The sequence below is a fragment of the Schistocerca americana genome, chromosome 5 (assembly GCF_021461395.2).
Source record: "Schistocerca americana isolate TAMUIC-IGC-003095 chromosome 5, iqSchAmer2.1, whole genome shotgun sequence".
NCBI classification, from domain to species: domain Eukaryota; kingdom Metazoa; phylum Arthropoda; class Insecta; order Orthoptera; family Acrididae; genus Schistocerca; species Schistocerca americana.
The window spans coordinates 104546965-104619053 of record NC_060123.1 but is presented as its reverse complement, the minus strand read 5'-3'; positions in this window follow the sequence as shown (position 1 = coordinate 104619053).

Below are 72089 nucleotides of genomic sequence, written 5' to 3'. Positions count from 1 at the left end.
CTAGCTGAACCCATGGACAGGTAGCAGGTGACGCCTGTGGTTGTCTGATTGCATCAGTCGGAAAGCTAGAACCCAGGCGATGAGATTCATGGTTGTTGGACTGCGACAAGCATCGCGAATGAATCGGGTTGTCACTCTTGCAGCCATCAGGTGCTCACTGTGGGCAAGGTTTTACTGATAGTTTTGCAATGGGATCATAAACGCCTTTGAACATAGTAGTAGTTCGTTATTAATACAAAATGCAAGGTTTTCAGTACAGTTCATAGATCATATGACAAATACATAAATAATTATTAAATACATTATTATTATTATTATTATATTTATTATTGTGGGGATAGCTTCTTACATTAATTTTCTTAACAGTTATTTGTTTTAGATTGTAGCGAAATTTACTAGTCCTTTGTTTACTATGCAAAAGTGTGAGAGTTGAGTCTACCTCACAGTTCACAAAAGCTCGTTACAGGCATGGTAAGAGACTTCATTAGACCTGTTTCCTTGTTTATTCTGATCGTGTGACTTGAATGCTGTTTAGGGGCGCCGCGTGTGCGACACACAGTGCCGACAATCAAGTTCGTGTTACATCATTAGTAACGGCGTCGGATACATGTGCGGGTAGTGCTCACAGTAAGTTGGTGATACAGCATGGTGACTACTGCGTTCGCGTGCTTTCTTGTGTGGGATTTCTCATGCATCAGCTCAAGGCCACCTCTCTTCTACAAAGTTTTCTGAGGAGAGTAGAGTGTGTAGACTTGCACTTAACAAGCAATAGAAAATCTGAACCACGATTGAACGGATCACTCACTCCTCAACTATCACAAATGAAGATGCGGAGAAAATGGTAGAGCCCACGAAATAACGCGAGGAGGAGAAGAGGGTACAAGAGAATAAAACACCTATGAAAGATATCTGTTGGATTCCTTTCATGTAATTTCTTAAATCTGTTGTCATTTACGGTGTAAATTCCTCTACTAAATTTACTGTGGTGTTTCTGACTATCTGGGAGGAGACTGAGCACTGGAACGTGTTACTTTTACACATAAACAAGAACGATCTGTCGTACTACTACACTTTAAAACACAGTTTATATGTAATTCATGTCACACAGTCTCATACGGAAACTACATTCGCTTTCTTTTATATACTGTATATGATAAGATACTGTCATCCCCCTTCCATTCTGTGAGAGAGGATGAATGAGCAAATGTATTTCTAGGGCGCATGCTTGATGGTAGCAGACAAGCCTGTCAGCTAGAGAACAGTAGGACCAACGTCGGAACAGGTAGCTACGCTTTCCAAAAGCGGAGCGGTTTCTATTCTTAGTATGGTCCTGTCCGTCCCATGTCATGTTGGTATAGGAAGCTGCCTCTCTGGTCACTTCCTTTTGTATGTGTTAAGCACGCTCAGTATGGGCCCTGGTCAGTCTGACCGCAGCGAGCGTCTGAAGTGGTAAGATCTCCGGCTAAGTGCGTGTCTGCTAAGTCCGTAGGACAATGGGTTTCTTAAGTTCAGCCTGACTGAAAATTTAATCACCTTTGTTTCAGGTTTATCTCTAAATTATCTAATGTTATCTTAAATTGCAACGCATTGTAATTCGCGTGTGAAGTTCAGAATATCTTCCGGTAGTTGCTTTGTCACTGCTTTGTGAGTAAAGTGGAACCACGTGTTGATCAGTAAGTCTAACTAAGATCATCAGTCTTAGATGGGAATGTGTGTGAGATTATAACGTCTCGTGTTCACAGTATTTTTCAATATAGCAACTTTTCTTTATGTTCAACCCACGTGGGGTGTACTTTGTGAGACCAGTACCACGTGCCTATACAATTGCTTGACCCATCAGGTTAATAGTAACAATATAGTAACCAGTTCGAGGCTTTTCGTTTGTAAATTGCGTTTCGATGTAATTTATTTTAATTATCAAAATCATTGTGGAGTCACACTCTTTGTGTAAACCAAATTGACCACGTGAAGCATGTAGTGTAAGCATCAAAGTAGCCCTCAGCTATTCTTTTTGGGACGATTTCACAGAGAGTTAGTGTGAATTTAGTATACCAGTGTGTGGTAATTTTATGACGGACAGGATTGCGCTACGGACGTAACTTCTTTGGGTAAAAATTGAATCGGTTGGTTGTGGTGAATTTCCTCTTGGATATGTTTCAACGTTCTTCGTGTGTTACTTTATGAATGCAGTTTTGTATGTAGTCTCCCAATCTTGGCTCCCTATTTGATGTGTTCCGTATCGTTACAAACTCACATTTTCACAATCCTAAATAAGGCACCAGTTTAGTTATGAATCAAGTTTGATATGCTGAAATTTTAACGGAACAATGATCAATGTTAAAATAAATCTCCAAATATAATCTGATTTATTTCTTTTTATTTAAATTGTCTTTATATATATATATATATATATATATATATATATATATATATATATATATATATATATAATCACCGGTTATCGTAGGATGAGTACTAAAAGATTATAATTAAAGTTAGTCTGGTTGGGAATTTGGTAAGCTAGACTAGACTGGATACCTGGTGAAACAGTTGCGCAGTAATGCAAGGTTAACTTCCTCAAACAGCTCACAGCTTTCAACCCATTTTTATGGTCTTGAATATCAGCACCGCTTTCAGAACAAATTAATGCAACAACATTACACCTATCATCAGGAAACTAAATAACGCATATGGCAACGTCAGTACACAAGCTGATTGATGCCCAGGGCAGCTAGGGGGCAACACAATAAACAAGTATTTAGCTGAAGAGAGTGACTCGTGCACAACAGAGAGTAAGACCAAAGTACAATATGTTCACAAATGTTCACAGCAATACAAAACAATAAGGGCAATGGAAAGCACGGTGCCAGTAACATCATGCTGAACGAAGAGACCCGAAGAGTGTTAATTCAGTCCCTACACAGTTATGAAGTAATTTTAAGGGGCAGAAGCTAATGATAAGGCAACGGAAATGAGAGAGGGCGAAAACGTCAATCAACAGTTAAGAGAGGACGATGATGCGGAGGCAGAAGAACAATGAGATGACGACGAGTTCTGGGAGGTGAAAGAAGCTCAAGAAGATAAGACAGATGTAGTGGGTGCTGAAGGAAGGGCGGAGGGCGAAAAGAATGAGAAGGAAGAAGATGCTGAAAGGTAGGAAAGCTAATGGCTGGGAGTGGAAGGGTTAACCCAACAAAAATTTAAGCTAAATGAATAACTATTTTATATTTAATAGTAAGTACCGCAAAATACAAAATTGCACAATTTTATGACCAACGGGCTTCAATTAAAGCAATGAACTAATAACACGTCATAATAACACCAGAAAATTAATACACTGAGGAATGAAATCAAAATGCGCTCATTGACAGCCTCTGTCAGTACGACTTGGAATGGGGCAGTAAACAAGGTTGCACAATAACGAAGTTCAACAATAACTAAGTCAAACAATTTCATAAATATTAAATTTGAGAGCTCTCATATATATGTGTGTGTGTGTATTTTTAAGTGATAATATTAAAAAAGTAGATACTAAATGTAGTACATGCCACGATCAAAGCCGATAGTAACATACTCAGCGCAACACAATCCGATAGAATGGTAGAGGTTTACAATTTTACAAATAATAATAGACACCTGTAGAGCTAGACATCACACCCCGTATGCCACAACTTAATTTTCCTCAGTGATACGCCGGTGATACATGGGCGCCTTCTTGAAGCCTTCAGACTGCATCATGTCTCTTCAAACTCAGTCCAGCGAGTGCGTCCCCTTTAACTGGTTGCTGTGAACGGCTGCGAGACTGTTACGGTTCTGCAGGCGCCCCCGGTACTGGTCAGCTGCAGCACGAACATTACAAAAACGCTTAGAGCGAGACTGCACAAAGCGTGGTGGCAGAGCAATCGTGCTCTCTACTGAAATGCAATCGCATTTTCTGCTACGTTGTAGTCGCAGATCATTATAGGTGGTCAATCTCTACCAATACGAGCTCTCACGTGGCTCAGTCCCCAGCCCTTAAACCAACGCATTAAGATAGTAAGCTTAAAATAATCGTACACAGTATCAGTAAACCGGCTAGTTTTATTGGTAATTAATTTTTAATCAAGTCTCCATGTGGGATCAAAATCACATCAGCCCTCAAAGGTCCAAAAATTCGCGGCAGTACTAAACTAGAAATTCTTTTATTCCTTGAAAATTGGTCCAAAACATCGTACCCAGTGGGTACCGGTGTCCTCTGTTTTGGAGTCGAGTGGAGAAACTAAACCAGGGCTACGTCGACTCTGTGACTAAAATGGTCGTAGATTCCTCGACCTACGCTATGGGGTGGAAGGTTGTAGACGCCCCTCAATAGATCAGGGGTCCACTACACACAGGAAGCAGCTACATGGGTAGCACAGTACTTGTGGGGTGCACATAGGGTTTTTTAGATTAGGTACCTCCCCTGGGGAAACAAACCGTTGGCCTCAAAAATTACCAGTTCGTGACACTGATGTGGGTGTGCCAACTTTAAAACTTGTTAGTTCGCCTAAACATATCATTCCAAAGGATTTAAATATGCTAAATCTCATGTTAGTAAATTCTCGAAGTTCCTGTAGCAAGATCCCCGAGTTACTCTCCAAAATAAACAGTAGCAATGCCAATGTTGTTTTAGATATCGATAGCTGGTAGAAACCAGACATAAATAGCAGTGAAGTTTTGAACTCGGATAGGACAATGTTTAGGAATGATAGGACTTATGATATGGGAGGTAGTGTGTTCATTGCAGTTAAAAGCTTTTTAAACACAGTTCAGGTCGACACTGGGTCGGACTGTGAAACAGTCTGGACTAAGCTGTCAATCAGACAAGGATTGACTATTGTATTAGGATGTTTTTATAGACCACCAGCATCCGCAACAAACGTCGCAGAACCTTTCAGGGGAAGTCTTGAGTACATAGGAATTAAATATCGAAATTATCTATTAGTTATAGATGGAGACTTTAATCTGGCATCCATTGACGAGGAAAATTACACGTTTATCACAGGGGCAGAAGCAAAGACTCGTGTGAAGTTATTCTAGGGGCGCTCTCGACATACAACCTAGAGCAATAGGTTAGAAAACAAACTCGAGATGGGAACATATTAGATATCCTGGCGACAAACAGTCCTGACCTTTTCGAGGAAGTTAATCTACACTCCTGGAAATTGAAATAAGAACACCGTGAATTCATTGTCCCAGGAAGGGGAAACTTTATTGACACATTCCTGGGGTCAGATACATCACATGATCACACTGACAGAACCACAGGCACATAGACACAGACAACAGAGCATGCACAATGTCGGCACTAGTACAGTGTATATCCACCTTTCGCAGCAATGCAGGCTGCTATTCTCCCATGGAGACGATCGTAGAGATGCTGGATGTAGTCCTGTGGAACGGCTTGCCATGCCATTTCCACCTGGCGCCTCAGTTGGACCAGCGTTCGTGCTGGACGTGCAGACCGCGTGAGACGACGCTTCATCCAGTCCCAAACATGCTCAATGGGGGACAGATCCGGAGATCTTGCTGGCCAGGGTAGTTGACTTACACCTTCTAGAGCACTTTGGGTGGCACGGGATACATGCGGACGTGCATTGTCCTGTTGGAACAGCAAGTTCCCTTGCCGGTCTAGGATTGGTAGAACGATGGGTTCGATGACGATTTGGATGTACCGTGCACTATTCAGTGTCCCCTCGACGATCACCAGTGGTGTACGGCCAGTGTAGGAGATCGCTCCCACACCATGATGCCGGGTGTTGGCCCTGTGTGCCTCGGTCGTATGCAGTCCTGATTGTGGCGCTCACCTGCACGGCGCCATCACGCATACGACCATCATTGGCACCAAGGCAGAAGCGACTCTCATCGCTGAAGACGACACGTCTCCAATCGTCCCTCCATTCACGCCTGTCGCGACACCACTGGAGGCGGGCTGCACGATGTTGGGGCGTGAGCGGAAGACGGCCTAACGGTGTGCGGGACCGTAGCCCAGCTTCATGGAGACGGTTGCGAATGGTCCTCGCCGATACCCCAGGAGCAACAGTGTCCCTAATTTGCTGGGAAGTGGCGGTGCGGTCCCCTACGGCACTGCGTAGGATCCTACGGTCTTGGCGTGCATCCGTGCGTCGCTGCGGTCCGGTCCCAGGTCGACGGGCACGTGCACCTTCCGCCGACCACTGGCGACAACATCGATGTACTGTGGAGACCTCACGCCCCACGTGTTGAGCAATTCGGCGGTACGTCCACTCGGCCTCCCGCATGCCCACTATACGCCCTCGCTCAAAGTCCGTCAACTGCACATACGGTTCACGTCCACGCTGTCGCGGCATGCTACCAGTGTTAAAGACTGCGATGGAGCTCCGTATGCCACGGCAAACTGGCTGACACTGACGGCGGCGGTGCACAAATGCTGCGCAGCTAGCGCCATTCGACGGCCAACACCGCGGTTCCTGGTGTGTCCGCTGTGCCGTGCGTGTGATCATTGCTTGTACAGCCCTCTCGCAGTGTCCGGAGCAAGTATGGTGGGTCTGACACACCGGTGTCAATGTGTTCTTTTTTCCATTTCCAGGAGTGTAGAACAAGGTATTAGTGACCATAATGTTGTTGTGGCTTGTATGTCAGCGAATGTTGAAAAAAAAAATAATAGGAAAAACTGCTTAGAGTTTCCTTGTTTGGGAAAGCAAATAAAAGTGTCATTAATAAATATCCTCATAGTCAGCTCCAAGAATTCACCGCGGGACACAAAGATATTGATCATCTTTGGTTTGAATTTGAAGGTATTGTCCACCATGAGCTAGAGAAGTATGTGACTAGCAAAAATATAGGGGAGGAAAAGGATCCACCTTGGTGCAACAAACATATTAGGAAGTTTGTGAGAAAGGAGAGAATTTTGCACAGTCGCTTCAAACGTAGTCACTGCCCTGCTGACAAACAGAAATAATGCGAAATGAAAGCATCTGTCAAAAGGTCAATGAGAGATTCTGTTAACGAATTTGAAAGCAATATTTTATCTGCAGATTCTAAAAATAACCCTAAAGAGTTTTGGTAGTACCTAAAATCTACGAACGAGACAAATAATTCAATACCTTCTCTTGCTGACAGTAGAGGTAATGCAACGGATGATGATAAACAGAAGGCAGAAATTCCTAGCTAACTTTCAAAAACTCGTTTACAGTAGAGGACTGCAGCACCATACCCCCTTTCAATTACCGAACAGACTCAAGGATGGCTGACAGTGTTAGTGTGTCTGGGATTGTAAAACAGTTAAGATCCTTAGACGCCAGGAAGACATTTGGCCCAGACGGTATCCCCATAATATTATATGTTGACTACACTACACATATAGCACCATTCTTATACACCATCTATCAAAGATCACTGGAACACTGGGAAGTTCCACTTGACTGGAAGAAAGCCCAGGTCATAGCAATCTATAAAAAGAGTAGAAAATCGGATGCACATAATCACCGGCCTAACTTCAGGTATGCCGCAGGGCAGCGTAATAGGTCCGCTGCTTTTTGCGATTTACATAAACGATCTGGTTGGTAGTATTGACAGCGGCATTTGACTGTTTACAGATGATGCTGTAGGCTACAGGAAGGTTGTGAACTAATCAATGAGGATTTCCACAAAATAGAGGCGTGGCAGTTATCTCTCAATATTTTTAAGTGTGACCTACTGCGTATAACAAGGCGAATATCCCCATTAATGTACGAGTACAAAATAAATGCCCAGTCTTTGGAAGCGGTAACATCCGTCAAGTGTCTGGGTGTCACTATTCAAAATGATCTCAAATGGAATGATCAGATTACACACGCAACGGGCAAGGCGAACTCTAGATTGCGGTTTATTGGTAGAATCCTGTAGCGATGCGTCCTTCACCAAAGGAAATCGTTTACAGTACGTTAGTTCGTCCAGTCTTAGAGTACTGTTCGTCTGTATGCGACCGTTACCAGTTGGGTTTCTTTCAAGTGACCTGAAAAGGTCCAAAGAAGAACGGCAAGATTCGTGACTGGTACATTTAGCCATCGCGAGAGCGTTACAAATCTCATAGAAAGTTTCAAATGGGATACACTTGCAGACAGACGACGCGCTAAACGAAGGGGCTGCTCACTAAATTCCGAAATCCCATCTTTGCCGAGGATGTAGAGCATATATTATTACTACCAACTTTGGAATCGCGCAATGATCATCATTCCAAGATAAGGGAAATTAGAGCTCGTACTGAGGCGTTCAGACAGTCGTTTTTCCCCCGTGCGATCCGCAAGTGGAAATGATGGTGGGGGTTTGGGGGGGGTGGGGGTGGGGGGGGGGGGGAGAATATGACTTCGGCGCGAATTGTGCCCTCCGCCACACACCGCTTGGTGGCTAGAAGAGTATATATGCAAATGTTGAAGTAGATATAAAGAAAATGCCTCCAACATTCAGCTTGGCAGGATGCATATCCCGACCGCAACTTTCTGTTTCTCTCTGGTGTGCAATGTCAGTATTATTATTAGCACGCATCGAATACCTCCGGATAATGGAATGAAATTTTCACTCTACAGCGGAGTGAGCGCTGATATGAAACTTCATGACAGATTAAAACTGTGTGCCGGTCCGAGACTCTAACTCGAGACTTTTGCCTTTCGCGGGCAAGTGCTTTACCGACTGAGCTACCGAAGCACGACTAACGCCCCGTTCTCAAAGCTTTAATTCCGCCAGTACCTGGTCTCCTACCTTCCAAATTTCACAGAAGCTCTCCTGCGAACATTGCAGAACTAGCACTCCTGGAAGAAAGGATATTGCGGAGACATGGCTTAGCCACAGCCCGGGGGACGTTTCTAGAAAGAGCACTTGCCCGCGAAAGGCAAAGGTCCCTGGTTCGAGTCTCGGTCCGGCACACAGTTTTAATCTGCCAGGAAGTTTCACCTCGGGATAATGTCTGGATTGGTCTCTTCCAGGAGAAAATACTTTATAGACCATAGTTTTGATACAGGTGGAGGAGGACATTTGTGTTTAACTTCCCGTCGACGACGAGGTAATTAGAGACGGAGCACAAGCTCTGATTGCGGTAGGATGGGGAAGGAAATCGGCCGTTCCCTTTCAAAGGAACCATCCCGGCATTTGCCTGCAGCGATTTAGGGAAATCACGGAAAACCTATGTCAGGATGGCCGGAGACCGGTTTAAACCGTCATCCTGCCGAATTCGAGTCCAGTGAGCTAATGACTGCCGGCCGAGGTGGCCGAGTAGGTCTATGCGCTACGGGTTCGAATCCTGCCTCGGGCATGGACGTGTGTGATGTCCTTAGGTTAATTAGGTTCAAGTAGTTCTAAGTTCTAAGTGACTGATGACCTCAGAAGTTCTACAGTGCTCAGAGCCATTTTTGAGCTAATGACCGCGCCACCTCGCTCGGTCCCCTACAGGTCTCACGATGCACAGAAATTCAACCAAGCTATTTACTTTTCCTGCGTACAGTGAGAGTGGGCATGGGGAAATGATACTGGCACAGCTAAAGCAAAGAGTAATCGAACTGAGGCGGTCTGGCACCGACCAAACACAATTACATTAGGATTTAAACAGTAATGTGACAGAAAGTGCCACCATGACATCGGGTGATTATCAGATTGCTGGCTGGCCGATGGACCTGCGTCATAATTGCGATACAGCAGAAAGGCACAGCCACTTCGGCATGGTGGCTGGATTACACCACGCCCGCAATTTAGGTTCTGTTGGGGCTACATGACAAGAAACCGTGCCTTGGCAAAAAAGATAAGCCTAAGGCTCTTACTAAGGGCCTCGTTTTCCGAAAAAAAAGAAAAAAAGCCATAGAATCTAGGAGCTCGAAGCTACGATGAGAGGTCCGCACCAGTCTATGAGATGACCTGAATCAACAACCTGCCAGCATCGTAACTGGCTTCCACTAACTCCAGGCCTGCTGCTGGCTCTGAGGCTTACTCCCAGTCGCTGCCAGCCCCCTACCCTCGAGGGCTACTGCTTGAGAGTAGGTTTCTGCAGCTACCTGGCCACCTCCGCCTGTATGGACCGGCTGTCGCTGTCTGCCCCTGTTTGCCTCTGCTTGCTAAGAACTGTCCGGTTCACTAAATTGTGTTCCATGGGAAGTGAATGCGTGTTTCGTGAATATCTATAAAATAACACTGATTCTTTTTTACGCATTTGGGTTATATTAATTTTTATTTAATTTTATTAAGAACTCTGAGTTGTTATGATTTAAAACTGATGTAATCGCTAAATGAAATAAGTTCATACCCTTTTTTTTTTAACAAAAATGGTGTTCTATCAAAGTACAAGGATTCCGTCAGAGGAACAGTTAGGGAGCCTCTCCTCTACGGGGTCCACAGAGGAATTCCACGCCTTCCAGAGCATTTTACCCTGAGTTGTGAAGCTGCAGCCAGTCGGCACAGGCGATACATGCACCTCGCGTCAGTACTCCTCATTAGTCGCATTTTTCGGGCGATTGACAGAGCGGGCTGCCAGGTGCAATAAGACGTCTGCTTACGTCATTCCTTCCAAAGCAGATTCCTTCAGCAGACGCACTGTAGGACGTCGCCGCCGCATAACATTATGACGACTGTTGCAGTGTGTCGACGAACAAAATGTGTGATGTTTCCTTGATACCACGTCAGCCTGAAAGTGGACATCTGCTCGCCGCACCACTACTATCCTGCCCAGATAGGTGAACTACCGGCTCCTGACGCAACCGACTCAGTTCCACTACTCATCGCAGTGGCCACTTACACTCTAACACTGCAGGTTTTTTACAATTCCATATTTATTATTAGTGTAATACTGCAGACAAACAGTTGTTCCTGAGCCAAAAAGCTATTATTCATTCGATCTAACTGGTCATAACTACGAGCTGATGGAAATATTAATAGTTAGAAGGAAAAACTTCAAGTTTTAATGAGATTATGGATGTAGATCGTAACGTAATTTGTGCAAGATAAAGAATATCATCTATGCCTTTGTAGACAAAACCATTGTGTAAACTTTCTTTACTTCACGTCCATTGTCACAAGTCTTTTGTCGTCCGACTACTGGTTTCGGGCTGTATTAACCAGCGTCAGACATCCAATAAAATATAGAAAAAAAAAATACCCTAGCTGATCGTCTACATCTTTTCTTTGTTTGCCAGACTTCAAAGTTATTTATTCTTTTTTTCTTTTATTTGATTTCGATTGCCCACAAAGGGGGTCGGGCTGGCTGCAGCTTCGTACGCTGCTCTTCAACCTACAGAATTTTTAAAACACAGGAAGATAAGAAACAATAAAAGCAGGCGATAAAACGGTGACGTAAATTGCAAGACGGAGGAAAATTTTGGAAAGATAAGGCATAAAACATATGGTAAGCGATGATAAAAAATACACAGGAAGCAGACAGGGAAAATAGTAGACAGCCAATTAAAAAAACACGGCGACAGTCTGGTTTCTGTTCGCAAGAGATATATAAATCACACCCAGCGACAGTATGATGTCCGTTTGCAACACTTCGAAAAAGACGCACAGCACTTAACAATCACTGGAAACACTGCAGTAAAAAGTCGGCAAGAAGATGACACACCACAGACTAGGGCAGATGGGGGGGGGGGCCTGGACAGATGAGGGGGGAAAAAAGGAGGACGAGAGGCAAAACTAAAATGGGGGCAACCGATGGAGGGAGAGAACTCAGAAGAGAGAGCAGGGCAGACGCGAGAGGGAATGGGGAAAGGCGGAGGAAGGAACTGCAAAAGGACTCAGGGGAGAGAAGGGAGCCAGAGAGAGAGGGTAGTTGGGAAAAAAACATGATGGAAGGGGGGGGGGGGAATGGGAGCCCAGGAAAAGGACAGAGGAAAGGAGGGGGAGGTGAGGATCAGAGTTGATAGGAGGGATAAGTGGAGGGAGAGAGGGCATCATCCAGGATGGGGATGGAAGCCACCTTGAAATGAAGGGTGTAGAGATGGAGTGTAGGGAAGACACAACAATTAAGGCACAGCCGAGGACGGGCATTGGAGAGGAGAGGAGAGGTACAACCAGGGGATGAGGCAGATCAAGGTGGCGGGAGGTGTAGAGTATGTGAATATGTTCGAGGAATAGGAGAAGATGGAGGAGAGGAATCAGGTTGTAGAGGATCCAGGTGGGGAATGGGAGGAGTGGACAGAAGGTGAGGTGGAGTGCATGGTGCTCGAGGATCTGGAGGGACTTATAGAATTTCGGGGGGGAGGGGCGGATATCCACGTAGGACAGGCATAACAGTGAATGGGACAGATTAAGGATTGTGGGTGTGGAGGATGGTAGAGGGGTTCTATCCCCATTTCTGGCCACAGAGGAGTTTGAGGAGTCAAAGGCACTTGTGGGCTGTGGTTGGATAGAGTGGAGATGAGGAACCCAGGTGAGGTGACGGTCAATGGTGAGGCCAAGGTAGGTGAGGGTGGGGGAGATGTGGACAGGACAAGAGCAGATGGTAAGGGAGAATTCAAGGAGTTCGAACGAGCGAGTGATACGACCTACGATGATAGCCTGTACGTTAATTACTGAACGCCTCTTTTTTATATATCTTCCTGATAGTTTCATCTAGTACAGAGTGCCTTATGAACTTTGTTTTCTTACAATGTGCTCATAACTGTAGTGTTTTCTTGCTTCTTCTCTGTTTATATAATATACTTCAATAACTAGACAATCTTGCTCACGCAGCGGTATGGGGTTATATCATTCTTTTCTTGGAACGGCGTGCCACAGGGTATGATGGGACCTCTAACTGTCGCGTTCCGCTAACTACTTCTCGCCTGTGCGGCGTTCTGGCATTAGCACTAACAGAGGGCACTGATTATGTGTAACAGTATGTTTTCATTCATTGGGTTTCTTTAGCTACTTGTTTTGTAATTTTTGTATTGTTCTGTGTACTCGGAAAGTTGTTTATTATTTATCTCATTATAATACCGCCACTTGAGCATATGTCAGTAACTGTCTCTTCACTTTTTCGTTTTTAACAATATAACATGTATCGTATTTTATTTCATTGGTTCTTGTTACTACAATGCCTCTTACACTTTATAAGCCAATTACGGACTCTACTGATTTTCACCTGGTTTCCCTCCCACAACACACCCGACCTGAATCAAACACCACTCCCGACGTTATCCTCACCTCTTCCAACCTCTTTGGGCGCATCATTCCAGATGTCCATGACCTCATTGGCAGTGACCAAGCACCTGTTCTCCTCACTATCTCTGATGGTCCCATCCCCACCCCGCTCCTCACCCTGACATACCTCCTAAACTTGTCCATGATTACTCCCCTGCCAACAGGGATGCCTACCGGGACTCCATTCATACCCAGGTCGAAGGCCATGACCTTACACTCCAATCTCCTGATGACATCTCTTACACAACTGCCTTCCTGTCCCAGACCTTGTCTGACACCATGCTCACTGCCCAGCCCTGCCCTCACAGGCCGTAATTCTCCTTCACGAATCCCGCTGCTGTACCGCTCTTTTCTCTGCACTTGTGATTTTGACACACTCACGTGCCACCGGTAATTACAACGACATATTTGCAAAATGCTTACTGCAAAGAAACGCCGCACATGGCGACATACATGTACACAACTAAACACAACGCTCCCAAAACACTCTTCCATTTATTGGTCTGCTTTCCACCATCTTTCTGGGAACCACTAACCCCCCTCCCGTACCCTCTCCTCCTTGACGACCATCCCTTTCCTGACAACCTCAGTAAGGCTAACCACTTTGCCTCCCACCTGTCTGATGTTTTTTCCATCCCAGATGATCCCCAACTTGATTATTCCCTCTTCCCTGATGTCATCGAACTTACAGATAACACTCTTCCTCCCATTGCTCCTAGCTTCCAGTACCACCATCTCAACTTAACGCTCCCATCACTACACAGGACATCAGCCTCACACTCCACATTAAAAGCAACACTCCTCCCAGCCATGATCGCGTTACCTACTGCCACTTCAGACACTGGTCTCCCTTGTTCCTTGGAGTCCTTGCCACCCTCTACAATGTAATCCTTGTCACCAGGTTCTACCCTGACCTGTGGAAAAACCTCCATACCTCCTGTATCCTTATGTTCTCCAAACCCAACAAGCGTCCATCTGATGCCTCTTCCTATCACCCTATATGTCTCACCTCAATGTTTAGCAAGCTCTTGGAATCCATTCTTACCTGGCTCATCCATCACCACCTCCATCGACATTACCTCCTCCCCAACACCCAATGTGGCTTTCGGCATTCCTTCTCTTCCAATGAGCAACTCCTACACCTCACACATCTCCTCTCCCTCCATCTTAACTGCCATCACTCCACCATTTTTGCCTCCCTCGACCTCAAAAAAGCCTACGACAGTGTCTGGCATCATGGTCTCCTGTTTAAACTACAGACCTGTGCCCTTCCTGTCAACTATGTCCGTCTGATTGCCTCCTTCCTCTCCCACCCCTCCCCCCCTTCGTTACCATCCATAATGCCGATTCCCGCACCTTCTACCCCTCTGCAGGTGAGCCCCAGGGCTCTGTCCTCTCCTCTCTTCTCTTCTCTACCTCCTTTACACGGCAGATATTCCACAATGCCCCCCAGAAGTACACCTCCTGCTGTATGCCGATGACACCACATTCCTCTCCCTCGCTCCTACCCTCCAACAGTCCCAACGCCATTAGCAGAATCGCCTTGATCTTTTTGTCGCATGCTGTAAACAGTGGCTGAAAATTCAATCCTTTAAAGAACCAGGCAATAATCGCAGGTCGTACTACTCGCTCCTTCCAGCTCCTTGATTTCTCCCATACCATTTCCGACCATCCTGTTTGCCTCTCTCCCACCCTCACTTACCTTGGCCTCACCATTGACTGTCACCTCACCTCGATCTCTCATCTCCGCTCAATCCAATCAAAATCCCACAACCACCTCTGACTCCTCAAACTCCTCTCCGGCCAGACATGGGGGTGAACTCCTCTACCATCCTCCACACCTACAAATCCTTAATCAATCCCATCCTCCGTTATGCCAGTCCTGCTTGGATATATGCCCCCCCCCCCCCTGAAAATCCATAAATCCCTCCTGATCCTCAAGAGCCATTCACTCCACCTTGTCTTTTGTATACGTCTCCCGTCCTCCATGCAGATCCTCTATGACCTGATACCATTCCCCATCTGCTCCTATTCCTCAAACACATCTGCATACGCTATACCTCCCACCACCTTGATCCCCCCTCATTTCCTGGTTGCCCTTTTCCTCTCCAACACCCACCCTCTGCTGTGCTTTCACCCTTGTGTCCCCCATTACCCTCCATTGCACACCATCTCCTTTCCCAAGGTGGCTTCCATTGACTCCCACTTCTGGATGAAGCTCTCTCTCTCTCTCTCTCTCCATTTATCCAATCAACTCTGATCCTCACCTCCCTCTACCTTCTTCTGTCCTTTTCCTGGGCTCCCATTCCCCCCCTTCCATCCTGGTTTTTCCCCACCCACCCTCTCTCTGCATTCCTTCTCTCCCCTGAATCCTTTTGCGTTTCCCTCTTCTACCTCTCCCCATTCTCTCTCGTGTCTGCCCTGCCCCCCCCTCCCCTAGGTGTCCCCTCCCTCTGTCGGTTCCCTCCGTTTGTTTTTCCTCTCCTCGCCCCTTTCTTCCCCCTCATCTGTCCAGACACCCCGCCCCATCTGCCCTTGGCTGTGGTGTGTCATCTTCGTGACGACTTTTTAGTGCAGTGTCTGCACTGAGTGCTAAGTGTGATGCATCATTTCAAAAGTGTTGAGAACGGAAACCGTACTGTCACTGGGTGTCATTTTTATATCTCTTGCGAACAGAAACCAGACTGTCGCCGTGTTTTTTTAATTGGCTGTCTACTATTTTACCTGTCTGCTTCCTGTGTATTTTACTATCATCGCCAACCCTTTGTTTTATGTTTTAACTTTCCACAATTTTCCGCCGTTTTACAATTTAAGTCACCGTTTTATCGTCTGCTTTTATTGTTTCTTATCTTCTTCTTCTGTTATAAAAATTCTATAGGCTGAAGAGCAGCGTAGTAAGCTGCTGACAGCCCACCCCCTTCTGTGGGAATCGAAATTCGATCAGGGAAAAAAATTACTGATTTTATTCCCCTGTGTTTTACATTGTACAATTAATTATTGAAGAATATGTGTACGCCTACAGTAGCGATATCTGGCGAACTTGCAACACAAACGTTTTGTGGCTACTGTACGGTAATTTATTTTGAACAGTAGTGCGGCTGACAAGATAACTATTATATATATATATATATATATATATATATATATATATATATATATATATATATATATATATATATATAACGTAGCTGGCGCTGATTTTGTGTTTAGCATTTGACGGTGCCACTGTGGATCCAATGTATTAGGACAGGTTTGTTTAATACAAGAATGCCTCTTCGTATTTAAAGTTCACTAATGCACATGTATCAGTAATACTGTTCATTAGGTTGTGGTTTATTGTTTTAAGCTGTAAACAGTCTACTAATGTCTTTGTGTTTTTCCCATACTTGCTGCGGATCCGACTTCAAAATATTAGTGACCATAGATGTGAAATAAAGGAAATATATTCTGTGTATTGACCATTGTTGAAATCGTTTTCATGTCGCAGTTTGTGAAAACCATTGTGACTTATTGCTCTAGTTCACACATCAAAAAAGTTTATCACCCCAGTTCCCAGAACGCTTGAGGATAGACGTTGACTGTGGATGTTTTATCAAAGGCAGAGTCGCTTTCACTGTCCAGTAAACCCACCCAAAGATGTAAACAACCACTCATGAGCAGCGCCATTAGACAGAGGGTGTCCGACAGCCAATCAGTTCCAGTCATTCAACCAGGAAGGAGGTATATGCCTCGGGTTGTCTGTGGTTCACCCATGCCAAGACGGTCAATACGGCGGTTGGATCGCGCCCGTGTTGTTAATTTCTGCCGAGAAGGGCTCTCAACAATGGAAGTGTCGAGGTGTCTCGGAGTGAATCAAAGCGAAGTTGTTATGACATGGAGGAGATACAGAGGGACAGGATCTATCGATGACATGCCTCATTCAGGCTGCCCAATTGCTACTACCGCAGTGGATGACCGTTTCCAATGGATTATGTCTCACAGGAACCCTGATAGCAACGCCAGAAAATCCTAGGAAGTTCTGGTCTTACGTTAAATCAGTAAGTGGCTCAAAACAGCATATCCAGACACTCCGGGATGATGATGGCATTGAAACAGAGGATGACACGCGTAAAGCTGAAATACTAAACACCTTTTTGCAAAGCTGTTTCACAAAGGAAGACCGCACTGCAGTTCCTTCTCTAAATCCTCGCACGAACGAAAAAATGGCTGACATCGAAATAAGTGTCCAAGGAATAGAAAAGCAACTGGAATCACTCAATAGAGGAAAGTCCACTGGACCTGACGGGATACCAATTCGATTCTACACAGAGTACGCGAAAGAACTTGCCCCCCTTCTAACAGCCGTGTACCGCAAGTCTCTAGAGGAACGAGGGGTTCCAAATGATTGGAAAAGAGCACAGGTAGTCCCAGTCTTCAAAAGGGTCGTCGAGCAGATGTGCAAAACAAGAGACCTATATCTGTGACGTCGATCTGTTGTAGAATTTTAGAACATGTTTTATGCTCGAGTATCATTTCGTTTTTGGAAACCCAGAATCTACTATGTAGGAATCAACATGGATTCCGGAAACAGCGATCGTGTGAGACCCAACTCGCTTTATTTGTTCATGAGACCCAGAAAATATTAGATACAGGCTCCCAGGTAGATGCTATTTTTCTTGACTTCCGGAAGGCGTTCGATACAGTTCCGCACTGTCGCCTGATAAACAAAGTAAGAGCCTACGGAATATCGGACCAGCTGTCTGGTTGGATTGAAGAGTTTTTAGCAAAGAGAACACAGCATGTTGTTACCAGTGGAGAGACGTATACAGACGTTAAAGTAACCTCTGGCGTGCCACAGGGGAGTGTTATGGGACCATTGCTTTTCACAATATATATAAATGACCTAGTAGATAGTGTCGGAAGTTCCACGCGGCTTTTCGCGGATGATGCTGTAGTATACAGAGAAGTTGCAGCATTAGAAAATTGTAGCGAAATGCAGGAAGATCTGCAGCGGATAGGCACTTGGTGCAGGGAGTGGCAACTGACCCCTAACATAGACAAATGTAATGTATTACGAATACATAGAAAGAAGGATCCTTTATTGTATGATTATTTGATAGCGGAACAAACACTGGTAGCAGTTACTTCTGTAAAATATCTGGGAGTATGCGTGCGGAACGATTTGAAGTGGAATGATCATATAAAATTAATTGTTGGTAAGGCGGGTACAAGGTTGAGATTCATTGGGAGAGTCCTTAGAAAATGTAGTCCATCAACAAAGGAGGTGGCTTACAAAACACTCGTTCGACCTATACTTGAGTATTGCTCATCAGTGTGGGATCCGTACCACATCGGTTTGACGGAGGAGATAGAGAAGATCCAAAGAAGAGCGGCGCGTTTCGTCACAGGGTTATTTGGTAACCGTGATAGCGTTACGGAGATGTTTAGCAAACTCAAGTGGCAGACTCTGCAAGAGAGGCGCTCTGCATCGCGGTGTAGATTGCTCGCCAGGTTTTGAGAGGGTGCGTTTCTGGATGAGGTATCGAATATATTGCTTCCCCCCTACTTATACCTCCCGAGGAGGTCACGAATTTAAAATTAGAGAGATTAGAGCGCGCACGGAGGCTTACAGACAGTCGTTCTTCTCGCGAACCATATGCGACTGGAACAGGAAAGGGAGGTAATGACAGTGGCACGTAAAGTGCCCTCCGCCACACACCGTTGGGTGGCTTGCGGAGTATAAATGTAGATGTAGATGTAGAATAATGCTTTTCGTGTAGCCACAGGACGTCGTGTTACGACTCTAACTCTGCGCAATAGGCTTTGCAACCACGCAGCGCGGTACAGATGGCCCAACAACATGCCGAATGAACCGCTCAGGATTGGCATCACGTTCTCTTCACTGATGTGTATTGCGTATGCTTTCAGCCGGACAATCATGGGAGACGTGTTTGGAGGTAACACGGTCAGCCTGAACGCCTTAGACATACTGTCCAGAGAGTGCAGGAAGGTGAAGGTTCCCTGCTGATTTGGGGTGGCATTATGTGGGGCCGACGTACGCCGCTGGTGGTTATGGAAGACACCGTAACGGCTATCCGATCGATAGTGCAGCCATATCGGCAGCAAATTGGCGAGGCATTCGTCTGCATGGAAGGCAATTCGCTCCCCCATCGTGCTCATCTTGTGACTTCCTTCAGAATAATGACATCTTTCGACTAGAGTGGCCAGCATGTTCTCCAGATATCAACCCCATCGAACGCTCCTGGGTCAGTGAAACGTCCCCTTAGAAAAATTTATGAATGACTGTGCTGATAAACGTCTTACGTTATTTGATTTTCAAACAGCTGAACAAAATTTAAGGTACTCATACATTACTCTCTTTACTTATTCTGATCAACACTAAACTGACACACAATATTTTTAGCGAAACGCAATCTGACTTTCATTAATACCTACAAAAGAATGGCCCTGACTTTCGTTACTCGAACTACTGCAATGCAGCGAGCGCCACTACTGCGAGCTAAATAAAAGATTCAAACTATTGAAGGCACTAACTACTGATAGGCATAGTCAGCAAATGAAAGATTTTGATAGAGAATAAAGAATGTATTTACCTTAATAATGTTCCAAAGTCATTATATATATATATATATATATATATATATATATATATATATATATATATATATATATATCAGTTCATGATATCCAATATTACAAATTTACTCTTTCTGGTGGACACACGTCCAGATCTTCCGCTCTCAAAATTCTACCATTTCTCTCCCCAAATCCACCACTGCTGGCAGCTCACCTCCAACTGCGCAACGCTATGCGCTGTTCATATCCAACTGCCCAACACTATAATGGAGAATATTTCAACAACGCCAACCAGCCACAGACTGCACACAGTACAGTCGGTGATTTTCATACAGAGCGCTACGTGGCGTTAGCAACATAAAAACCTAAACAGCCTACTTACAATAGATTGGAAAGTGTTGTTAATGTACGACATGACCCATCAACCACTCTGAAGGATATAAGCCGAATCGGTTGAGGAGTGGAACAATGGGGACCAACAGTGCTTTGATGAATAATATGCCATGACTAATACAGGCATGCATCAATGCAAGAGGACGTGCTACTGGGTATTAGAGGTATCGGCTTGTAGAGCAATCTGGACCATCACCTCTGAAGTTCTCGCTGTATGTTGGTACATCATGCAATGCGGGGTTTTCATGGGCAATAAAAAGCGCGGAAATGATGTTTATGTTGATCTCCACATCAGTTCTGTGTCCAGGTTCCGGAAGTCTCGGAACCGAGGTGATGCAAAACTTTTTCTGATGCGCGTAGTTTACGAAAGCTTCGGAAACATAACAAGGGCGCCATTAGTACCCACAATGAAGTCGACTGTTGGATAGAGATTTGAACTGCCGCTTCTTTTAATACGAGAACAGGTATTTAATCACTGTGGCACAACTCTCGCAAACCGGATAGTAGTTAGCTTACGGTTAACAAATTCCTGCGTTACACAACTTTCTGCAGCACGTTGTTCGAAGCATTATCACGGCCACCGTGTGGCACTCTGAACCAGCGATGTCCTGCTCCGGTAGAAAACTTGTCATCCCTTCACGCTTGTTCACAAAATAATTTATATTGTAATATATACGCAAACAGATTCGCTAGAAAAGCTGATGAATGACGTATGCAGGCTGCCAGAAACCGTGTATTCAGCTCAGCCAGATCGAGTTTTCTCGACAAGGACACAGGGAGATTTTCTTTCCAATAAAAATTCGTGTTAGAGAAAGGGTCCGGGAATTGAAGACCAAAGGTCAGTAAGAAAAAGAGTTTTTCTTGGTCAAATTTTTTATTAAAACTGGCCAAAACCTAATTTTTAGTTCTTCATATTGGATTAGCCGCTTTGAATTTTGAAAATCTAATTTCAGATTTTTGCTTGGCGACATCAAAAACATGTAATAAAATTTGACTAATAATACGTAATAAGGATTTTCCTAAACTTTAAACAGGTCTTTATGGAGCAACGATTTGTGAAAACTGTATGCTACATAAAATAAAACGGTTTCACTTATTAATTTCTACCTTTAACCCCGAAAAATAAACACTTTACTTTAGACCTTATGCCTGTAGCATATAAAGCTTGTTAATGTTAAATATTTTTTTGCAAAACCTTAAAGAGCGAACAAAAACCCCAAAAATCGAACTCAGAGTTCCAATTAGCATCACAGCGTTAAATTTAAGGTCATTTCATTGTGGTTACGCACAGGCTACCATTCATTTAATGTAGTATCGACTGATGTTACTCATTTTTTATATCAGGTATCTCCTAAGGGGCTACACGGCACGCAGTCTGCCTGCTTCAAACTCGCAGGCCCTTTATCAAACCATAATTACCACTTTTTGTATTAAAAATCTGCAGTGAAGGTCAAATTATGATGAATCATACTCTAGAGAAACATCCATTGTATGTTTTTTCATTGCCTCATTGTTCGTTTGAATGAGATCATGACCTTAATAATATGAGCATTCGAGACGTTACAAAGTTACCAGTGTAACATCACGACTTGGCTTCCGCAGTTATCTTTGCTAGAGAAAGGAGGAAGATTTCCAACTTTCACAATCACCATCGCTTAACTTCACATTGCAGCAGTTAACTTTTCGAAATCGAGGAACAATGAATAAGAATTTTGTCCCTCTTGTTTCTACAGAATCACCGTTTTCTCTCTTGGATGCCTACTGGAGAGCGGTGAGGCGTTCTCCTGTGAATTATTTCACTCGAAATATTCTTTTAAGACAAAGCTGAAGGGCAACGGCGACGCTGTTGCTGCGGTGAGGATATATTTCTCGGGGCGCTGAATGCTGTGTGGAGATAAATCAAAGAAAAAAATCGTCTATCATATTCTCGAGAGCATTCTTCTCGAGAGAAGAATTTAAGGTGGGCGTTGCGGCGATTTATGATTCGAAGGGCATGAACGAAGGTCGCAGGGGCACACGTGGTTGGCTGTCATTACTCAGATGATATTTTGTAGCCGTGGAAATATGCGTGAGACATAAGATACACTCACGTAAGCCGAAAATAGGCATTACTTCTGCTTCTGTGTGCTGTTTCTCGCAAGCCATTTCATATTACAAGAAGCATGTAAGTGACTTTCTGTTTTACTGGCTTCCTGTATGGAGGGACAGAAAAATTACTGCTGGTACAACTTGACTCACTTCCTAAACTCTGTAATGTATTCTCTTCCTCCATAAACGAGGGTTCGACCGATGCAGTACAACTGTTGGACAGCCGTATTAGAGGAAAACTTTCTAAAAATAACCACAGATTTCGCCTGAAAAACATTGCTTGTCTTCAAGAGGGAGGCATTAAGGGCGTACTACGTAGTGTAGAATGAAAAGGATGAGGCATCAGCACATTAACGATACTGGCAGTGTAACTAATAAGATGGAAGCAACATTACGTCAGAAAACCGATTCTGTTAATGCGCTTTCGAAGACAACAATCCTGACAGCATTCTGATGTTCTGTTTTACTTACAGAAAAGTTTTGAGTCATTTGTCTTCCGCAGAGTGGTTTGATGCGTCCACCATCGAATTCCTCTCTTCTTTTAAACTCTTCAGTCAGAGTAGTAATGGTACGTTACATCCTCAGTTATTTGTTATACGTATTTCAGTCTCTGTATTCCCCTACAGTTTTTATCCTCTTCCGCTCCCTATAGTATCATGGGGATTATGCCCTGATTTCTTAACACATCTCCTGTCATCCTGTCCCTTCCTTTTGCCGGTGTTTTCCATATGATTCTTTCTCCGCCTCATGAAACCTTGTCTTATCAGACCACCTGATTTTCGATATTCTTCTGTAGCACTGCAATTCAAATGCTTTGATTCTCGTCTGCTCCAATTGTCCAGCAGTCCATGTTTCACCACCACGCAACGATGAGCTTAAAATGTACAGTTTGAGAAATTTATTCCTCACATTAAGGTCTATGTTGTTTATGAGTAGACTTCTCTTTGTGAGGAATACCTTCTTTGCCTGATCTCCGTTATCTCTTTGCTTCGTCCGTCGAGGTTTAATTTGCTTCCAAGGTAGTAAAACTCCTTAATGAAGTCGTAGGAATCCGCTTTAGGAGTGGTAAGGTAACAGGACTACAAAATAAAGTATACTTGAACAGAAATTTAGTACCAGAAAAAAATAAACTATTTACAATCAGTAAATCCACAAATAAAAGGCATGGGAGTAAGACGATCATAGAAATAAACAACGAAGATCGCCCCATGCTGGCAGGGTAATCTAATATTATCAAGCCATTCACCCAGACTGTCAACCGCCTTGCAGCGTTGCTTGGTAGCAGATTTTTACAGACCAGGAACAACAACTGATCAAATACGTGAATATACGTAGCAACTACACAGACGGCAAATGAAATCAGCGTATGGCATTGTTGGCAGAGGAAGTTCGGCCGCCGGGCGAAGACATCACTTTGGGTGACTTGCGTGCCGGTGATTAGGATGAAATGATGATGAGGACAGCATAACACCCAGTTCGCGAGTGGAGAAAATCCCAACCCGGCCGGGAATCGAACCAGGGCCCGCTGCATGGGAAGCAAGCACGCTACCACTCAGCTAAGCACGCGGACATGCCAAATGATAAATGTCTAGCACAGCGAAGCCAAAATAACTTGAAGTATTAAGGAGTTCCAACATAACTTTATTACCAAACAATTACAGGTCAAGGACGTCAATTTATTCGGTCAAAAATTATACTTAGTACTTACATGTTAAGACGTATGCAGCAGAATCGAAGGTTCTACGTAACCCTTGTGTAGGTTCATGATGAAAGAACTCTAGGATATAGTAAAGCTAAAACTTATTAAAAACTAAAAATGAAACGCAGATCGTCCACAAGCGTTGCCAAAGATCCTAATTATGAATGAGCTGTAAGTCACAGAGAAATGAAAAAACCACCATTCATTTGTTTTCTACATGATTTTCTTATTCACATTATCTTGGATGTAGAAGTGCTGTTAAGAAGTGGCTAGAGGCCAGGTGATAAATGTAACCGTGGTGAAGCCATTTCATGTAATACCATTTTACATACAGATTCCATTAAGGAACACAATGCCTCACCCGTAGAGAACAGTTTACGACAGCAATGACCAATCTTAACAGGACAGAATTTCAGGCTCAAAATAAATGCTACATCACTGCATAACGGCCGGCGGCAATGCTAACAAACTTTAATGTTGGTGGACATTTGGTTAAAATACAAAAATCCTTTAGTGATTATTTTGAAAGATCTTAGCCTTACGTCTGAACACGCCTTTACTGGCAGGCATGTTATCAGGCTCATAAACACGGTAATCTCCATGTCTCAGTGGCCGACCAAAAGATCAGGTTGAAGTTTTACTGGAGGCCGCAGGATGCGCAGGAAATCTGTGAAGTTTAGGTCGCATAAGAAAGGAACTGTTGCAAGTAAATCTTTGAAGGTGGGTCGTTACTCATGCCAGGATAGCTCAGTGGCTAAGAGCGTTGCTGCAAAAGGCAAGTTTTTAGTCATTGTCTGGCACAAAAATTTACTCTGCAGAGAAGTTTCGGCCTAACACATCATCGAAAACGTTTTCAGCAGACGTAGAAGAAGTCTTCAGGTTCTCAAAACAAGGAAATGAAGGACGAATACTTGTTAATGGAACGAACATGAGTCACCTTCCTCTTGTTAATGACTGTCTCCATCTAGAGTAGGTAGCCTTGAATAGTTAATGCAAAAACTCACATCAAAATTTGGGAAGAAGTCTTGGAAAACAACTGTGTTGTACATGCTACGTATCAAAAAGAAAATTAACAAACAGCAGTGCATGGAAATCGTGTTGTAGTAAAATACGAAACCTGATTCAACAGAGTGGAGTTGGTTTCCAAAGGGAATTAATAAGTGCGGCTGTCTTCGTTGACCTCCCTGTAGTCTTTGACAACAGAAAACCACCAAAGGCTCCACACGAAAGCTTATGAAACAACAAAGGACATCAGAGTAACTTACATGTTAAGGCGTATGCAGCCTTCCTAAAGGATGGGGCCCCTCCCCGCCCACACCAACGTGGTGACCAAACCAAAAGTTCTACTTAGGCCTCCGTATAACATGTTAGTTTTTGAATCAGGAGTCACAGGATGCGGGCTGTGATGTTATCCGTGCGTCTGGGTAAGATTACTCATTAACATCGTCCATCAGGAGATAGAAAGTAAACGAAAGCGATCGAAAGGTAGCAGTTTTAAGGGCAGAGGAAAAAAAGTGCCGAGGCAAGCGCCAAGGGGAAAAAACCTCTGCAACAGTAGGATGGGTAGTAAGGTCAGTAGCGGCTTGCCATCTGCGACAGTGCATGCAAGGTGTGGTTATGTTAGTGAGAGGTATCGTGCATCGTTACCTTTGCCGTTGCGGAAGCTCGTTGTGGGGCTTGCTGCAGTTGCTCCGTCCCTGCAACAGTTCAAGGTCGTTGTACATTAGTGGGCGATCGGTCATAGATCAGCTCACAGACAGTGTAGGGGGTGCGTGTGGCTGGTTTGCGTGCTGTGTACAGTACGGTTTCCCTGCGGTTGCCTGTTTTTCGGCGGGTCGAGCATCTTGGGTTACCAGTAGTAGCTGTGTTGCAGGGGCTCGCCAGTACTGTCGTGTTAGCATGCTATGGACCATAGATGTTTAGTTCCTAGCCAATAGCGGCTTCGAAGATTCTACGTAACCCTTGTGTAGGTACACGATGAAAGAACCCCAGGATATAGTAAAGCCAAAAATAAAACACCGATCGACCACAAGCGTTGGCAAAGGTGTTAATTATGAATGCGCGATGAGGCGCATTCAAATGAAAAAACCATCATTCGTGTGTTTTGTACATGATTTTGTTATTTACGCCATCTTGGGTGTAGATGTGCTGTTAAGAAGTGCCGTGCGAAGGATGACGGGCTACGAGTGTTTTGAAATAAGAAAAAAAATTCCTATTTTGTATTCAAGTGAAGTGGAACCAAGAAAGGAGGATTTTTTTTAATTATGACGATCACTGGTGCACTTGGAGTCCGCTCCCTGCATCTACAATTGAAATGTAAGAGAATAAGTCCAACAGCCTAAACATTCGTACGAGCACAGAACATTTCTAATAACGCAGCTGTATCATTAATTTTTAAATGTTTTTCGTACGTATATATGCATATATATGTATTAAATTCATTTATTTATTATAATTTCTTTTTACAACACACCTGTCGACCAGTGTGCTAGGACTTCAGGGCACCAATTAAGAGCAGGGTTTGTTAACTGTTCCTATAGTAAGAAATTTCTATGACATTGTTGTTACTCATGAAAGCTAATTGTCGGTGTTTTCTGTCTACATGAATACGAGGGGGAGCAAGTAAAGCAAAAAGGCAAAAATTGAGGAGAAATTTTGGAAATTAATAAGAATGGGAGGCAGATTGAGTAAAATTTTCCATAGTAAGCTATTTGGTTTGGCGCAGCAAAGAGAGGACGGCTACGTACGTTGCTTGCATGGTTACGCTTGGTAGCCCCTCTTTTGATGTAGATAGAAACCATTTCCCCATTATTCCTTTCTTTGAACTTTCTTTGCGAAAAATTTACAGAGATTTTTCCGTGTGATACATACTGTCAAGAAAACATAAAAAGTTGCAATTCAATAGTTTGCGCATCATAATAGACGTAAAACAGGTGTTGACATCGCATAAATTACAATTGCCCAGTGTAATAATCAACTTATGAAATTTTTAAATTTTTCTAAAATTTTATTTTTTGCACATTCATATAACACGATCGAAACATATATGCCTATTGTTTATAGCGATAGAGAAATCGCAGTCGGCCAAGATGGCGTGGAATTCCGTGACCGAAGAACTGAAGTTCAAGCGCCATGCATCGGCACTGCAGAAAGTGTAAGTGGGTCAGAGATGAGTGCGGCAGGTGTCATATATGGTAACGACGCTCCATAGCAGAATAACCTTGACGACACAATCTTTACTATTCACTACCCAATGTCTCGCACCTCCCAGAGCGACATACCATTCATGAGTGAAACATTGGAGAGCGATTCCAATGTGAATTTTGACAACAGGTTACAGACACCACTTAGTCACAACATAAACATTAACTTGGAAAGTACAGCTGACAGCAACCACAGTAGTGCAACTGACTCACTGTTATGGTAGTTAGTATCTAACGTAAACACAAAATTTGATAGTATCAGCACAAATATCAGTAATATGAAACAAGATATGAACATGGTAAAACAGCTACAAAACACTGTTACACACGATCTAAATACAATGAAACGAGAACAAAAACAAGTATTCAAGGATTTGCAAAGCACGGGGAAGTTCGATGACTTGGGCAAAACTTTTCGCACTGAAATCGGCGAAAAATTTAATGATACGAAAAAACAAGTCAAGCATGAAGTACGGTAAGATTACGAAGTTAAGACAGGATATAGATATTTTTAACGACCATCATGATCTAGTTACGCAACAGAAAGAAAATCACAGACGCAAACACAAATATTGAAGCCACACAAAACCAGTTGTGATCAACAGTAAAAAAGGTAACCACTGTCGGTAAACTAAATAAATACTATGAAGGTGTACCTTTAGCTGCAGAAGAGCTTACTTTACGAGTAGCCACATTAGAAGTTGATTCAGCATGCGCTATGTAGGAGAGTGATAAGATCAATGAAAATCCGAGTAATATCATTCGTCAAGCTGAAGCAGGCACGTAAGATAAGTGTGAGACTATTGCAGAGAAGTTAGTGACCGATTGTAAGTTATACACAGATGTAGTAGAAAAGGCTATTCAGAAAAAAGAAAATGAAATAGAGAACTAGGTAAAGATTAACCTACAACAAGTGAAAAATAGAATCTGCAAACCTTTAGAAGAAAATATTACCCGATATCGAAATATGCATGTAAATAACAGACAGACTACAGTGAACAAACCACAAGCTGTCGGTATTTATCGACAAATTGTCACGAGTAGCACAGCAGGTACCACTAACAGTTGTGGAGTGCAAAATGTAAACATACCCACAACTCCAATACCTGAACGATTACCGACCGGAATTACAGGTAACTACAATAACAACATAAATACGACCGAAAATGCCATTTGTCCATCAACTACTTTTGCAGACGAAGGTTTGCTGAGACATCGACAGTTTCCTACATTCACTACCTAAGGTAAACTAATGAATCCAGTAGTATTTATCAGTGTTTTTCGTCATGTGTTTCCACGCAACTGGACGGAAGCACAGAAAACCAGATTTGTCGTGGGATGTAAGCAAGTTGCCGTTCTTTTACGGGCAACTGAAGTGGTCGAACCTTGCACTACTTATATCCAATATGAACGAGCTTTCCTCGACAAATACTGGTTTGAGGCAGTTCAAGAAAGTCTCAGACGCGATGTTTTCAACGCCGCAACATTCAATGCCAAATACAGCAGTCTACGTGGGTACTTTGAAAAATACCTCAAAAAGACACGCTACTGGACGAACCCAATATAACTGGTAGATGTGTTAAAAATTTTGAAAAGTGGTTTACCATCGCAGATTAAAGAAAAATTAGTCACAACTCCGGAGCACGACACTGAACATTTTCTGTCAGTGTTTGATTCTATCGACTTAATCTATGAAGAAAGAACTGTAACCACTAGAAAAACAGAAAATCAGGCACAACAACATAGTTATGTAAATCAGCCAAGAAACCGTGATCTAAATACACAGAAAGGATGGTACACGCAACAACTAGGTTACATACATAAAGGTAACGAGTACGATAACGGGAACTGAAAAAACAAACGATTTAACAGAAATTTTCAAACCAACACGAGTAATTTCAACGCACGAGCGAATTACAATCCATCATCACAAGGCCCTATGCCGGACATAAACACAGTCAGCCGCATCAGTGGCCGACGCGCGGGGACAATGCCATGCCTTATGCTGTACCACTGCCGACCTATGGACAGCAAAATAACGGCACAGCACCTAACGAGACAAATTGGAGAAGTATCCACACAGTACAACTAACTGAAATTACTCCAGGTAATGAATTAAGTCACACTACCCCGTCGGAAAACACTGAGCGGTCGTAGTTACGCCACAGACTACTGACTTTTTTGGGAGTGGGGCAAAGCAAAACTACAAACATGTTTTATATGGTTTGACAAACAAAGTGACACCAAGGATGATTTGTATCAGCGTGAGATAGATGCAACAGGTAATATCCGGGAAGTACAAACATAAGCAATCTGAAATCTGATAGTCAAGGGAAGGCAGAATTCAGTTACGATTGTTCAAGGGGGCCGTAATCAGTTGCTACTTGTTGACTTTTACAGTTACACACAATTTATATTAAACCAGTAATTCCAGACTAAAAAATAAATAAAAATACCACTCGTTACTAATGAACGAATAAACAACTGTGTAAATAATAGTGTTTTCAGAGAGTTACGATTTAGCAAATCACTTTGGTTCAAAAATGGTTCAGATGGCTCTGAGCACTATGGGACATAACATCTATGGTCATCAGTCCCCTAGACCTTAGAACTACTTAAACCTAACGAACCTAAGGACATCAAACAACACCCAGCCATCACGAGGCAAAGAAAATCCCTGACCCCGCCGGGAATCGAGCCCGGGAACCCGGGAACCCGAGCGTGGGAAGCGAGAACGCTACCGCACGACCAAGAGCTGCGGGCAGCTAATCACTATTAAATACAGACAGAGCAGATAATGTTTGAAAAGCAAGACACTGTGATCTGGGCAGAAGGCCTTACACGCCAGGAATGACAATAAATTAAAAATTGTTTAAATTCTCTGCAACTTACAAATTACAGGTACTGAAATATTAAAGGCAAGTCGCCACAAGCACAGCAGAAGACATCAGACGCAAGGAATGGTAAATAAGTGTTTAAAGGCTTACTGCGTAAACATAGATAACAAATTAAACTTTTATGGCAAGTAACCACAAACACGGCCGAAGGCCTTACACGCAAACAACAGCAATAATACAAAAATTTTAGAAACCTGCTGTAAAACAGCAAACACAATACCAAAGGTTAACTAAAAAAACAAGCAACTGATCACCGAACGGGTGAAATAAGATGTAACACAACCTTTCACATCCACTGAACACTACACTGCTAGATTTACTGCAGAAGGCGACCAGAACTAGTAACTAGACATATATAACCTTTAATGTAGGTATTACAAAGTATTGCAATAAATGGTACAATAATAAAACACAAGGATCAGTACACCAGTTCCTTAAACGGTACTGAGGCAGATTATACCCGCAGAAGGCGTGGACAGAAGGAGCGTTACACTGAACTACTGGCTATCGGCCCTCCTTTTAGAACACACATGTCTTAAAAGAACCAAGAGGCCACAGACGGTGCTCCAGGAATCGACCTCTGAAGGTCTAATAACAACCCATCCCGCGAGCGATGAGATAGGTAGTCAAGGGTTGCATTCACTTCACTGGATGGTAACTCAGACTAGTGGCAGTGTAACGAATCACTAACAATAATTTTGCTGTAGCTACCTGACGTCCGATAAACCAAATGCAACGATGGAACAATACCCCAAAGCCGAATCCGGCCGTCAGTACTACGTCCCCAGAATACTGTGCTTAGAGCGCCCGAACGAGAAACGAATCACTACAACCAGAGTAGAAGAATCACAATCCGGCTCCCAGGGCAGATACTGGGGTGTTAGCGGCCACCAGGCAAGAAAAATTACTGCTGGTTGAACGTAACAAATAGTAATAAGAAGTCGAGGAAACCTTATCAGATTCGCCTTCCACAAGCACTCCACTCATTGGTCTTCGCCTTGGCGACACTACAAGCAGCAACACGAACACAATTCACTGGAGAATCGTAGGTATCACAGTGGTGGATGTTTCTCTACTTGGACTGGAATGCGCTCATCTTAAAGCTTGCTTGATCCTGTTTACGACGAGGTCGTGCACCCTCGTGACCACAGCCTTTCCATCCAGCACTCCGTGCATGCCACCAGCGGTCCCGGCGTGTTCAAGCACTGCGCGGCCTGGATCCTCCTGAGTCCCCAACAGAACTGGTACACTCACACGACCCAGAAAAACAACGACGTCGCCCCAGGGACACTGCAACATTTACTATATATCGACGACCTCCGCTGCTGCCAATAGCGGACAGGCAGCGCTTGCGATACCGAGTGGCCCCAGTCGACATGCGAAGAAGGCAAACAACAGCAACCATGCCAACTAAATGATACCGTCTAGCCTCCAACAGCGGTCGGAAACCTACAAACAACACCAAAGCCAGCCGCAGCATGGCTCAACCTTTCCCTCTCAGGGACAAACCCGGGGAAACACCCAACTAGTGGCCTGACCAGACTTCTGTTGATTAAATTGGACCAGGCAATGCTTACCGGTTCGGTTGTCCTTAACCAGAAGATGAACTGGGCCTAAAATCCGCATAATCGTACGTGGACACAGAAAACGGGGAGTAAACTTACCAAGTTTGCCAACACACACCTCCCTCCTGGGAAAATTACGAACTTACACCAGCTTGTCTGTTGTGGGCCCTGAGAATGTTGCGTCTCGCACGAATCGTTTTCTTTGACGACCTGAGGGGTGATCTCTGCAGAAATTAGATCTTAAATCCTCCATAAGTTCGAAAGGGGGGAATTAACATGATAAGCTAACTTCAAGGAAACCGTAGTAGACTTCCGAGCCTCATGGTTGGTGGTGTTGGAGGTAAAGCTAAGCCAAGGCAGACCAGAATCCCACTTACTGGGAGACTTCTGATGAAAGGTAGTGCAGATAAGGTTACGATCGACCCTTTTCCCAAAGGACCCCTGCCGGTAATACGGAGTGGTAGTTACATGCTTAACACCGCTTTGAAAACAGAAGGCCTTGAAGGGAGTCAAAATAAAGGCCGGCGCACTATCATTAACGATTTGCTTAGGACGTCCAAAAACACTAAATACGTTAGTTAAATGCGTAATGGCGGTGGCAGCAGTCACATTACACTCGGAAGAATCCAGGTAAACCTCTAAAACACGTCAGTAATAACTAATACATACCGATGGCCCGTTTTGGTGCGAGGTAAGGGCCCGACATAGTCGTTATAGAGATTGTCCATAGGGCTAGATTCACGCTCAGAACTAAGAAACCCCTGTTGAAGAGCGTTTTTCGATTTGGATACACGACACAACTGGAACTGAGTAACCATTTCTCTAACGTCTCGGTTAATGGACGCGCAAGTCAGATAATCCTTAATCTTCTGCAAGGTCTTATAGGTTCCTAAACGCCCGTCAATCCACGAGTTGTGAAAATAATGGAAAACGGGGCGTACTAGAGTGCCTGGTAGACAGATCTTAATGGAAAACGGGGCATACCAGGATGCCATGTAGACAGATCCTAATCTCCTTGGTATGTCCCGCCCTTTTACACAAAATGCCTTTCCTGATAATGTAATCATCCAAACGCTCCCCCCCCCCCCCCCCCTAAACCCATTTCATAATGAATCCCCCACTGGGGTCCTGATCCTGTGGTCGTCAATGTCACCAAACAAATGAGGAATACCGCCTAACACGACACAACTAAGATTGCGTCGCAATCTTCTTGGTCGCCCTCAGTAGATGGTTGTTCAGTAAACAAACGGCTGAGGACGTGCGCGAGCACATTCTCAGTGCCTCCAATGTGCTTAACCTCAAACTAAAACGGCGAAATGCGTACCGCCCACCTCGCGATACGGCCTGTTTTACGCGGCCTGGCTAGCACCCAGCTTAAGGCTTCATTGTCAGTCTCTAGCTGAAATACTCTATCCTCAGGGTAAAACCGGTACTTATCCAGCACGAACAGGACGGCCAATGCCTCACATTCGTAAACAGAATATTTATGCTCGGTTCTGGTTACCCGACAAGACGCGTAAGCTAATGGCTGCCTTTGACCCTCCAACTCCTGGAGGAGGACTGCCAAAATTCCTACATTAGATGCGTCTGTTTGGACAATAATTTTCCTATTAAAATCAGGCACTCCGAGGACCGGAGGATTGGCTATAGGCGCCTTATTGTGCCCAAATGTGGCCTCTTGAGCAGGTCCCCACTCAAAACCCACCTCCTTGCGGCACAGTTCATTTAAAGGAGCCGCCAACTGAGCAAAATTAGGGACAAAACGCCTAAAATAATTCGCCATCCCTATGAACCTGGCAATCCCTCGCTTATCAGTGGCCGACAGAAGGGCTCTCAAGGCCTTAGTCCGCTACTGATTAATGCGAAAACTTTCGCCTGATACTAGATGACCTAAGAAGAATGCCTGCTGCTGGCAGATGTCACCTTATTGGGTTTAACAGTCAAACCGGACCTGCTACCTAGGAAAAACTTGCTGGAGATGTTCCAAATGCTCTTGAAACGAACGATTATAAATTACCAAATCATCCAGGTAATTGTAAACACAGACTCATTTCAAGCCTCCAAGAACATTATCCAGCAAACGAGTAAGGAAGGCAGTGCCAGTACCAAAACCAAAGCGGACTCTGTTAAACTGGAACATATTCCAATCAGTACAAGATGTTGTGACGTGTTTACATTCTTCGGCAAAGGGAATCTGCTAACAGACTTGATTCAGATCGAGCACAGTAAAGCAATTAGCCCCAGCAAACCAAGTAAAAGAGTTATGAAGATGAGGTAAAGGAACCGATTCGTGGACAACCTTCTTATTTAGGCGACGGTAGTCAACAACAGGCCGGAAGTCCCGTCCCTGATCCTTATGGACGAGAAATATAGGGGACACATAAGCGGATGTAGGAGGCCTAATAATTCCCTCCTCAAACATTTTGGAGAATTTTCCCCTTAGTATCTTCACCTTAGGTGGTGAGAGAAGATATGGGGACGGTCTGACGGGAATATGGTCAGACGAATATGGTAGTCAAGAACATTAGTACCCCCCAGTCTATCACAGAGAAACTTTGGGAAGCTCTCCAACAAACCCCCTACTTCAGAGACCTGCTGCGAAGAAAGATGGGTGAGATCAATAGCCAGCATTCCCGTGTCTCGTTGCACCTCACGTTTAATACACTCACAGAACCCAAATTTCTGACCAGAAGCGAACGTAAAGGAAAAGGTGTGCCCCGAATAATCCAAGACAAGTCCAGTTTTACCGATAAAATCACATCAGAAAATCAAATCTACCGGCAGCCCCTTAACCAAGGCAAAAGACAAGGGCCAATCGAGATACTCCCACTGACCCAACCATTCAGAGGCAACACTTGCCCATTGACCACCGGATATCACTGCACCAAAGAAGGGACCAGCCTAAGTCTCGCAAGATGACCAAATTCAAGAAACCGATCCTAGCTCAAAAGTGAAAAGGACCTTCCAACATCCAAAAGGGTAAAAATAGTTTTGCCACCTACTCGAGAACAAATATAAAGCAGTGGGGGTGATGATCGAGCAGCGACACGGGCACACCAAGGTTTAAAGGCTCGACCCCAGAGTCGCTGACCAGCTGGGCGTCCTGATTGACTCTGGGTGTCCGCGGCTGAACGCAAGTACGAACTAAATTCCCTGTTCGACCGCACCTGAAACAATGCCGCGATTCCCCTTTATTAGACTCAGCTGATGCTGGTACTTCGGAGTTTCCCTCAGTGACACCCATGGGCTGAACTTTAAGTTAATGTTGTCTATCGTCCGAGAGCGGCAACATGGGTATCGCTACAACGACGTCACGAAGTTCTTCCCAAGAGGATGGACGACTACGAAAAACAAAATGTGACTTATCCACCGCTCGCATTCCCCTCAGGACAATTGAAACCAGCTCCCGTTCTGGCAAATCGACTAACAAAGCCAAATATTCCGTCTTAACTCTTTCCACGTATTGATGCAACTCCTACCTATCTTGTTGCATCTACCAAATATAGCTAACACGAGCTGTTGGCGAAATTCCATGGTCAATCTTTCGCTGATCACAAGATTCCTCAACTGCTGCTATAAAGCCCTTCTGCCATGGACCTGGATACTAGAGTCCCCAATTCGCCTCTGTTTAAAGAATACGACAGAAACAAGGTTATCTGATGCGAAACACCAAACGCATCAGCGTGTTGCTCAAAGCGAACCAACAACCATAAAAGCCTTTCAATTAGTCGAGTCGGTCTATAGCTAATTCTGCTATGTCTCGAAAAAGATTCACGAGGGAATTAGGGAATTTAGCAAACGCCCCACCTAACCCCCTGGAGGACATATGGGCGTTATTCTAGGGCTCGCTGGCACACCTCCCGGAAGATAACAAATCCTACTCCCCCTTCCTCTTCCTGCCAAGCTCTAAACAAAAAATGGTTCAAATGGCTCTGAGCACAATGGGACTCAACTGCTGTGGTCATAAGTCCCCTAGAACTTAGAACTACTTAAACCTAACTAACCTAAGGACATCACACACATCCATGCCCGAGGCAGGATTCGAACCTGCGACCGTAGCGCTCGTGCGGTTCCAAATTGAAGCGCCTTTAACCGCTCGGCCACTTCGGCTGGCAGCTCTGAACATGTGACCTTAAACTGCACTTTAGTAGCCAAGAACCCCAATTCAGCGGTTGATTCCTTATCACTATCCTCTAACTTTAATGCCCTCGGATATCCGGTTGGTGAAATGTATCAACTGTGTCCGCACTCTGTCTGACTGTGCCCTCTAAAACTCTGGTGTTATCCTCAAGACTCCTAACAGCGGTAAACAAAAACTAAGTGGCTACCTTTGTCTCACCCACAACATCCGACGTGACGTCAACCGGCTGAAGAACGGTAGTACGCAAGGGGGCTGATAAGTGCGGAAAACTACCCTCAACAGGCTGACGTCTTATCGCCAGCTCGTAAGTGAGGTGGCCCTTCCTCAATAGGCCGATTCCGGGTCACTGCCTGACGGCCATTACGGTGTTGACCACCTAAACCAGAAGTCAATGCCAAAGGTAGAAATAATACAACACTAACAGAGTTTAACAAATCAGACATGCAGTGACAGAAATAGCGATATTACAATCGTAAAAGTGTTCTGCCACCAGTTGAAACCTGGTTGACTAGGGAAGGCAGGATTAGGTTACGACTGTGGACGGGGTCGTAATCAGTTACTACTGGTTGGATTTTACAGTTACACATAATTTAATTTAAACCAGTAATTCCATACTCAACAATAAATATTAACGAACGAGTAAACAACTGTGCAAATAATAGTGATTTCAATGAGTTACAATTTAGCAAATCACCATTAAATACAGATACGGGAGATAATGTTTTGAAAGCAAGCCACTGCGATCTGGACAGAAGGCCTTACACGCTAGGAATGACAATAAATTTAAAAATTTTCAAACTCGTTGCAACCTACAAACTATAGATTTTTAAATGTTAAATTCATGTCGCCACAAACACAGCAGAAGGGATCAGAAGCCAGGAATGGCAGTAAATAAGGTTTTAAGGGTTTACTGAGTAAATACAAATACCAAATTGGAATCTTATGACAAGTGACCACAGACACGGCTGAAGGCCTTACACGCCAGGAATGGCAATAATATAAGACATTTTGAAACCAGCTGTAAAACAGCAAATACAGCAGCAAATCTTGATTAAAGAAACAAGCAAGTGATCACCAAACGCGTAATGCTAGATTTACTGCACATGGCGACCATAACTATTAACTAGACATATATAACCTTTAACGTAGGCATTACAAGGTATTGTAATAAATAATACAATAATAAAACACAAGGATCAGTACATAACTTCCTCAAAGGGCACTGAGGCAGATTATACCCGCAGAAGGCGTGGACTGAAGGAGCGTTACACTTAACTACTGGCCATCAGACCTCTTTTTAGAACACACATGTCTTAAAGAACCAAGGGGACACAGACGGTGCTCCAGGAATCGACCTCTGAGAAGGTCTAATATCAAACACTTTTGTGAGCCATGAGATGGGTAGCCAAGAGTTGCATTCACTTCACAGGATGGTAACTCAAAGTAGTGGCAGTGTAACGAATCACTAATTATAATTCTGCTGTAGCTACCTGATGTTCGATAAACCAAATGCAACGATGGAACAATACCCCAAAGCCGAAACTGGCGGTCAGCACTACGTCCCCAGAATACTGTACTTAGAGCGCCCAGAACAAGAAAGGAATGACAATCACCAGCGTGGAAGAATCAAAGTACGGCTCCCAGGGCAGATACTGGGGCGTTAGCGGCCACCAGCCAAGAAAAATTACTGCTGGTTGAACTCAACAAATAGTAACAAGAAGACGAGGAAAGCTAATCAGATTCGCCTTCCCCAAGCACTCGACTCACTGCTCTTGGCCTTGGCGACACTACGAGCAGCAACACGAACTCAATTCACTGGAGAATCGTAGGTATCACAGTGGTGGATGTTTCTCTACTTGGATTGGAATGCGCTCATCTTGAAGCTGCTTGATCCTGTTTACGACGAGGTCGTGCACCCTCGCGTCCACAGCCCTTCCATCCGGCAGTCCATGCGTGTCACCGGCGGTCCCGGTGTTTTTCCGCACTGTGCGGACCTGGCTCCTACTGAGTCCCCAACAGAACTGGTACACTCACACGACCCGGAAATACAACGACGTTGCCCCAAAAATAGGGAAACGATTAGTACATATCGATAACCGTCACTGCTGCCACTAGCCGATAGTCAACGCTTGCGAAACCGAGTGGCGCCGGTCAACACGAAATGAAGACAAACAACCGCAACCATGCCAGCTAAACGATACCATCTGGCCTCCAACAGAGGGCGGAAACCTACAAACAGCACCAAAGTGAGGCGCAGCAAGGCTCACATTCATTACGGTGAAAATATTTAATGTTGACTCACCGTTAATTTTAGATGTCAAATGCACTTTTCTGTGAATTGTAGAAGAGAGGCAAATTCCCAACATCTCCTGTCCAAAATTGCTAGGTTAAAACTGCTACAGGCGATAACACTAAATTTGTTAAATATCAGCCATTTAGTCCACTACAAATTGAGCAGTTTACAGTGAAGTGAAATTTTCTTGTAACCTCTAAAACACGTCAGTAATAACTAATACATACGTTTAGACATACAAGACACAGATTGACATAGGTAATGGTAAATGCCACTTTTATATAAGGGATCATATTTATTCTGTTGATTTAGTGTAAACACAACCAATGAAACTAACAACAACAAATTAGTTAAATATAATAGTGCAATATTCGTCTCCAGCTGTATATTTCACTAACAAATTTATTACTGAACCAGATGCAAACACTGAGATTAGTTACCAAATGGTAGAGTAGAACCTAAGTGATTAACAGACACTAAATTATGTGCAATGACAAGAAGTTTCAAACTTGTTATTTAAGTATGCAAATGTTTTCAGTAGGGAGCCAGGACTAATCGAGCACTATGAACATAAATATGAAGACTATTCACATTAAACATATTGTATAAAGCCATATCCTATTCCATCGGCAAAAAGAGAGGCAGTAACAGAAGAGATCAATCACATGATTAAATGGAAAATTATATAACCTTCATTTTCACCCTGTGTTAGTCCTATATTAAGTAAACCAAATGGTTCCGTAAGATTAGTTTTCGATGCTAGCGGTATCAATAACATTATCGTACCAGTATGCATACGATTAGACTTATTGGACGAACAGCTTCTAAGGTTTTCCGATAAAAAATATTTCAAAATACTCGATCTGAAGATGTCCTACTGCCAAACAAAGCCACATGAAGGGAGTCAAAAATATACCGCATTTGTTTGTGGTGGCTGAATACCAGCACAGGCGTGATAGTATGAGGATTGGACAAAGTTTTAGGGCCAGAATTGCTTAGCAAAGTCACTGTCTATGTATACGACCTGCTAATAGCCACGCCCACATAGCTAGAACATATCAAGCTCATTGAGCTGGTGCTTCAACGATTTGCAGATTATGGAGTAACAGCCAATTTAAAATGTCTAGGTCTGGTAGGGAGCAAGTCCAATTTTTAGGACATGTGTGTCTGAATAAGGTATATTACCTAATCCGAGAAAACTTGTTGCCATACACAATTGTCCAGCTCCAAGAACTAAAATACAATTAAAAGCTTTTCAAAGACTAGCATATTCTTTTTCGTAATTTCGTGCCACAGCAGATGATGAACTTTCATGTGTTGCTCTACTTGCTACGAAAAAATAGGCCTTGTTTGTGGGATGATAAGTGTCAAGAGGAATTTAATAACATTAAGCAGGATTAGTCAATGCAAACATTCTTAGCCACCCTCATATGTCCAAGGACTTTTGTCTATGCACAGATGCCTCCTCTCAGGGGCTGGGCTCATGCTTGTTCCAGTTACAAGAGGAAGAATGTAAGGAAATACCCAAGGACATCAGTTTTGCTAGTCGCACATTATCAGGACCAGAAAGATCTTACTCTGTGGCATAATTGAAAAGTTTAGCTGTAATATACATTCAAAAAGTTTGAGTATTTTTTGGGGGGGCAAGAATACCAAAGTTTATTGTGACCATCAGTCACTGTCATTTCTTTTAACGTGTAAACTATTTCACTGTGGATTAGCTAGGTAATGTTTATATTTACAAGAATTTAATTTCTATTTACAAGAATTTAGTTTCGAGATTATTTATATTAAAAGAAATTAGAATGTTATTGGAGATGCCTTGTCTTGGTTACCACGTGGTTTAGAGGAATTTGGTGAATTAACAGAGCAAGTTGCAGAACTCAGGACGTTATTAATGCAAGTTACAACAAAACAGCCTAATTATGATAAATCTTGTAAGCAAATGAAAATTGTACAACAGCAAGATAGCAGATGGAGTAAAGTCATGAAAAACCTTAAACAGGATGAAGTCAGAGTGATAAGTAAATGGTATCAGAGATACATGGGCGTTTTGTTTCATAGGAAACATAAAAAATCTGATTAATGGTGTGTATGTATTCCTGACAATTATATCGACGAATTTATAAGACATACATGAAGTATGGGGACGTTATGGAGTAGGAAAATGTATTGCAAGAATTGCTACAGTTTGAAATTTTCCAAATTTGATAAGGCGAGTCCTAGTGGTATTAAGAAAGTGTGCAATGTGGAAAAATCAAAACAGTCCACTGTGTCAAAATAAATTGAGCTATACGCAATTTTTACATAAAACCCTCTAGATATAGTATTTCTGCAAACAGCAGGTCCATGTCTAAGAAGTAGAGGAGGAGTAAGATACGTTGTAGCACTATACGATATTTTCTCCAAACATATCAAAATGTATGCCATTACAATGCAACAGCCACAAATATCGGAATAAGAATTGAGAGAGACTATTTGTAACAGCAGGTAACACTAGGTGCTTTTTTTGCAATCGAGGCGGGTATTTAGTTTTTTAATGTATTAACCAACGATTGCTGACGCGCTGCGATGTTGAAGGTTCTTAAGTTTTGTGGTATGATGGACTTTCCTCCTCCTCCCAATAGGTTCAGCAAGTACATGAAAACACTATTAGATGCCTTGATGATTGTGTCTAAAGCATCAATTAAACGTGCAGTAGACGAACCTGTAAATATTAGTGGAATCACAGACATTGCTGTTGCACTTGATGGGACAATGCAACGTCGAGGACATCGTACCTTGAATGGTGTTTTAAGTGCTACTTCTCTGAAGAATGAAAAATTGTTGGTGTTGACTGCTTATGTAAGTGCTGCCACACCTGCGATGGTAACACTGAAGAACCTATTGATCAACAGTGTTGTAAGAATTATGATGCTTCCAGTGGAGGTTTGTAGTGTGATGTAGCCCTAAAAGTATTTCAGAAGTCGGTGCCTGTTTATAATGTTAGATATACGAAGTACCTAGACGATGCGGACTCTAAGTCTTTCAATAGAATTAATGAGTTTTATGTTACGTGATACCATGGTAACATAACTGGAGTGTTGTGTACATGTGCAAAAGAGGATGGGTGCTAGATAGTGGAAGCCACGTAGAGATATTAAAGAAAAGTTGTTATCTGATGGAAAATCTCTGTCTGGCCGATGCAGATTGACAGAAACTGAAACAGACCGTCTTCAGAGTCTTCAGAGTTATCAGAGTTATTATGGACTTTCCATTAGACGAACTGCACGTCCGCATGATGTTACAGCAATGAGAAAAGCTGTATAGGCCACCTACTTTTAAAGTTGTCCACAGATGTCCACCCTGTTCACAGACTTTGCCCTAAAGGAGCAGAACTTTGGTGGGGTTCCCAAAAAGCAAAAGAAAGTGGTGAAACATACCATCTTAAGCATTATCTTGCTGAGTCTGTTATGAACGAAATAAAACCAATTTTTAGAGACCTGAGTGACCCTGTTTTGCATAGAAAATATCTTCATAGGGTCTGTCAGAATACAAATGACAGTTTGAAACATTGCATATGGGAAAGATTACCCAAGAATGTCTTCGTAGGACTAAATACAATAAATGTTAGTGTACTGGATGCAGTGATCTGTTTCATTGATTGAGTGACTGGAAAGTTAGAACTCCTGATAGATTGAGGCGTGACATGTGGCTCTACTATGGAGGATCAGTTGCTTGCATGTGACAGACAACAGGTGCATGAAACTGAAAGATTCGCTCTTCAAGTGACCAAAGAAGAAAGAAGTGCTAAAAGAAATGCCAAGACGAAGCTTGAAGGTAAAGAAATGCTGCAGGATAAACACTTTGCTTAAGGAATGTTATGAGGCACAGATTAATTCGAATAATATGTTCATTCACAATTTGACGCAAGCTGCATATTTCAGAATTCAGGTACAAACAATTCCTAAACTTTATAAAGCATTTGCTCTAATTTTTCTGTAATTTGCAATAATCCATACTTATGTAGTAGACGTAAGCTTTATTTCAGAATCAACTAAATTATAAAAATTATTACTTTTTTTACGAAAAAATTATAAAAAATAGGAGGTAAGGTGTCACATCTTTTTATCCTTGTATTATACACAATTGGTGGAATTAAATAGGTCTAGCACCTCAGCCATCATGTCATGCATGATATGATTTAATGGTACCTCAATTTGAGGAAGCATTTTGGAAAAAAATGGCATCAATTTCTTTCTAAATTTTTAATAACCGTAAGCAGGTTCAAAAATATTCAAAATACTTCTAATTTGATTAGAAAGTTTCCTGCATTACCTGATATCAACAAAAAATCTGTAAAACAGTGCCTGACAGAAATAGATGTTGATTGATACATAATACTGAACCGGAAAAGTACCTTGTGTCTTTAATCAGTGTATTACGACATACACCACTCAAACACACACCATGGGTAGAACACAGAACTACTTTCATGCAAGTTGTCAATAACCTTCTACCTTCTTCAACAGGTTTCACACCTAACGAATTAATGTTCCAGACAAAACAAACGAATGAGTTGGAGCTGCCCAACCAAAGGTACCCACTACAGATGTAACACAACAAGACAAAATCAAACAGGCCATGGTTACACTAGAGAACAGGGCCAGGTATAGAAAGAAAATTTACAGATTTGGCAAATTGTCAAAGAAGTGACTATTACTCTATTGAGGACCATATGTAATTTCCAAAATAGAGACCCTGGCATGTACAGATTAATCTATGAGAAAACAGGTAGAGACAAAGATCTCCACCCTCACAAAGATATGAAAGCTTTTATAGACTGATGAAGCTAGGTAGCATTTCTTTCTTTCTATCACAAGATAATTATACATAATGTACCTAACTGTAAGTGTAATTATTCTTCTGGACTGTATTTTAAGATAAAGTAATGTGTATATGCATAAGTAATTCTTTTGATTTGTACATGTATTCATATTTAGTAAGAAGTAATAACCGCTTAATGTGAAGCGAAAGCATTACCAAAATTCGCTTATGGCTCAGCTGTCTGGGCTCAACAATACACACTGACATCAGTAGCAGAAGAGGAGTCATTGACATGTGCACATGCGCAAAGGACTGGAGGAAGGTGCAACCAAATAGGAATCCAATACATTCAAGTACTTAACTTACATACAGAGTAATCGGGAATACTAAACAATTACATCTACTGCCAAGAATCAAGGAACTACTGATATATATACAAAGAAATTTAATTAAATACTAAGCTATATACAACATATTTACAAGCCAAAGGAAGCATTATAAATAATTATAAGAGACGTATAAGCTAAGGAGAAACGGCAAAATACCGTAAGAAATGCCAAATAATTTTCTTTGCACTGTAAATAATCAAAAGTGTAATAGAATAATCGAATTTCTATTAATTTAAACTAAGTATGGAAATATCTGTGGGCGTGTGTAATGACCAGCTCAATCAGTGAGCAGCATAACGCAATTAGTTTTAAGAGAGTTGTAAGTTTCTTTCTCTTTCAACGACCTGTGTATCGTCAAGGTGCAGAAGAAAATTACGTCAGCAATAGCAGGTACCAAATAAAGAAACGGTTCGCACCTTGAGTAAACAATTTAGTGATAGGGATATACATAGAAAGGTCAAAAGGCAATGAAAAATAAAAATATGATCATCGCTGTATATCTCTGTGATATTTATCAGTACCTATCTGCTGCAGAGTACACATAAACATTTATGCATGAGATTTTACAAAAACCCGTTAATTGTTATCATGTCACATGAAAGATTGAATAATGACATTTCCAGGAATTTGTAAAAGATAAGTCTACGATGATTAGAACGTCATATTTCACACCAAGCTACATGTGATTTGAAGTAAATAGCACTAGCACATGAAGAACACAAATGATACTACATAAATGATTAGTCAGTACACATTATTTCCATGAAACAAAAGTGTCCTTCGCAACTATTCCATGGCTGTACGAGTAATATTTCCTCATTAATCTTTGAACCAGTATATTAGTATCTCCTTTCTTCCACCCAAACAAAGGAGGCGGCGCCAAGTGCAGTTATTTCAGCAATGTGAAATGCTTTAGTCCTCTCTCCAATGTTTTTCTCCCTCCTTTTCCTAAGTAAGAAATAAGCTCCCATAAGTGATAAAAGTCTGTTTATAAAATGAAGAATAAATGTAACATGTGCTTGTATTATAGCATGATAATGTGTATGTAATTAATGTGTATAATTAATGTGAACGAAGATAAGTTGAAGCTAACAAACAAACTGTAGTAACATAACATAGTTACTGAAAATTTTCTGGCCCTTTAAAACTGAATAAATTTATGTTGGTAATAAGCAATGGATGGAATGTCAGTCATAGGTATAAGCTATCATGTTATGTATATTGGTGTTACTCAGTACTTGTGTGAATTTTCGTTGGAAACCAAACTCCATAAGAGGAAATGCACTTCAAAACAATCAATTTATACTATGTTTTGGACGGCTATATGTGTCTTTCAGTAAGTGGATGGTCAAGTGGGATGAAATGAACATGCGAGTGCAACGAAATAATTTCTGAGTATTATCTCTCACAATGCTTGACAGATTTACAAGTGCAATATAGTTGTTCGAGCTGGTGCTTATAGCATCCACGGATACTATTGATCGTGGTTCTCTCCGCTGTAAATGAGAGGAGATCTCTGCCACATCGTCGGATTTTGAACAATAAGCACACACCCACAGCATCCGGAATTAAAACAAACGCCACGGCAATTCTTCAATACATGACACTCAGGTGAAAGTGTGACACTTAATGGGAAATTAACACTAAGATAATAAGTATACGTACGTGCGATGGTAGCAGCTGACATGTTAACCGTTGGCGACTAGTACCTTGCTGCCAAATCTGCCGTTGCGCAAGTGCGAAACCCAGCAGTGAGAATGGAGCAAACTGAACATTATTGTCAGGGCGGTAAATTCAAATATGTAATGAACTATCATATTACATACATAATCTTTTAATTTCTTCTACAGCTCTAACATACATAGGATAAGCTGACATAACCCTTCTATTAAATAAAAGAGACGCGACAAACAAAGGGCATCGAGCCCTATTGGCAAATGGGAACATTTACAAGCAAAAAACACTGTACGTCTACATACAATGTCAATGTACAGTGTGGTGGTAATTGTGTAGGTATATGACGGAAGGACCCCAGGATATAGTAAAGTTGAAATTTATTTAAAAAAAAATGAAACACGGATGGACCATAAGCGTTGGCAAAGACGTTCTTTATGAATGCGCGGTAAGGTGCAGACAAATGAAAAAAACCATCATTCATTTGTTTTGTGCATGATTTTGGTATTCACACTCTCTTGGATGTAGAAGTGCTGTTAAGAAGTGTCGTGATACCTATATTTATATCAATATTAATTATTTTTTATTCAAATGAAGTGAAAACAAGTTAGGAGTATTTTAATAAGTCCGCTGCCTGCATCTACAATTGAAATGTAAGAGAAGAACGCCGATAGCCTATAAATTAGCACGAGCAACAAGCACAGAACATTTCTAATAATAAAATTGTATTATCGCTTTTATATATATATATATATATATATATATATATATATATATATATTTGTTTTTTATTATGTTTTTAGAACACACCCTACAGAGGAACCAAGTTGGATGGAGAAATCACATTAATGGTTTACCACAAGGGAGCGTTTTTTCTCCCTTCCTGTACAACAAAGCGGAAATGACCAGTCACACCAGCGGAAATAAAATAATACACTTATGGAGACGACACCGCTACCAAAGCTCAAGGAAGAATCTTTGAAGATTTTGAAAGAAAGACAGAGGATTTGGAAACCTTGGAGAATTACTATGAGGCAACTTATCTGCGACAAAATACAGGGAAGACTCAAATATGCGCACTTCACCTGTGTAATCGAGAAGCCGTAAGTCAGTTGGAAATGCAATGCTCACAAGGATTGAAGAAACACTTGCGTCAATGTCCGGTACGTTAAATCTGTTTTAATACTGGGGGTAATTTTGGTCTTACTGCATATCCTGAGGTCTTCGGTTTCAACGTGTACAACTGAAGTCTCTCTCCGTCCGCCGGCTGTGTTATGTATTACAGTATTAGGTGACTCCTCAGAAGCGGTTGAGTACCGGTGTCCTAGTGTTCTCTAGTAAGGTTCGCAGACGGCAGTCGTCATTTGTGAACTGTGTATTCAAGCAGTATATGCAGTGCGACATCTAAATACAGTGGAACTTGAAAGAAGGATGGACTTCCTGTCATGTTGCCGCAGATGGCAATGACTCTCAATCTGTCTTCATTTGGTTGTTGACATGCTACAGAGAGACAGACCATTACACAAATCAAATTGGGCAATGTCACGGACGAATTACAACCCCGCGTGAAAACCGATGTCTGGACGTCTCTGGGTTGCGGCATTGTACGGACACCGTCAGGGCACTGCAAGACTATCACAGAAAGGCCACTGGGGCCGCTTTGTCTGATCAGATTGAAGGCAACAGATTACGAGAAGGACCTTATGACCCCGATGTCCTGTTCTGTTTGCCCGCTTGACACAACAACGGCTAGAAGCTCACCTTCAGTTCAGCTGTTCCCACGTCAAGTCCCATCTACGTATTGCGGAACGTGTCATTTACTGACGAATTCAGACTTCTCTGACGCAAGGTGATGGTCTGGTTCATGTCTGACGAAGCTGTAATGGAGAATACCTGCCTAATGTTGTCCAGGAAGTCGAAAAATTTGGTCAAAGTTCTGTGATGGTGTGGGGAGGAATCGGTGTCGACAGCTACACGCCTCTTGTCATTGTCCGTGGTCCTTACCGCCCTACAGTATATCGAAAAGATAATGTTGGACCATGTGGTGGCTGCTGTATACGATGGTGGACCTGTATTCCTTCTCATGCACGACAATTCAAGGGCCCATGTATACGATGGTGGACCTGTATTCCTTCTCATGCATGACAATTCAAGGGCCCATGTTGCAGGCGTCACCGAGTATGTCTTGCAAAGCCTGTACACTGCAGTAATAGAAGCGTAAACACCATCAACCAAGTGCTTGACATGCTTGACAGATTTGTACCTTGTCGACGTGTTCTTCCACAGCCTGTCCTAGTGCTCTCAAGAACTCTTAGTGAAGAAAAGGGAAAAATTACCACAGGATGGCAACCATAGACGGTTGTGAAGCATGCCACATAGCTGCCTGGCAGTGAGAAACACTCACAGAGGACGTACACGTAATCGATGCTCCCAAACAAAAGTGCAATGGAAAGCATGATGACGGGATGAATGATATCGGTCGGGTATTTCAGTTGTTGTTATGTAAGTTATCGAGAAGATAATGATGTTTATTGTTAACTTACTTTGTGAAAGATAAAGATGCAACTTTGGAACGTACCCAATCCTCTATTATTGCTCAATGGACAAAGGCAACGCCCAAACTCATGTTCAACTTCTTTTAAGCAGTGTAGAATAGAGAGCGTTTTGACTAAATCATTGCACCAACAGAAAATACTTGCTAGTTAGCGTATACATTATGGTATCATTTAAAAAACACTGTACTAAATTTAAAAGTACGCAGCCGGAAGTTCTTCTATCATCTGCAGTGGGACTCCGTTTTATAGACGAAGAAAATGCGGCACCAGAATGGGACATGTCTACGTCGTTTCGAAGGAGACTGTCAAGAGTGTCAACGAATGCCTGAGGTCTGCCCCACCTATCCATGACATTTACGCGCTCTTGACGACAGCATCACCGCATATCAGATCCAAAGTCGCCAGCGAAGAAGAGTGGCCAAAACAGCAAACTGACGCGCGGGACTTGATGTAAGCCACCAAACAGTTCCAATTCGTCTTAAGGAAGAGTTTTATCCAATGTTCAGTGCCACAGGAAGGCCTAACTGATATCAGCCGTACTTCTTTATGATTGTACGCTCTGGATAATACAATCCTCGACCTCAACGAGGAAATCACACTGTGGCAACTACAGTCTGATACAAGGAGAGCACTAAACAGACTGAGGATAGTAGTGGTAAAATTTAAAGGAAACATGTCTACGTTAGGATACTCTGAAAATCTACATCTACATCCACACTCAGCAAGCCACCTGACGGAGAAACACCGACGTTTGAATATTTGCTGACTTGCCGAAGGACGGAATTTGCTTGCAAAATGGAAACCGAATTTTTGTGAAATGACAGGGTTATTAAAGCTGCAGAAATGAGGAAGAAGGGTGTTAAATGATCTTGCCAGGACACAGAAGGTAAAGTACGTAAGCAGCGGAAGAAAACGGAAAATATTATAAATAAAGTCATAGATTCAGTTAACTATGTCTACAGGAAGATAAATAAACCAAAGATTAGAACTGGAGAGCACAGTATCAAAAATGACGGGCAACTGAACAGAATTTTAGATTTGTGTGAGGAAGAGGGTTTACAGTTAATAAATATTACAATTTTTGATCTGTGGCAGTGAGTCGTGCATTTCAATTCCGAAAACCGTTCAAAACCTGAGTATCCGTCAGTGAACAGTAGAGAGACGCTTAAGTGGAATCACTAGGTGAGACATAGGAACAAATAAGTGGACTGAATGATGAAATACTGACTGTAATGTAAGTGAAAAGGAGTTGTAACCAATAAGTGGTCAGATTACACGGTATCAATGATATTTTATTCTGAATTCCAAGACACAGGAAATATCAAGGGAGTGAGTACCTATCTACGTAAGTAACATAGTAGGTATAGCTGAGACTATTTTGTGCGAAAAGCCTTGAAATTGCCATTATCGTGCAGTGGAGGTCGAATGGCAAATGATATGTAGATATTGATCGAGGAAGTATATTAAAACAACAAGTATGGCACAAAGATACGAACGTTTTGGTGAACCACGAAATAACTGATGGTTGTCACTAACTTCCTGCCACGATATTTCGGCTTATACAGGGTGTTACAAAAAGGTACGGCCAAACTTTCAGGAAGCATTCCTCACACACAAATAAAGAAAAGATGTTATGTGGACATGTGTCCGGAAACGCTTAATTTCCATGATAGAGCACATTTTGGTTTCGTCAGTATGTACTGTACTTCCTCGATTCACCGCCAGTTGGCCCAATTGAAGGAAGGTAACGTTGACTTCGGTGCTTGTGTTGACATGCGACTCATTGCTCTAGAATACTAGCATCAAGCACATCAGTGCGTAGCATCAACAAGTTAGTGTACATCACGAACGTGGTTTTGCAGTCAGTGCAATGTTTACAAATGCGGAGTTGGCTGATGCCCATTTGATGTATAGATTAGCACGGGGCAATAGCCGTGGCGCGATACGTTTGTATCGAGACAGATTTCCAGAACGAAGGTGTCACGAGAGGAAGACGTTCGAAGCAATTGATCGGCGCCTTAGAGGGCACGGAACATTCCAGCCTATGACTCGCGACTGGGGAAGTCCTAGAACGACGAGGACACCTGCAATGGACGAGGCAATTCATCGTGCAGTTGACGATAACCCTAATATCAGCGTCAGAGAGGTTGCTGCTGTACAAGGTAACGTTGGCCACGTCACTGTGTGGAGAGTGCAACGGGAGAACCAGTTGTTTCCGTACCATGTACAGCGTGTGTAGGCACTATCAGCAGCTGATTGGCCTCCACGGGTACACTTCTGCGAATGGTTTATCCAACAACGTGTCAATCCTCATTTCAGTGCCAATGTTCTCTTTACGGATGAGGCTTCATTCCAACATGGTAAAATTGTAAATTTTCACAATCAACATGTGTGGGCTGACGAGAATCCTCACGCAATTGTGCAATCACGTCATCAACAAAATTTTTCTGCGAACGTTTCGGCAGGCATTGTTGGTGATGTTTTGATTGGGCCCCATGTTATTCTACCTACGCTCAATGGAGCACGTTATCATGATTTCATACGGGATACTCTACCTGTGCAGATAGAACATGCGCCTTTACAAGTACGGCACAACATGTGGTTCATGCACGATGGAGCTCCTGCACATTTCAGTTGACGTGTTCGTACGCTTCTCAACAACAGATTCGGTGACCGATGGATTGGTAGAGGCGGATCAATTCCATGGTCTCCACGCTCTCCTGACCTCAACCCTCTTGACTTTCATTTATGGGAGCATTTGAAATCTCTTGTCTACGCAACCCCGGTATCAAATGCAGAGACTCTCTGTGCTCGTATTGTGGAAGGCTGTGATACAATACGCCATTGTCCAGGGCTGCATCAGCGCATCACGGATTCCATGCGACGGAGGGTGGATGCATGTATCCACGCTAACGGAGGACATTTTGAACGTTTCCTGTAACAAAGTGTTTGAAGTCACGCTGGTGCATTCTGTTGCTGTGTGTTTCCAATCCATGATTAATGTGATTGGAAGAGAAGTAATAAAATGAGCTCTAACATGGAAAGTAAGCGTTTCCGGACACATGTCCACATAACACATTTTCTTTCTTTGTGTGTGAGGAATGTTTCCTGGAAGTTTGGCCGTACCTTTTTGTAGCACCCTGTATACACATCAAACGAAGTTTTGCATCACCTCGGTTCCGAGAGTTCCGGAACCTGTACAGAAAATTGCAATAGAGATCAACAAAACATTATTTCTGCCCTTTTCACTGCTCATGAAAACAAAACAATCCATGTCGTACCACCATACAGCGAGCCTTCAGAGGCTATGGTCCAGATAGCGGTACACACCGGTATCTCTAATACCCAGTAACACGCCCTCTTACATTGATGCATGCCTGTATTCGTCGTGGCATATACACACTATACACAAGTTCATCAAGGCACTGTTGGTCCAGATTATCTCTCTCCTCAACGGCGATTCGGCGTAGATCCCTCAGAGTGGTTGGTGGGTCACGTTGTCCGTAAACACCACTTTCCAATCTATTTCAGACACGTTCTATAGGGTTCTATAGAACATGCGGGCCACTGTAGTTGAGCGATGTCGTTATCCTGAAGGAAGTCATTCAAAAGACGTGCATGATGGGGGCGAGAATTGCCGTCCATGAAGACGAATGCCTCGCAAATTTGCTGCCGATATGGTTGTACTGTCAGTTGGAGGATGACATTTACATATCGTACAGCTGTTACGGCGCCTTCCATGAGCACCAGCGGAGTACGTCGGCGTCACATAATGCCACGCCAAAACAGCGGGGAACCTACACCTTGTTGCACTCGCTAGACATTGTGTCTAAGGCGTTCAGCCTGACCGGGTTGTCTCCAAACACGTCTCCGACTTTTGTCTGGTTGAAGGCACATGAGACACTCATCGGTGAAGAGGTCGTGATGCCAATCCTGGGCGGTTCTTCGACATGTTGTTGGGCCTATTTGTACCGCGCTGCATGGTGTCGTCGTTGCAGAGCCTATTGCGCACAGTTTGAGTCGTAACACGACTGCACGAAAAAAAAAAAAAAATTGGTTCAAATGGCTCTGAGCACTATGCGACTTTACTTCTGAGGTCATCAGTCGCCTAGAACTTAGAACTAATTAAACCTAACTAACCTAACGACGTTCCACACATCCATGCCCGAGGCAGGATGCGCACCTGCGACCGTAGCGGTCGCTCGGCTCCAGACTGTAGCGCCTAGAACCGCACGGCCACTCCGGCCGGCTACTGCACGAAAACCATTATTCAACACGGTGGCGTTGCTTTCAGGTTTCCTCCAAATCATTATGCATAAGTAGCGGTCATCCACTGCGGTAGTAGCCCTTGGGTGGCCTGAGCGAGGCATGTCATCGACAGTTCCTGTCTCTCTGTATCTCTTCCAAGTCCGAACAACATCACTTTGGTTCAGTTGGATACAATTGTCATAAATTATATATGTGGTCTTAGTTTTACTTCAGTAACTGATTAAAGTGTAACACAGTATACTTTAGTAGCTGACAGCAGGTCGGGTCACTAAGCTAGCACCATACGATTGAGAGACTTCGACATCAACATCCACATACATACTCCGCAATCCACCATACGGTGCGTGGTGGATGGTACCACGTACAACAACTAGCATCTTCTCTCCCTGTTCCACTTCCAAACAGAACGAGAGAAAAATGACTGCCTATATGCCTCTGTACGAGCCCTAATCTTTCGTATCTAATCTTTGTGGCCTTTCCGCGAAATATAAGTTGGGTGCAGTAAAAATTGTACAGCAGTCAGCCTCAGATGCTGGTTCTCTAAATTTCCTAATTAGCCATTCACGAAAAGAACGACTCCTTTCCTCTAGAGACTCCCACCCGAGTTCCTGAAGCATTTCCGTAACACTCGCGTGATGATCAAACCTACCAGTAACAAATCTAGCAGCCTGCCTCTGAATTGCTTCTATGTCCTCCCTCAATCCGATCTGATAGGGATCCCAAATGCTTGAGCAGCAGGTCGTATTAGTGTTTTATAAGCGGTCTCTTTTACAGATGAACCACATCTTCCCAAAATTCTACCAATGAACCGAAGACGACTATCCGCCTTCCCCACAACTGCCATTACATGCTTGTCCCACTTCATATCGCTCTGCAATGTTACGCCCAAATATATCATTGACGTGACTGTGCCAACCGCTACACTACTAATGGAGCATTCAAATATTACTGGATTCTTTTTCCTATTCATCTGCATTGATTTACATTTATCTATACTTAGAGTTAGCTGCTATTCTTTACACCAATCGCAAATCCTGTCCAAGTCATCTTGTATCCTCCTACAGTCACTCAACGACGACACCTTCCCGTACACCACAGCATCATCAGCAAACAGCCGCACATTGCTATCCATCCTATCCAAAAGATCATTTATGTAGATAGAAAACAACAGGGACCTACCACACTTCCCTGGGGCACTCCAGATGATACCCTCACCTCCGATGAACACTCACCATCGAGGACCACGTACTGGGTTCTATTACTTAAGAAGTCTTCGAGCCACTCACATATTTGGGAACCAATCCCATATGCTCGTACCTTAGCTAGGAGTCTGCAGTGGGGCACCGAGTCAAACGCTTTCCGGAAGTCAAGGAATATGGCATCCGTCTGATACCCTTCATCCATGGTTCGCAAGATATCATGTGAGAAAAGGGCGATTTGCGTTTCGCAGGAGCGATGCTTTCTAAAGCCGTGCTGATGCATGGACAGCAACTTCTCTGTCTCAAGGAAATTCATTATATTCGAACTGAGAATATGTTCGAGAATCCTGCAACAAATCGATGTTAAGGATATTGGTCTGTAATTTTGAGGATCCGTCCTTCCACCCTTCTTACATACAGGCATCACGTGCGCTTTTTTCCAGGCGCTCGGGACTTAACGTTGGGCAAGAGACTCGCGATAAATGCTAGCTAAGTAAGGAGCCAATGCAGTAGAGTACTCTCTGTAAAACCGAATTGTATTCCCATCAGGACCTGGCAATTTATTTATTTTCAAACCATTCACCTGTTTCACAACCCCAGGGATCTGTATCACTATGTCTTGCATACGGGAATCTGTACGAGACTTAAACGACGGTATGTTTGTACGATCCTCCTGCGTGAAAGATTTCTCAAATTCTAAATTTAAAATTTCAGCTTTCGTTTTGCTCTCTTCCGTTTACAGGCCAGACTGATCAGTGAGTGACTGGATGGAAGCCTTCGACCCGCTTACCGATTTTACGTAAGACCAGAATTTCCTTGGGTTTCCACAAGATCTTTTGCTAAGGTATGACGGTGGTAGTGGTTGTATGCTTCGCGCATCACTCTTTTCACAGCAGCACTAATCTCACTAACTTTTGCCTGTCCTCATTCTCCCGATCTTTCTTGTACCGCGAGTGCAACTGTCTTTGTTTGCTGAGCATTCCCCGAATTGCGCTGTTAAGCCACGGTTGGTCTTTTCCGTCCGTAGCCCACTTTTTCGGCACATACTTGTCCAATGCGTGATTTACAACGTGTTTAAAATTTGCCCATAATTCTTCCACGTCCATCGTACCGGAAGTAAACGAAGTCGATTCATTTACTAAGTGGGATGCTAACAACTGATTATCTGCTCTTTATAGTAAGAATACTCTCCTAGCCTTCTTGACTGACTTTTTAACTTTCGTAACTATAGTGGTATTGACAACATCATGATCACTAATCCCTGTCTCAACACTGACACCGTCGAGGAGGTCTGGTCTGTTCGAGTCTACCAGATCTAAAGTATTTCACACCGCGTGAGTGCGTCACACCACCGACATAAAATTTTTGTGTGCGTACAGTGGCCACGTCACATACTAAGATTGACAACAGTCTCGCGATTTTTTGGTCAACTACGTCATCGGAAGGAGAGTGACCTCTTATTATGAAAGAAGTATTATCTTCTGGTTGGAGAAGTTTTATTCCGGCCAGATACCAAGAAACCAGGGACTGAAACAGTTCCAATACAATGGGTACCGAAACATGAAATAGCGGTATCGGAAAATGTCGCACCAACGGCCACGTTTGCTATGTAACGTAGATTATTTTCATATATTTCCTTTACAGCAAACTTTCATTTAGTTGTAAAGAGCACGATTGCTATGTAACATAGATTATTTTCATATATTTGCTTTACACCAAACTTTCATTTAATTGTAAAGAGGAGGTCGGTAAACTCTTAAGATACATTATTCCAGCTGCTATAAAGTAATTCACCACTTGTCATTGTCACGAAAATATTGTCTCAACTGCTGTTACGATCAGAATTTTTATTACGCAGTCATTTTTAAGGTTAGGTACTTAAGTCGGTAATAAATGAAGCGTTATAGAATCGCTTTGTTTTCCATCCGTCCGTTTTTCTGTCAGTCCGATTGTTAAGAATCATATTTCACAGGAACCAGCATATGTATCCAGTTGAAATTAATTTCACATACAAACGTTAGTGGACGTTGTCAGAGAGAAAGGTTAAATTCCTAAGTTAATGAAGTCAATAGATAAGGCCACTAATGTCACAAATTTTGATACTGCCAAAGTTACCCATCAAATGTTACAAAGTACTTCTCGTTGACCTAGAATCATGAAAATAGGAAACGAGCAAGATTTCACAATATAAATAAAGGCAAAATCCTAACGTCTTTAATTTGTAGTTGTAGCACACGCAGAAATGTTGTTTTGTCGTTTTGTTAACAGTCTGTCAGTCTGTCCGTCTACTTAGACACCGTTTTCTCGGTAACAGGTAGGCGTATCAAGCTAAAATTTATTTAAAATACTAAGATCAACGGCCCACTCGCCATGTAAGACATTTAAGCTTCTAAGTCAAAGTAAACAAGTGATACGGCCATTTATACCACATAGTCCGTTACACGCGTACTCTCTTATCAAAATCTATGAGCTACTTCCATTGATGTAGAATCATGAACCATGGACCTTGCCGTTGGTGGGGAGGCTTGCGTGCCTCAGCGATACAGATGGCCGTACCGTAGGTGCAACGACAACGGAGGGGTATCTGTTGAGAGGCCAGACAAACGTATGGTTCCTTAAGAGGGGCAGCAGCCTTTTCAGTAGTTGCAGGGGCAACAGTCTGGATGTTTTACTGATCTGGCCTTGCAACACTTACCAAAACGACCTTGCTGTGCTGGTACGGCGAACAGCTGAAAGCAAGGGGAAACTACAGCCGTAATTTTTCCCGAGGGCATGCAGCTTTACTGTATGGTTAAATGATGATGGCGTCCTCTTGGGTAAAATATTCCGGATGTAAGATAGTCCCCCATTCGGATCTCCTGGCGGGGACTGCTGAAGTGGACGTCGTTATCAGGAGATAGAAAACTGGCATTCTACGGATCGGAGCGTGGAATGTCAGATCCCATAATCGGGCAGGTAGGTTAGAAAATCTAAAAGGGAAATGGATAGGTAGAAGTGAGATATAGTGGGAATTAGTGACGTTCGGTGGCAGGAGGAAGAAGACTTTTGGTCAGGTGAATACAGGGTTATAAATACAAAATCAAATACGGGTAATGCAGGAGTAGGTTTAATAATGAATAAAAAAACAGGAGTGCGGGTAAGCTACTAGCTACAGCGTAGTGAACGCATTATTGTGGCCAAGATAGACACGAAGCCCATGCCTACTACAGTAGTACAAGTTTAAATGCCAACTAGCTCTGCAGATGATGAAGAAATTGATGAAATGTATAATGGGACAAAAGAAATTATTCAGGTAGTGAAGGAGACGAAAATTTAATAGTCATGGGTGACTGGAATTCGACAGTAGGAAAAGGGAGAGAAGGAAACATAGTGGGTGAATATGGATTGGGGGAGAGAGATGAAAGAGGAAGCCATCTGGTAGAATTTTGCACAGAGCATTACTTAATCATAGCTAACACTTAGTTCAAGAACCATAAAAGAAGGTTGTATACATGGAAGAAGCCTGGAGATACTAGAAGGTATGAGATAGATTTAGGAACCAGGTTTCAAATTGTAAGGCATTTCCAGGGGCAGATGTCGACTCTGACCACAATCTATTGGTTATGAACTGTAGATTAAAACTCAAGACACTGCAGAAAGGTGGTATTTTAAGGAGATGGGACCTGTACAAACTGACTAAACCAGAGGTTGTACAGAGTTTCAGGGAGAGCATAAGGGAACAATTGACAGGAATGGTGGAAAGCAATACAGTAGAAGAAGAATGGGTCGCTCTGAGGGATGAAGTAGTGAAGACAGCAGAGGATCAAGTCAGTAAAAAGACGAGGGTTAGTAGAAATCTTTGGGTAACAGAAGAAATATTGAATTTAATTGATGAAAGGAGAAAATATAAAAATGCAGTAAATGAAGCAGGCAAAAGGGAATACAAACGTCTCAAAAATGGGATCAACAGGAAGTGCAAAATGGCTAAGCAGGGATGGCTAGGGGAGAAATATATGGATGTAGAGGCTTATCTCAATAGGGGTAAGATAGATGCAGCCTACAGGAAAATTAAAGAGACCTTTGGAGAAATGAGAGCCACTTGTATGAATATCAAGAGCTCAGATAGAAACCCAGTTCTAAGCAAAGAAGGGAGAGCAGAAAGGTGGAAGGAGTATATAGAGGGACTATACAAGGAAGATGTACTTGAGGACAATATTATGGAAATGGAAGAGGATGTAGATGAAGATGAAATGGGAGATGCCAGCCGCGTTGGTCTAGCGGTTCTAGGCGCGCAGTCAGGAACCACGCGACTGCTACGGTCGCAGGTTCGAATCCTGCCTCGGGCATGGATGTGTGAGATGTCATTAGGTTAGTTAGGTTTAAGTAGTTCTAAGTTCTAGGGGACTGATGACCACAGATGTTAAGTCCCATAGTGCTCAGAGCCATTTTTGAAAAGGGAGATACGATACTGCGTGAACAGTTTGACAGAGCACTGAAAGACCCGAGTCGAAACAAGGCCCCGGGAGTAGACAATATTCCATTGGAACTACTGACGGCCTTGGGAGAGCCAGTCCTGACAAAACTCTACCATCTGGTGAGCAAGACGTATGAGACAGGCGAAATACCCTCAGACTTCAAGAAGAATATAATAATTCCAATCCCAATGATAGCAGGTGTTGACAGATATGAAAATTACCGAACTATCAGTTTAATAAGTCACAGCTGAAAAATACTAGCGTGAATTCTTTACAGACGAATGGAAATACTGGTAGAAGCCGACCTCGGGGAAGATCGGTTTGGATTCCGCAGAAATGTTGGAACACGTGATGTAATACTGACCCTACGACCTATCTTAGAAAATAGATTAAGGAATGGCAAACCTACGTTTCTAGCGTTTGTAGACTTACAGAAAGCTTTTGACAATGTTGACTGCAATACTCTCTTTCAAATTCAAAAGGTGGCAGGGGTAAAATACAGTTAGCGAAAGGCTATTTACAATTTCTACAGAAACCAGATGGCAGTTATAAGTGTCGAGGGACATGAAAGGGAAGCAGCGGTTGGGAAGGGAATGAGACAGGGTTGTAGCCTGTACCAGATGTTAATCAATCTGTATATTGAGCAAGCAGTAAAGGAAACAAAAGGAAAATTCGGAGTAGGTATTTAAGTCCATGGAGAAGAAATAAAAACTTTGAGGTTCGCCGATGTCATTGTAATCCTGTCAGACACAGCAAAGGACTTGGAAGAGCAGTTGAACGGAATGGACATGGTCTAGAAAGGAGGATATAAGATGAACATCAACAAAAGCAAAACGAGGATAATGGAATGTAGTCGAAGTAAGTCGGGTTATGATGAGGGAATGAGATTAGGAAATGAGACACTCAAAGTAGTAAGAGAGTTTTGCTATTTGGGGAGCAAAATAACTGATGATGGTCGAAGTACAGAGGATATAAAATGTAGATTGGCAATGCCAAGGAAAGCGTTTCTGAAGAAGAGATATTTGTTAACATCGAGTATAGATTTAAGTGCCAGGAAGTCGTTTCTGAAAGTATTTGTGTGGAGTGTAGCCATGTATGAAAGTGAAACATGGACGATAAATAGTTTGGACAAGAAGAGAATAGAAGCTTTCGAAATGTGGTGCTACAGAAGAATGCTGAAGATTAGATGGGTAGATCACATAACTAATGAGGACGTATTGAATAGAATTGGGGAGAAGATAACTTGACAAGAAGAAGGAACCGGTTGGTAGGACATGTTCTGTGGCATCAAGGGATAACAAATTTAGCATTGGAGGGCAGCGTGGAGGATACAAATCGTAGAGGGAGACCAAGAGATGAATACAATAAGCAGATTCAGAAGGATGTAGGGTGCAGTAAGTACTGGGTGATGAAGAAGCTTGTAGAGGATGGAGTAGCATGGAGAGCTGCATCAAATTAGTCTCAGGACTGAGGACAACAACAACAACAGAATCATGGAATTTGGCAAGGAGGAAGGTATCACAGTATAAGTACAGTAAAAAGTCCTAAAATTGTTAATCTGTCATTACATCACACAAAAAAAATTGTTGTTATTTATCCGAGTGCCTTTGTAGTTATCTGTTACGACCCCTTTTTCTCGCAAACAGATGAATAAACGTACCAGTTGCAATATAAGTCGTTGTTAAGATCTACGGTCGCCTGTCTGCTTGAAAGCAGTCTGCCGCACAAGATGTCCTTTCGTGGATATGTACGCTTTCTCACTTTGTAGTCTGTACCGCTGCTTAATTTCAGTTGTGTAAAAATTTTCGATGGTTTTGGGTAAGCCACAAATCGGATGTATCTGGGTAAAAGTTAAAACTTTGAGGCAGCTGAATCTTTAGCTCTAGCGTGTTTCACTAACGTGAAACAAGCTAATGTTACCCTATGTGAGGATTTCGAAGACTGACCACGTGTGTGTCTAATGGGCAAAGGTATCGGACTATAATTTTCAAATTTTTAAAATTAACAGACAAACTAAACGGACTTCAACATTGGGAGTTAATGAAAGTGGTAAAATCATAAATGAATGAAAAAGGAATGGTCGCCAGCCCAATTAGGCACATTAATTTGGAAATATATGTTTAACAAAATTGAATATTGGTTATTGAAGTTACTTTCGTGGAGATTTCTCTTTCAATAGCAAATAGGATACAAACTGCCACAGTGCACTCTGAACTATGTTTGGCAGCAGTTACCAATAACGCACACACCAGTAAATAATAGGAAGTAATTTGCTTCAAGCTCATAATTATGACGGCTATACTCAATAGCATTACTTAATCACGTACTGAAAAGTTACTGCGTGTAGTACTGAACTAAATTTGGACATGAGGGTCTATTATCTTGACTAACATGAAAAAAAACACATATAAAGATTATTAGTATCATAAATACACTGCTTAAACTCCTCGACATATATCATTTTTCTTTAGCAACAGTGATAGTTCAATTTATTTTCTAGTAGGTGGAGAATATGATGGGGACACAAACTTGCATAGTTTCACTAGTCAACGCTCTTTGATTATTACAGTAGAAAAGACTAATCAAAAAACTAATCATTCACTTTACTTAGAGTAGTTGGTAATTTAGTTTGCAAGACAATAAAATACAACACCGAGCTTAATTAACTTCAAAAAATGAACCATTCAAGATAGAAATCAAAACCATAACCACGCTATTTTTGAAAATGTCCATAACTTATTGCCTTGTTATTACCTGTGAAGCGGATATTCTAGACAATAATAGTTACACAGTCCTGCACTGTAATCCTACAAAACTATATTTTGTACACTACTGGTCATTAAAACTGCTACACCACGTAGATGACGTGCTACAGACGCAAAATTACCCGACAGGAAGAAGATGCTGTGATATGCATATGATTAGCTTTTCAGAGCATTCACACAAGGTTGGCGTCGGTGGCGACACATACAACGTGCTGACATGAGGAAAGTTTCCAACCGATTTCTCATACGCAAACTGTGTTTGACCGGCATTGCCTGGTAAAACGTTCTTATGATGCCTAGCGTAAGGAGGAGAAATGCGTATCATCACGTTTCCGACTTTGATAAAGGTCGGATTGTGGCCTATCGCGATTGCGGTGTATCGTATTGCGACATTGCTGCTCGCTTTAGTAAGGATCCAATGACTGTTAGCAGAATATGGAATCGGTGGGTTCAGCAGGGTAATACGGAACACCGTGCTGGATCCCAACGGCGTCGTGTCGAGATGAGAGGCATGTTATCCGCATGTCTGTAACGGATTGTGCAACCACGTCTCGATACCTAAGTCAACAGATGGGGACGTTGCAGTACAACAACCATCTGCACAAACAGTTCGACGACGTTTGCAGCAGTATAGATTATCAGCTTGGAGACCATGGCTGCGGTTACCATTGACGCCTGCGATGGTGTACTCAACGACAAACTTGGGTCCAAAAATGGCAAAACGCCATTTTTACGGATGACTCCAGGTTCTGTTTACAGCATCATGATGGTTGCATCTGTGTTTGGCGACATCGCGGTGAACGCACATTGGAAGCATGTATTCGTCATCGCCATACTGGCGTATCACCCGGCGTGATGAAATGCGGTAGCATTGGTTAGACGTCTTGGTCACCTCTTGTTCACATTGACGGCACTTTGAACTGTGGGCGTTACATTTCAGATGTGTTACGACCCGTGGCTCTACCCTTCATTCTATCCCTGCGAAACCCTAAATTTCAGCAGGATAATGCGCGATCGCATGTTGCAGGTCCTGTACGGGCCTTTATGGATACAGAAAATGTTCGACTGATGCCCTGGCCAGCACATTCTCCAGATCTCTCACCAATTGAAAACGCCTGGTCAATGGTGGCCGAGCAACTGGCTCGTCACAATACGCCAGTCACTACTCTTGATGAACTGTGGTATCGTGCTGAAGCTGCATGGGCAGCCTGTACACGCCATCCAAGCTCTGTTTGACTCAATGCCCAGGCGTATCACGGCCGTTGTTACGGCGAAAGTAGTTGTTCTGGGTTGTGATATCTCCGGATCTATGCAACCAAGTTGCGTGAAAATGTAATCACATATCAGTTCTAGTATAATATATTTGTCCAATGAATACCAGTTTATCATCTGCATTTTTCCTTGGTGTAGCAATTTCAATGGCCAGTAGTGTAATTTACTAAGGATACTTTAGCAAAAACCTATGCAAACTTCAATTTGCGGTTTCAGCTTTAAATTTTGCTACTCATTTTACATTAGACAAAAAATTACTTTTAAACACTTCAATGGAAGAACTGTTCATTTAAGTCACGATACTCAGTTTTAGTACCACTTAAGTGAGGACCCTGCATAGGTTCGTGATAAGTGTAGAAAATAAGGTTCCCGACACGAATTTGTGTTTTTGTGATTATTATTAAAGCAACGCACAAAGTAACTGGTCCATGCCTATATACATTACTGAAAGTATGCAGTTAGTGAAGCAGTGACGAAGACTGATGGCAAGCGATCTGGCGGCTAACTGTACTCAGGGATTTTGATGTTCGAATGCTCTATAAAATCTCTCCTTGGCGTCGGATTTTCAACATATTAGAGCCATTCCTTTATGCCGAGAATACCAATTGATAGTCAGATCCAAGTCCGAGGCGAATCCTTTGTGAAGCAGCTAGTAATTTCCTCTCCTAGCACCGTCGAAGTGTACCGTGCTACGGCTAGCCACATACTGTGTGCCCTTCACACAAAGAAGTCGCTCAGTTCGACCGCCAAAATCACCTTTTACATCGCGCCGTGCCACTTCCCTACAGCTTTTACATGTTACAAATACTCGTACAAGTACCCTAAGCATGGATCAGCTTTCAGTAAACATTTTCTTTTTATGAACATGCACATATTGTAATAATTTGCCTTTCTAACATATCCTTTTGCTTTTTTCATATATACATTACAAAACACTAATTTCCTTGTCGCAGGCCAAGGAGCTTAACTAACACAGAATACGCACTTCATAATTTCAGATATACAGTTACATAATATAAACCTGATATAAGTGTTACAATTCCAACATTCAACGGGGCTTTATGTCGGAGCGGCTAAGTAAACAATTGGAGTAATGTTAATCTCAAAATGCGGCAATCCATTATCATTTTAGCAATATATGACCAAACGAAAAGTCTTACTGTAACCGTAACATGTACGTTTTACTGGTAATACTGTACACTTTAAACTGGCTGCCCTGCCGAAATTGCTCTGTAGTGGAGTATCCTACAGAAAAGGGTAATTTAATAAAACTTGCGGCCGACCGTGCAACAAATTGTTCTCAGTCCAGCAGTTGTCTTTGCCCGTGTCTCTTATCACAATTAAAATAAAGAAATAAATAAAAACTGCAGTAGTTCAGAAACATGGCCAGAACAATAAAGTTGTTAAATAAATAATAATAACTGACTTTCTAGAATGGGTGCAGTTGGCATTTTCTGCGGTTCGTCAAAGTAGTGTGTGTTGCCTACAAAGGCTCGCAATGTGGTCACTAAAGAGCAGGCTCTGTGGTACCTCCAGACGTTCCATTGTAACTTGGTTCTGTCATACTGTGTATAGTTTGTTGCTTCATCCGCCAACAGTACACAGAAAGCGACCCAGCAATAACTACGGAGAGAGCGAGCTGGGACGCAACCGGACTTCCTGAGCGGAAAGAACCTTTTGTCTCGGAACGGTCTTTTGTGAGGAACTTGGGGCTTAGGGAGCCCCATGAAAAGAGTGAACGCTAACCGAACTTTGCAGGCGGACGCTGGAATCGGAGGGAGCGCACGAACTGCGGCAGAACTTGCGATGCGGCGGGCGTCCTCCGGGCTCCGCAGTAGTGGCCGAGAAAAGAAAATATACGCCGCTTTTCAGGCGGAGCCTCGCAGTAAGAGAAGCTACTGTTCCTCTACGAGTACTTGTTCAAGGATGCGCCGAATGAAAAGCAGGGAAGTAGTGCTCACCACCTAACACCACCTGTCTATTGAATTGTAAGAACACACAAAAGTTCACTGAATCTGACTATCTCTGTGCTTAATATTTGTACTAATTCTTATATTTCCTTGAATACAGTTGTGAAACACTGTTGGCTGGTTTTTATTCACACATGCCTGAACAGTGTCATCGATGAGGACATCAGTTACCCTGTCGAGGAACTGAAGTTAATACCACTCTGTACCTCATTCACCACCATTGTCACAGGTCTTAACGCTTTTGTCTATGCAAATATGTGCTGGTTGCTACTCGATGAAAAGATAACGATTGCCAATCCCGAAATCAATTATCTTTTCTAAAATTTGCCCCAGGGTGAAAATTTTTTTTCTGTTGTTGATTTCCCTGTTAGAAACCCACTTGGGTAAAAGTAAATCAGTCTGAACAACTGGGAGGAGACTTGCAAATAGCATGCTAAAGAATGCATTATATCCCAAGTTTACAGCACAATTCCTCAATAGTTGCCACATATCTCCTTCCTTGTAAACAGGGGTATAACTCCACTGCTTCAAAATTTTCTTCCCATTCCACACTGAAATGACCAGTCTTAGTATAATGTGTTCTGACTACAATCTTGCTTGAACACTTCCGCTGGAATGTATTCTGTTCCTGTTGACCTATTGTTCTTCAGCTTCTTCAAAGCAGTTTCTCGTCTCTTTCAGAGTTGGGGGAATGGGCGAATATTTTTGTCCAGTTGCTCAGTCATTGAACATCTACGACACTTTCTCATCATTCTGGAGTTCACGAGTTCATAAAAATGTCGGTTCCTTCTCTCCATCATTACTTCCCCCCAACTTAGATTAACATTGTTGCAAACTTTGACCAGTTGTTTTACTGAAGAATATCCAGGTAGCATTACTTTCCCAAAACATTTCCTTGCCTTATTCTGATTCCTCAGAATTTCCCGTTCTTTGTTGTTTGCGTTCATTTATTCTCCTCTTTCGGTAAAAGCAACTCTTATAAAAGTTTATAAAGAGAACTGGACTGAAGAATGCACCGGCGTGTGTAACATGTTTATAATTACACTCCTGATTCTCTGTACTACATTCTTTCTTGTAACTCCATCTGGACTGTAACAGGACTCAGCCCATAATGGTGCATTACTTTTTCTAGATGTTTCAGACTATCAAACCCGATTCTTAGCTATGAGAAGAATGTAAAGCTTTACATTGCGTTGCAGTTACACACTCTTTTCCATATTATAATTTATATTAAAAGGTTAATTGTTTGGTTACAAGAATCGAAACGTATGCCTAACTGAGAAGGTGGTTTTCGGGACAGCATCCTTGTGCAGCGATAAATCTGAGTTTTCGCGGATAATGTGTGCCATCCTCGTAAGGATCACTCGACTCTTGAACTGTGGCTGTGGTGATTTACGTGTATTAATCACTGTGTTATCGGTAAAGATTCAGAAACTGGTTGAGAATAGAAGTGGCACGGTAAAGATCGAAGTTTTTAAAAAAATATTTTCTTTTACATTTCCTCACGAATATGCTGAAGATTAGATGGGTAGATCACACAACTAATGAGGAGGTACGGAATAGAATTGCGGAAAGAGGAGTTTGTGGCACAACTTGACTAGAAGAAGGGATAGATTGGTAGGACATGTTCTGAGGCATCAAGGGATCACCAATTTAGTATTGGAGGGCAGCGTGGAGGGTAAAATCGTAGAGGGAGTCCAAGAGATGAATACACTAAGCAGGTTCAGAAGGATACAGGCTGCAGTACGAACTGGGAGATGAAGCAGCTTGCACACGATAGAGTAGCATGGAGAGCTGCATCAAACCAGTCTCAGGACTGAAGACCACAACAACAACATCGTCACGAATAGGCTCCAAATTATGTCTCGTGGAACAAAATTAGGGAAACAAAAAATTAGATGTTGAGCTGTACATATCCTGATCTAGAAGAAATAGTTGTAAAGCAGACCGAAAATCAACTCATGTTGAATCTTCACATTAGTTATAAGTGCAACCGTACGTCAAAGTGAAATATAACTGTTCCCTGCAATGAAATGTAGGTCTTGAATGTCTCAGAGTATTACTTTTGTAGTCAGTTTAAACAATTTTTTGCGGGTAATTTTAAATAGTGATTATTAGCTTCTTCATTTTGTGTACGAATAGTTGGTGCGACTTACAGGTATTAAAATATGCTGGACTGTATCGAGATTAAGTTAAGCCAGTGTTACAGTCGTAATGAGCTATGGTATTAATCATAAAATGAAGGCAAAATCCTAATCCCTGGTCCAAAAAGTGTGATATTTCTTGGAAAATAAGCAACTTATTCCATTAAAAATGTTCATGCTGTTACTCAATATTTACAGAATGTACCCCATAAACAAATACGTGTACTGACCAGTGCCTCCGCCTGGAAAAACTAAATCTCTTTCCAAATGTTTTCAAGTAATGCCATAATAAAGAAGCCACTCCATTCTAACCCCACTTGGCCACTCCTTCACGGTAAGTGCACATTAGGGCTTCATCACTGGAAAGGCCATAAATGACGAAAACATCATAACATAGCTTGTCGCATATTTAAAAAAATTAACATCTGAATAGCAACAGAACGGTAGCGATAACGGGTAAATTTTCCTGAAAGTATACTGAGTACAAAAGAGACACTATAGGGAGGGCGTTGGTTTGGACATTGCCCGGAAGTGTTACATAGACTCACGAGGTATCAAGTAAGCTCACAAGTCGAGCCGCGATGGCGGCAGTGCTTTTGCGGTGACCACAAATGAATGGCTTATTTCAATAGCGGTACAAGTCCATTACCTCCACTTTTATGCCTATAATGTTTCTGAAATTAATGATCCAAACAAACAGAAAGAAATGTTCATCTCTAGAGAAACGCCATATGCTTCAATATTTCTGGTATCTCAACTGCAGATTTTTCAGCGCTCATTTAACTTTAGTATTCTGTATCTCCCAATGAACAAAAATGGACTTGCACCACTGTTGAAATGAGCCCATTATATGGTCATACTCAAGACCCAATAGGGCCGAGTTCAGATGCACCAACGTGGAAGGGCGGTGTGGCCTGCGGCACAGTATAAAGGCGTCGGCGGCGTAACAGCATTCCAGGAGAGACATTTGTGTAGGTCAGGCCTGGGGGCTGGACTTTTTGTATTCGCTCTGGCTCTGCTCGCGCTCATACATAGCCGCGTACCTCGCTATCTATAGGATTTTACAATCATGAATAGTGGACTTTCATTCAAGTCATAGTCCAATTCTGGCTGAGACAAGCAATTAAAGATTGCAGTTATTGAAGTCTTGCCTTTATTCGATTATTTTTCCGACAGAGTTTCATAATTCTTTCAAACTTCCAGCTAGCCATCTCCACATTAGCTGACTGGAAGGACCTCCTCCAGTATCTCGTATCACTGAGCATCTAGACAGCTCGCTAGACGCGACAAGCTTTCACACATGAAATATTGCGTTACCAGTTACCTGAGGTAGCGGAATGTCTTACATCTAATGGAAAAATACTGATTTCTATAGATTACCTGCAGTTACATTTTTGTTCATAAACGGCTTCCACTTTTGGAAAGCGAACTTTCTTCAAACGAACGCATCGCCATTTATTATTTAAATTCAATACAGGTTCCGGGCTTTTTGGCCATTTTGTGGTATTTTCTGGATATTATAAACGGTGCCTTTTTGCCTTTCGCTTTTATTGTGGGTTTGGAACATCTCTAGCGATCGTCCAACAATAATCAATAAACATAAACTTGCTCCTGTGGCTCTGATAATGTTTTTAAGCTGGTAGAAATGTCGTCTTGTCCATCGCGTACTGCTCTGCAGTTTTCTAGAAAGAAATCTAAGTGAAGTGGCCAGTCTTTTTCTACGTAACAGGAAGACTTATGTTGATTATCCCATTCACACAGAAAACAGCATTACATTATACAACTGAGCTGCAGACCAAGAAATATGGCTATGACTTTGAAATATTCGAATCGTATTCACTATAATTGAGAACTATATATTAAAGTGAATACGATTCGAATACTTTGAAGTTCTACCCATACGTCGTGGCCTGCAGCTCAGCTATACAAGACATTGCCGTTTTCTGTGCGAATGGCATAACCAACGTAAGGCTTCATACTACATAAAAAAAGACTGGCGCCTTCACACAGATTCTTCATAGAAAACTGCGGAGCAGTAAGCGATGAACAGTAGGAACATTTCCACCAAGTGATATCCACAATGTAAGATGATATCTTAGTCACTGGAGCAAGTTTATGTATCCTGATTATTGTTGGACGGTAGCTAGAGATGTGCCAGACCTACCACACAACGGAAAGGCAAAATGGCACCACAGCAAGTAATTGAAAATGGTATAAAAGGCCGAAATCTGGGATGTATTTAAACAATTAAACTGTCCAAATTTTGTATGGCTGTTGCTCAACATCACAGAAAGTGTACTTGTTTTCGGATATCTATATTTATCACAGTGTCTGACAATAGATTAATGGTTCAGACCAATGATTTCGAAATGATGTATTTAAAGTTGTGTGTGATTCACACTACAGTTCGTAGGCTGCATTAAACTGATATTCGCAAACAAACGTTTGGGATTTATGCAATCAGAGTGACAACTATTTCTTTTACGTATGTGTATATGGTATTAATACGATCACTGAATGACAGAGGAGTTTTCCGTCAGTTATAGCGCTTTCGTCTCATATACTTTGAACAATAGTTGTTTGAGGTCAGAAGCTGCACTAGAGAGTGTAATAAGCTACGAGAGACTGAATACAAACTTTCAAAAATCTCCTTCCAAAAACGTATCTCCACATTTTACAGCAACAACAGTCACTCGGACTAAGACATAAGGTGCTCAGTAGGGATATAAGCAAATTCCTTTGACTTTCAAAGTTTATGTGTCTGGAGCTGACTTACTGTAGCACTTAACATGTGAACTGAGACATTTCAGGCCTCTAAAGTACGTAGATTACTTTTCCTGTTGAATGGTTAACATTTGTAGCGTTGTTATTTAACTTGAAACGTGTATTTACAGAGAACGTATTTTTTATGTCACTTTGCTTAACTTTTGATATATGTTGTTGTATTGTGTTGCTTTTGGAGGGTCCCTGGAGACTTTATTTTGCGAACTTATGTGGCCTTGTATGTTACTTAGTGGTAATCGAGTATTCATTGGTATTCATGATGATCAAAACGGGTAGAACTGGAAGGAGTTAGAATAGGGATGAGATGTCTATAATGATGGAGCAGTTTATTCTGGTTACGTTCTGTCTACGTTTGGTACCCACGGAAACGGTTGTGTGTCTTATAGTACTTCAAATGGTGTGTCATTTAGTCAAGCAGAGGGTTTTGAAGTTAGTGGTGTTGAGACTGTGACTCAAGATATTAGTGCCGTTGCTATGAGTTAGGGTGCAACTGATTCTGAAGTGGTCTTCCCACTGAATATACTGGTAGTTGCAATGTTGTGATAGATGATTCTGCAGCTTTTGCTACCTGTCGTATCAAGTTGAGCAGTAGAATATTAGCTCAGTTTGAAATAGGGCTCTTACCCAAGATTTTCTGAAAATGTTGGTGGCATCAGTAGGAAAAATATTTGAGGCTACTAATCAAGAATTATCCGACAGATTATGAGAGAAAATAGTCAAGTGCAAGGGAAACCGAAGTTAACACCAGTGATCACTTGAGAAGTTAGGGAAGAGAATATAGGTTAGTGCTACAGAAAAGAAAGCCCTCATTCAGGAACAAAATGGTAGTACAGATAGGTTAATTGGAAAGGTGAAGGTCATATCCAGCGAACAAGAGACTAGTGTCTGTAGTAGAAACACACTACAAAATTTAGAGCAGAAAAATGAATCAACAGGAGAAGATGTTTCTGAGAGATTTGGGGTACATAGTACTCACTTAATAAAAGAGCTGAATTCAGATTTAGATGAATGGTCCTCTAATACCTATGACAATAGAAATGAAAGACTTCAGCATGTTCTAATAGTTTATTATGACGATGATTGGTACATTTTTAGTACATAAGAAACTTTCTTCCAATGTGTTAATAAGGAAACGAAATCATCGTCATCGTAGATGCATTCAGTTTAAATACTATATACCAACTACAATTGCTTCTGATTGACAAATAAAAGCCGTTTAAATACCCATACGCTGGAAGTAAGCTACTACATCATTAAGGGAACTGAAATTAGCTTGAGCCCTTAGTATATTGGTTAATAAGCACCCTTTATAAAATAAAATCTATAAGAAAGGACGTAAAACAAAGGAACTGGTTTACAGCTAAATATTAATTGAAACAAACCCTACACTAACTCAAATAGGTGAAATCTAATCTACATCCAAAGCATCAGACAAATGTGTGTCCCCACTTATGAACTGAGGCAAAAATAAGACTAAGTGCAGATAATTTAAAAGCCAAATCAGCTTCACACGTATCATACACATTGAACTGAAAAACCAACAGGAATGAAACACAATCTCAACCATTACAGAATAGCTCTAAGTCCCTACTACGTTGGTGTGAAGTATTTCAAAGTGTAGCTAGCTGCTGCGTGAAAACTTTCTGCCAGCGAAAATCGTGTAGCTGGATCACCGCTCAGACTAGCGTTAGTTTTTTCGTTCCAGTTCCCTCCGGAACAGTATGAATGAGCAAGATAGCCAACATGCTTTTACACCCTCTCCATGGAAGAACGATGGATCTGTGTCAGTTAATGAATTAATGCTATCACCAGGCGCACTTACAACTTATTACATACAAGTGTTATTAAAAACATAAATGGGGCATTAGTGCGCACTAACAGTGTAATTATAACTGATGTTTCACTGTTTCTTCTATAAGCAGTAGCTTGCCCCAAAATTAGTTAAAGAACTGATATTTTAGCAACAGTTGAGTAAATATCTTATCGTCCCTGCATCATTAATTACTACAATACAAACGAATATGACACCTCTTTCTTATAGAAATTTTCATGCTCCTTCCATTGCCGTAGCTCTCAATTTTAAAGTAACGCGTAAAACCATGAAAATTAATAAACAGTTAATTGAAAGTTACAATAAAGAAGGTGAATCCTACAGATTATGTGTTGTAAGTGGTGTGTAATCATACCTGTTACGAAATATTGCCTTTTTAACTCTGTAGCTGTCTTGGATTAATTTACCTGCCATTTTAATTTAAAGTCCTATTAAATGGTGTCTCACAGGTCAGTTGTTTACGAGGAGAGGTTTTGTGCACTGATGTGCTTGTAAAAATATAACCATTAGTGATAGTTAATATTTTCATTTTTGTGCCATTTCTTTCACTTTCTTTGACTACGTGTTCGTAACTTTGATGGTGTTTGGTAATAATGTTAAAACGTAACAGCAATTTTTTCTCTGATGAATAAGTCTGTTTTCGTATCAGCACATGAATATAAAAAGACACTGTATTCTTTTGCCTTTTTTATCTGCATTTGTAGTATTAACTGTGATGTCAATTGCTGCTATGTAAATCGTAGATATGAAAGCACAGAGAGCGTGATCGAAAGCAGAATTGAGCGGTGATTTAGAGAAACAGGGAGTGTTAGCGAGTGCATGTGCGGCAGTATGGCGAGACATGCGTTGTTGATTTGAGAAGCGATAACTTGCCGAGACAGTGAATCGTGGAATTTACCGACTGACGACTGTGATTATTGTCGCAGTGCGTTATGAAAGCTGAAGTAATCATTATGCACAGATATATCGTGCAGTTTGAGTGTTACAAAATGAACTGTGTCTCAAGCGCTAGCGACAATGCTTTCGCCGGTAGACATTATAATAATTGATCCCTTGTGAGCGAAACTGCCTTCACAATGAAACCCATGGAGAGCCAAGACCCATAAAATTCTGTGATGTATTTGTCTTCCATTTGTCTTCCTAACGTAAAGATTGATCACGGTAGTCTGTCCAAATGTGACGAGCAGTTATGTTGCTGACCGAAATTATCACAAACAGCGTATAAAGTATTAAAACGAGAACTACGCGTGTATCATGAACAACGAACATCCACATGCTCAACCTGTGGATTGTCTCCAACAGATAGGTCTATTGAACCAATGGCCACAGCTAATGACTTTGTAACCTAACCAACACCAGTATTCTCTACTGTGGAAATATGACAAACGGAATTGCTATAATAATCTTGTTTGCAACATGAAGACCTGCTGCCGCCATCTCAACACACAACCAGCCTCTCCTACAACGAAGAGAGAAGCTGCACTGCTGTGCGCTCTCTCCAGTTAAAGACTAACGGTAATCAGCCTTTCAGGTTGTAAACCGTTTGTTTTATTATAAAACTATCTCGTGTGCTTTCCTTTTCTCTATTTTCGCTACATAGATAAAACTGCGGAATCGCTATTAGTTATAAGCATTTTCTTTTACGTAAGCCCGCTCTTTCTTTCCAATTTATGCTGCTTCTATTGCATGCGTTTTGTGTGTCTTTTGGATGGAGGTGTTAAAACGCGTGTACAGTTTTGTTTTCAAAGTTAGCTGCAATACTTCAATGTTTGATACGTTGCCCACTTAAATCACAGCGTCAATGATTATCTTCTGTTCTCTGACCAACGGAATTAAAGCAGCTTATTCGCTATGTGTGTGCGCGTTGCGGCGAGGGCAAAGTGAATGTGACAGCCGTCCAGCCACACAGGTTATGTTTACATCGTATTTAGAGTAATGACTAAATTGTTGCTTATTACAGGAATATGTGGGTGAATGTATAGTCT